Source organism: Varanus komodoensis, unplaced genomic scaffold (genome assembly GCF_004798865.1).
Source record: "Varanus komodoensis strain SLA01 unplaced genomic scaffold, ASM479886v1 scaffold1, whole genome shotgun sequence".
In the NCBI taxonomy this organism is placed as follows: Eukaryota; Metazoa; Chordata; class Lepidosauria; order Squamata; family Varanidae; genus Varanus; species Varanus komodoensis.
Window position 1 is genome coordinate 18,502,062 of NW_025335268.1, and position 60,664 is coordinate 18,562,725.

Consider the following 60,664-nt stretch of genomic DNA (forward strand, 5'->3'; position numbering starts at 1 on the left):
GCTGGCTTCTTACTGGCTCACTGGATCAGGACCACCTCCCGGTCCTGCGATCTGTGTAATTCTGAGAGAAGGTGACTAGGCAGCCACACAGCCTACTCCAGTTCAAAGCACTGCCAAAACCAAGGTACCATTTCAGGAAGGCAGGGATGGCAGCGAGGCTCAGGGCAGGTGAGGGTGTGAACAGCTGGGGAAAGAGTGGGGGAGTCAGCATGGAAGGTGGCCCCTCACCATGCCTAGTGGTGGGGTCAGACCCTGAAATTCAAACTTGACTAAGGCTCATAGAGAATATTTATTTATTAAACAGCAATATTTATTGCACTTTAGCTTTGGAACCAAATTATTGGGTAGTAACACAAGGTACTTGCTTGCAAGGTTATATGCACGTTGGTAAGAAATATTGTTGTTATAAATGCCTTTAAAAAATCGAAGCATTTCTATGTTGCCTTTTGCTTTTGTACTGAACAGTATCTAAAAGTTTAGAACATCGATTAATTCCGGAAAAGTATTTTCATTCATCATGTAAGCATCGGATATTGTACAGCACAGCTTGTTTTTATTTCCTTGACCAATAAAAATATCAGCCTTCTTCATGGATGCATATTAAGAAGACGCAGAGAAAGCAGCCAGAAAGGGGGCAACAGGAACCTAAGAATTTTCTAAACCATCCACCCGCGGCGGATTCAACTGACTCTTGCAAACTCCTCTACACTCCGGCTTTCAGTTTAGAAATCGGAAAATAACCCGGGAACTACACTTCCCGGCATGCCACGCGTCGGCGCGCCTTCCGCAGTTGTCCCTCGCGAGGCCCAGTAGCAGCCGGCGGGGGCGGCTGTCAGGCGTTGACGGCGGCGGGACGCGCCCAGTGTGTTGCTGCTTCTCCTGCTTGAGAGGCGGCCAGTTCAGCTGCCTGGCGGGGTGCGCGCGTCGGCTCCAGGGGCTGCCCAGGCGGGGCTGGGGTTCCTCCGGCCGCGACGACGGCTCCGGCCATGGACGAGCAGGCGGGGCCCGGCGTCTTCTTCAACAACAACAACAACAAGGCGCTGCTGCCGCCGCCGCCTCCGGGCGGGGCCGGGCCGGGGCTGGAGCCGGGCGAAGCGGCGGCAGCTGCTGCGGCGGCCGCGGCGGCTGCTGGCGGCGGTGGCGTCGGCGCCGCGGCGGCCCCTGCTCCGGCCTCTGCAGCGCGGGCTCAGTACAGCGTCCCCGGCATCCTGCATTTCCTGCAGCACGAGTGGGGCCGCTTCGAGGCCGAGAGAGCCGAGTGGGAGGCGGAGCGGGCAGAGCTGCAGGTAGAGTTCCGCTCCTTTTCCCTTCCCTTCCCCTCCCGCCGCCGCGCTTATTTTCTCTTTCTCTCGGGCCAGTTTGACTCGTCCGGGCTGCTGCTGCTTGTCACTCCTGTATGTAGAAACACCGAGCGTGTAACTCTCTTCCCCTTCCCCACCCATACCTGTCGCTCTTCCTTTCTCCGTCTTTGGAGTGATTTCTCAACAGCTGGGCTCAGAGTTCCTTAGGAGGGCTTCAGTCCTCAGTGTGGTAGGAGAGTTCCTCTGAGAATATGCAGAGTGCCTTCTCGAGTCAATTTAGCCTGCCCTTTTTCTCACACAAGGTGGAAATCTAGGTTGGAAAGTCTTGCTGTAGCTACCTTGTGAAAAAGGAAATCATGAAGTAATACGTGACGGAGAAACTAGTTTTAGAGTTGGGTGCTCCCTGACAACTGTCGCTTTGGATCTGCCATGTCTGCTGTCCGGTGGGCGAGTTGCTGGAGCACAGGTGCTTGATGACTATATATTGTGATACTTACATCATCTTTAAGGCACACCATAATATGGTTTCTGTTTCTGATTCCCTACCTTGGTGGGAGGAGGGGGTATGATTAATTGATATCTCAGTTGGGATCCCTGAGAAGAGAGTTTGTCAACTTAATTATCAAAGATCAGGTGTGAACATCTATCCATCTATTAGTTATGCTCATAGAATGCATATGTCATTTGGTGGGTTCATACAGAGGAGGGTAGCCAACTTGGGTTCAAGTTCAAATATTTTGGTTTACAACTCTAGTCATCCCTAGCTGATGATCATGGAAGTTCTGGACAGCAACAAGTTGCCCACACCTTGTTTTGGAATGTTGGCTGAATGGGCTCCAATTCTGGCAATTCTATTGCAGTCTTTCATTCCCAATTAGATGGGAATGCGTGGACCATCATAAAAAATACTTGCGATTTACTTTGCATTTTTGCAACATTTCACATATATTACCTTTAAAAATCCTTATAAGAGCCTTATAACATAGGTCAATAAAATTTCCACTACCTGAAGGCTTTGATGAGCAATGGTTTTCTTCTCCTTATTACTCCTTCCTGTACTATCCATCACTGAGGCTAGTAAAGCAATAATGTCCTGTGGAACTCAGTTAAAGCTTTTAAGAGTGAAACACATTCCTGTCCTAGTTTCTGTTTTTTGTTCACATTAAAACATGAAAGCCTTTTAAATGCAAGGGATGTAATTTTTATTTTTTTAGTGTATTTATTTATTTATTTCTACTTCTATGCTGCCCTATAACCTGAGAGTTCTCTGAGTGGCTTAAAATGCTGAAACCATCAAATAAAACAATAAAATTAATTGTTAAAACATCTCATATTAAACACACACACACACACACGACCAAATACTAGATAAATTAACAAGTAAAATTAAATAAACGATAACAAAATACAATTTAAATTAACCAAAGTTTGTTTAAATGAAAAAGTTTTTACATGGCATCTAAAAGCGCAAAGTCAACACCAGCTGTATGTCCCTGGGGAGTGAATAATAGAGTCTAGGTGCCAGTGCAGAAAATGCCTGACTCCTAGCCCTTTCCCCTTTGATTTCATGGGAGGTGGGTATTTGGAAGAGGACAGAGGAAGATCTACGTGGGCAGGTAGGTGTATATGGAGAGAGGCTCTTCCTCAGGTACCCTGGTCCCAGGGTACTTGAGGAAACAAAATTGAACTCTGTGGAACTCCATGACGCAGTTACCATGGTGCAGAGTGACAGTCCCCCAGTGCCATCATCTGGAACTGGTCAGCCAGGTAGGAGTGGAATCACCACAAGGCAGTGCCCCCAGCTCCCAATCTGGCTTATTGTTCCAGAAGGATGCCATGGTTGATGGTATTGAAAGCTGTTGAGAGGTCCAGGAGGATCAACAATGTCGCACTTCCACTGTCTCTCTCCTGGCAAAGGTCATCCCACAGGGTGACCAAGGCAGTCTGTCTCAAACCCAGGTTGAAATCCAGATTGAAATGGGTCTAGATAATCTGTTTCCTCCAAAAGTGCTTGGAGCTGCTGGCATACCACCTGCTCAGTCACCTTGCCCAGGAAGGGAATATTGGCTATTAGTCTAAAGTTGTTTGCATCACCCAGGTCTAGTCCTGGTTTCTTTAGGAGTAGTGTTATTACAATTGCCTTTAAAGGGATTGGCACCACTGCAGACATAAATGCTATGGAGGAAATAGGAATAGTGGTCTGCAGCCACCTAGAGTTCAGAGTTGAGGCATGGCTTGAACTTGGATTTTCTGATGTGCAATTCACTTGTAGCTCCTGCACTTGAAACGGTCCAAAACTCCATGGTAACCTACAGCAAACTCACTAGTAACAATTGTGTAGTTGTACGGGAGCATCTCATGTACCCGTGAACATTCTGTGACATCATTTATGGTATCTGGACCATGTGAATAGGCTAGCTACTGTAGGTGATTATCGCAAACTTAGTAAATCCTAGGTGTTCCAGAAGTAATTCTTTGATGTGTATGCCATGTGTGCATAGTCTCATGCTAAACTAGATATTTTAGAGCATATAGAAGGGTCTTTATTAGGGATGCTGAAGGATTTCATTTTGTCCATGTTTCAAAGCAAAATAGCCTTATTTGTGCTTCCTGGATTAATGTGTGGATTGGTAATAGCTAATCTCAAGATTTCACATTCTGAACTGTGTGATGTGGTTTTAAGCTAGAAATTCAAACCTAATACATATGAAATGCATAGTTTAGGGTAAAACTCGTTTAGCTTTGTGAAAAAAATACATCTGGAGCCCTGTATATGTTCAAAGTGAATATGTATTTCATGCAGATTTATAAATTATCAAATGTGATACTGACATGAAGTAGAGATAGTCTGCTCCATCAATTCCTAAAATCCATTCATTTCATTGAGTGTTTTTGCTCAACAAATGCTTTAAATGCTATGGCATTCTCTAAATGTTTTAGGTTCTAGTCAGTTCTTAAAAGCCTTAATGATACACTGTGATAAAGTATAAGATGATCGGGGTCCCTTTTATATTCCAGGCTGTAGAAATAGCCACCAGCCTAACTTTTAGAAATTGGTTAGATATAAATAGGGTTATAAAAATGTATGGGCTTGAACTTGGCATAAGCCATGATCCTGAAAACACTAGAAAATGCACCTGTTTGAGTTTAGTGGCATTTATTTCTGTGTAATCATGCCCAGGATTGAGCTGCACAGAATTTGAGGAGAAAAAAGAAAGAAAGGAAGTAGAATTTAGTGCATTGAACTTCCTTGCTTCCTATTTTTCAGTGTGGGGGAAGAGCTGCTGGAACATTTCATTATCTAATCTTGCAGAATCACCTCTGCTAATCTTCCACATGAGAGGTCAATGTGCCATTTGAAGCAAAAAATAGGAATTTCCTCATCATCCATAACTAATATGAGCCCTAAGATGCTCATTCGTAGTACAGCATGGAATTGTAGCCTACCAGATAGTTGACTGGGAAGAATATATATTTTTATTCAGGTATTAGTAATGTTTATGTATGAACTTAGAGTTCTATGCCTTTTCTCTTCCATTCGCCCTATGCTGTCTGTGCAGATGAGTGACTTAATGTTTGTTTTTCCATTTGATTTCCCAGCCTCTCATTTTATGCTCATGAAAATGTGGCAGAATGTGGGATTTTATTGTTTTTGTTCAAATTTCATAGGTTGGATGAGGTGGAAAATGCTATGATTATGGAATTAAGAATCCTAGTCCATCTAGTGTTAGCTCACATTTTTAGAAATGATTTGTCTTCAGTTCAAGGTATAAGAGGAAAGGAGAAATATCATGTATTAACTGGTTATATTGGAGCAGGAAAAATCAAGTTCAGCAGTGTTTCTTCGATGTGAAGAGTAGGTGACATGGAACTGTTCTGATGAGTTGCTGACGTGGATTCAAGAAGATCCAGTTCAGTGAAAGACTTTGACATTACACAGTGTTCCTGTACTGCAGGAGCAGGAAACACTTTCGGAGTTTGGAGCATTTAAGGTGCTATTATTTGGTACCCAGAGCTCTAGCTGCTGTTTTGGCCAGGAATTGTTTTTGTTGCACATGGACTTTCCCTTGTTGGGTAAAGCTCATGCACTGAGAAACTGTTCCAAGTGAGACAGCTAGAGAAGAACTCGTCCTTCTGTCTTCATTGCGGCTGCTTCTGCAAAGCTTTCAACAGCCAAAGATTCAGCAGGGGTGATCCAACTACCACTTGCGCTAGGGACACTTTACCTGTTCTGTGTCCTGCTGATCTGGAAAGGCCCAGTGCAGGTGGAGCCATTCCAGTGGCAGGTTTGGCCCTCCCATGAAGCTGCATGCATTGCCCACTTCAGGCGGTGGCATGGAAGGAGTGGTGAATTGCACTGTTCCACCCGCGCCACTTCCACCTGGTACAGAAGCCATTCTTCTTATATCACACGTTGTCCTCTTAGGTATGGTGGATGAGATGAATCATATTGGAAGGAGCTGGGCCTCCCATTCCTGGCAAACTTCACTCCTTACAAGAATCTAAGGAAGCTGGGTTGGTATTCTTCATAGTCTGAATAAAGTCTACAGGCTGGTGGCTCACCATTCCTGATATAGAAGCAAGTAATGTAATCAGAACCTGCTCCTCTCCTAATGTATTTGAAGTTTGTATATCACATAAGCATACAGAAAGAGAATGTGATAGACTTTATATCCTTGGAGATGTTAAAGTGATCCAATACCTTCGATGTAATAGACAAAGCCATTTCTGGGTGATCTAGAGCTAAGCATGATGCAATCATGAACTCTTGCAATGGACTCTATGTCAGCTACCCTTGAAAAGCTTCAGAGAAATCTTTAGTTGACGCAGAATGTGGCTGTCAGGCTGCTAACTGGAAAACTGTAGCAGGATAATATTAAACGTGAAAGACTTGCACTAGCTTCCTTTAAAGCTCTAAACAGCCTGCCTCATTATGAACTTGTCACCCATTTGTGGCACTTTCTTCTGTGTGGCTTCCAAATTGTGGGATGTAGTCCCTTAAGAACTGTGATTGGGCATGAAGGCAGGCTTTTTAATGCTGGGAACAATAGATGGCAAAAGAAGAAGGGGACAGCAGAGGATGAGGTGGCTAGATGGAGTCACTGAGGCAGTTGGTGTGAGCTTGAGTGGACTCCAGGGGATGGTGGAGGACAGGAAGGCCTTGAGGAATGTTGTCCATGGGGTCGCGATGGGTCGGACACGACTTCGCGACTAACAACAACAACAAAAAATGTAGATTTAATCATTAGATTAATTTGGTTTTGTATTGTTTTAAGGTTGTATCATTGGGTTCCCCTTTGCTGGCTTTTAATGGTAAGGTATATACATGTTGAAGATGGTAATAATGATAATATAAATTTATACTAAAGAAATTATACTGACAAGGGACTAATTGTGCATTTTAGAGTCAAAATGATGTGCACAAAGAAATTGAGATAATTTTAAAAAATCAGTTCTTCCTCCTGCTTTATTACGATTGCAATATACCCTGCCTTTTTGCTTTAATACGGAACCCAAGGTAGATCTCATGGTCTTCCTGCGGCTCTTTATTTTATCCTCGTACCCAGCCTGTGAGGTAGGTGAGACTGAGATATAGTGACTCTCCCAGGATCTCCCAGTGAGCTTCACAGCCAACTGGAAAATAGCACATGATTCTTCGGGTCTCAATCCAGAACTGTAATTGCTGTGCCACACTGGCTCTCCAGCTGTGAGAAGCAGGTATCTGCATTGCTTTTCCAGGTCCTCCACCTTATTATCTTTAGAATGATCCACGCTTAACCCACCTCTTTTCTGCCCAGAGGAGAAGAATATTGCTACCCGCATCCTTGCAGACACATAGCACTGTAGTGCTGCACATGATCAGGGCATGCAGTAAGTGATAGATTGCTGTGATAATTATGATAATTCATATCACCTGGATTTTGACAGGCTTGGCAGTCTGCTGTAACCTCTGTGTATGTTTGTGTGTCCTAGTCTCAGAGGATTTCCAGAATTACCTATACTTAAGGATTCTCTCTGAATTGCTACAGATTTCATGATCATATAGAATGATATTCTTTTTAATTAAACCAGCTCATAAATACAGTCTTCGCTGGTATGTGAATTTCCTTGGGAATAAGTTACATTAGTCGAAGTCTTTGCAGTTGTCATGTATAGAATTCCTTTGCATAGCTATCATCCGAGAAATAAATATGATAAAAAAATCAACACCGGAAAACTTTGAAAGTTTGTTTTGGAGTAATTGTTAATTGTGACAGGATTTTAAAATGTCCTTCTGAATGTACATCATATTGGAAAGGTGACAAAGTTCCTCTCTCCCTTTCAGCAATAACAGCACTCTAGACTACAAGCAGGCAGATGGTATTATAAATACAGAGGTACTGTTTGTCCCACTATTTGTGGGAATGGGACATTCTCAAAGCGTTTCTGAGAATGTTAGTTGGTTTAAATTGTCTTTGGCCACAAATGAATAGTGTTTTTTGTCTAACACGCTGCCAGTTGTCTTTACTGTTCTTTTCTCAGTGAAAAGAAAGTGAGATGCTATAGATGTTTGTATCGCTAAATCTGAACTGTTACTCATTTACCAAAGTAAAACCTGCTTGAGCTCTTGAATACAATCAATTAACTCTGAACTCACAACAGAAGATAACTTGGGCAAGGACTAATGCCCTGTTTATATGTATTGACAAATGTGTACACATCTCTTTAAATAATAATAAAAAACACAGAGTAGCTTGCAAAAAATAAGCAATACAAAATAATACAGTATCATAAGCACAAGATAAATTTTATGAAATCAATCATATTTCAGGGTTAAATCTATTTTTAAAGACTTGGAAAAACGACAAGAGAAAAAACAGCCATGTGTAGTCTCCAGGAGAGCATTCTGCCAGCAGGGGACTGAACAGGCTTTCCTCTCATCCAGTTGTATTATCTCCGACTTTCACTGGTCAAGGAGGGCAGGTTTAAACCTCCTTATTCCTGCATGCTGAGATGTGGCAGGGAGGGAAAAGTGTGTGTGCGCATGGGTGTATAGCCCTGAACCATGACTTGGTACAATTAAAAAAAACACTTTAAAAATGGAAAAAGTATAGGATTTAGGCACTGACTTGTTTCTGTTTACAGAGGAAGCCAGTGTTCAGTGGAGGCACTTGGGTGGAGGAAGTGGCTGAAGCATTTCCTTCTTCCCCCTTTTCCCCACCACTACCTCCATTCTGGAGAGCCTTTAGGAACACTTTTCAAGTCATGCAAGAGGGGCAGCTGGAAGGAAAATCAGCATCATTCTCCACCCTCCAGCTTAAGTGGAAATTGACTAAGTACAGCTCTGGTTCGCACATGCAGTGATTTTGACTGGGCTTGTAAAGATGAAACAACTGTATTCTACATATTTGCTACAGCTTGGCATGCTCAAAACTCAAATGGTCATGTTGTCTTCGTTGTTCTTAGCTTGTAGCTTATGGTCAGTCAAATAGGATTACTTTCCATTATTTAATTCTGTACTGATTTATAGATTGTGATCTGGACTGTTAATTAGTTGTTTTTCAGATAAAAGAACTGAATGTCTTTGAGGAGAAACTGCATTTTGCATGTAAAACTATGTATCATTTTTGGGTCAAATTCTGTTCATTGCCTTCTGTTTGAATCTGGCATGGGAAATACATAAATCAAGTACTTCGTACACTTGTGGTTCAGATATGCATTCCTGTTTTTCTTGCAGTAGTCACCCAGTTTTCATACTTATCTTTATTGAGACCTACCTGTAGTTACCATAATTAGAGATGAATCTGAAAGGAAAGGTTTGACTTCTTGGGAAAGGATGGGCATTGATTCTGTGCTTTCTGCCCTTGCAAATGCTGTGTGCTGTAACTTAAGCAGTTTTTTATTCTGTCCGTCCGTCCGTCCCCCCCCCCTTTCTTTCTAACTTTTCATTTATCAGCTTAACCATTTCATCCAAGCCAACTGTCAGTAAAAAGCATCTGAATAGTGCACTTGGTGTTGCTTGAAATCTTCTGTATTGACGCAGAAGATCTTCAAATGTATTTACATTCTTTGTGTTTAGCTCACAGTTTATTCTGTCTTCTATTTTGTTTTACTAATCATTGACTGTTCTAATAATACCACACTGCTTCGGGTATGCACACACACACTGCTGAGAAGCATCACGATAGCACTCCAGACTTGTGACCCCCTGCTATATCTTTATTATGGAAATGATTAGCTAGCTAGGGAGCACAATTAAACATACATTGTTGTGTGCATGCACTCATGCATACACATCCATCCTGGAATCCATGAGTCTAAATTAGGATACCAATTTAGAAAAAGATGGAGTGAAGTAAAGGCAGTTAAAGGGTGAATGGTTTCAGAAAGCGAAGTATGAGCTAAGCAAATTATGTAACAAGCTTTCATGAGATGATGTGGAAGTTTAATTTTTAAGAGAGTTAAAGGTTAAATTTGCCTAATGAATACAGTAATGGGGCAGTACTTGTAGACGGTTCTATAAATAAATAAATAAATAATAAAAACGTGTGTGTACTGCGTAAAGATGTACACCTGCTGCATTGTGGCATCCTACCTTGCTGAGAAAAGGCACTGGGAATTTCTAGTGCAGCATCTTATTAGTCAAATCTCCTGGGACTGGTCATCTAAGATACTTCTAAATGAGTTAGCCTCTTGGTTTGTAATGACCTGGTTAAATGTAGCTATTGGCTGGGAGTTACCACAGTTTTTCCAGAGAGATCCATATTCGTGTGTCATCCTTGGGGCAAGCAGTAACCTAACAAATTAAAGAAAACATGATCTTTGGTTAAATTTCATGCTACCAAGTCAGACCTTGGGGAATTTAGATGTGGGAAGCAAATTGCCTTCTTTGTGTCCCAGGTGGTTTGTGATCCAGAGGAAGCAATAGGAAATGCATGCTTTTATTTTACTCTCTAAAGTCAGAAATTAAATATGGGGCAAATTCCTTGCTGTTCCTGAGTACAGGTGTTAATGTTCAAATTATGTAAAGTATATATATTGACAAATAAATCCAAAATTACACTGCAAGTACAAAGTTGTTGAAAACCTAGATCTTTGATCTCAAGTACAGCAACCACTAATGCTTGCACATCCTACAAATATTATCAACTGGTTTTGCAAAGTTTGTGTCTGTCTTCGCTGTGCTTGGATCAAGCCAATGATTCTTAAGATAGAAACAATGGGCAGAGTGGTGAACTTGTGGTAGCATCTCAGTCCTGCCCTGTATTTAAAGAGCTGGGTGGAGATCATAGAGCACTGTGGGTAGAGATGAGATTGGAACATAGTGCCAGGTTTATTTATGAGCACTCCTATTCTAAAGCAATTAGCTTTGGAAACTGAGCAATGCAAAGTAAGTTAAGCCTTAAAACAATAAATGTAAACATATTTGTGCTTTAATAATTGACATTTGACTATGGGTTTTCTTTCTTTCTTTCTTTCTTTCTTTCTTTCTTTCTTTCTTTCTTTCTTTCTTTCTTTTTTTTTTTTTTTTTTGGAAAAGTTACATTTTAACATTTATTTTGAGTCTGAAGTTTCATTTATTAACCTGCCCTCCCATGTTAAGTTTGGAGATACTTTGAGATAGATTTCACCCTTGGGGCTGTTGAATCAGGTTGGGCTGGAAGAACTGTATACACTTCACCTTTCTCTGTATGTACACACTCAGTATCTCTGCCTCATCCACCCTTCCTGCTTTGGGCACTTAAGAAATGGTGACAGTTGGAGTTTCATGACCTTATAGCTAAGAAGGCTTTGAAAAACCTGTTGATAGAGTGTATGTGTCTGTATATATCTGAATGTTACAAGCCTCCTTAGGAGTTGCCTGCAGAAGGGTCTGTTGACCATGGGACATTCCAAAATAAACATTTCATTCCTTCTATTAAAATACTGTTAGATATTTTAAAGTAAAATCTTGGTTTACATCTCTTTGCACAGTCTTACAGATTACATACTGTTGTGTGTGTGCTTTTTTCTTATACCAATTTAGTGAACTTTGTTAGCAGTTTTATATTAGGGTAAACAATAGAGAGTTTTGGTGCACCTTAAAGGCCAGCAGAGTTGTTCTGGCATAGATGCTGTTCACTTCATGTCCATGAAAACCTATGCCAGAATACATTTATTAGTCTTTAAGGTGTTGGAAGACACTTGGTTGTTTTTGCTGCAACAGATTTAACACAACTAGTCCCCTAGAAACCAGCTGAAGGAGTATGCCTTCTGAGCATCATTTTCTTATCACCAGAGCCATACTGCTATTTATGAGTATTTGAAGCTGGACTCATCACTAATGCTGATGGTCATATTAAACCATGCTTTCCCAAAAGGTTGACACCATGGAGGGAAAATTCATACCCTGTTTTATTCTGGAAAAACAGTATTTTTATGATTTGCTATTTTTAAAAGAACATATGATAAGTCCACTGGGTACATCTTTGATACCAGCCACTTATATATACCAGACTTGTCCTTCCAATGTATAATGAAAACAAAGTCAATCTTCATTTCTTTTTCCTTAAAAATGGTAAAATATTACCATTTAATTACATCCTTGATTTTCTAATACCCTTTGAAATCTGTTTCAGAAACTCTTTTTCTATATTAGACATCCTGATACAGAGAAATTTGCAAAGTTGTCTGCTTTGTAAGTGGATGTGTTTTGAGAGTAAGAGGTCTGCAACAAGAAAAGTGTATGCATTGCCACTGTTATAACTTTGTAACTCCTCTAAGAGTACTATTATGTTATGGGTTACAGGTAGACAAGCCTCTTAAAGTATGCTGCAGTGTGGAATGTTGAATAATCACTTGAATTTCACTCCTGCTTTCTCTCAGGTACTTGGCTTACCAAAAAAAAAAAAAAAAAAAAAAAAATAGCTGTCAAGAGCTATGCCATGGAACTGTTGTAGGAAAGCAAGTTAATTTTCTTTCAATACTTCTTTGTAAAGCTGTTGTCTCTTTCAGGCCCAAATTGCCTTCCTTCAAGGGGAAAGAAAAGGTCAAGAGAACTTGAAAAAAGATCTAGTGCGAAGAATAAAGATGCTGGAATATGCTCTGAAACAAGAAAGGTATTATGCTTCATGATTGTTATCTATATCTTGAATTGTCAACTATGAGTACAGGAACTGCTTATCTTGAAGAGACAACACTAACCCTCTGATTCCTATTTTCTCTCCCCTCCATAATAAGATATTAAATGCCCTTTAACTGGCTATTTGGGTATTTCAAAAAAGGCACGGCCATATTTGATGTACGGGTAATGGGGAACCATCCATTTTGGGTTCCTGATCAGAGGTTGTAGACATCACTTCATCCCTGAAGATGGGAATGAGGGCTCCTATTCCCCCTTCATTCTTGCTCACAGTTGGCCCAGGTTATGCAGGATCCTTACCTTATCATACTTTTTTATAATTGTCCCAGATTTTAATGTCACCACTGGAAGAAGTAGTTTCCCAGAACAATGCTACATAACTTTAATGGTTACTTTCCACATTACATTTCATAGATCCTGACATCCAGTTTGCTCCTTCAGGCCTCTTCTGGATGAAATACTTTTTTTAAAGATTAGAATTTAATTATTGTGCAGGTCTTTTCTCAACTGAATGCAGTTCAGCTATGTCAGCAATGAACAACTCAGAATACATTACACAGATATTCCAACAATTTATTCCAGTATGGACTTCTGTCAAAATCATTATCAGCAATTGCAATGGTCAGCTGCTGGTGGATTTTTAAAAATGGTTAGAGTTAGTAATTAGCTATTCATTTGCTAGTTTCCCCATCTTTCCTTAGACTTTTAAAAAGTTTATTGCAGATTTTAATACATGAAGGGTGAAATCCTGTGGGGATGCCTGTAATCTTCTGAACTCAAAGGATTACAGGCATCCAATGGCAGAAGCAGCACAGAGGCAAAGATCATTTCTGCGCTGCTCTTGCTTTGCAAAGCATTTGGATGGACCACTCTGGCGAAGTGCAGCATTTTTGAGGAAATCAGTAGGAGGCAGAAGTCTCCCACATTCCTCCCCCTGAGGCCACTTTCTTGACCTTGGAGTGTAGTTGCTACAGTTATATTCTTGTTGTCAAGGTAGGGGACGCAGCTCCAATTCCTAGAATGGAGTGTTGTCTGACCTCAGGTCTGTGAATCTGAAAGATCTTGTGTCTCTCAGATGCTGTCTAGGGGGTGTAGGATTGCTCCTTTAGGCACAAAGGATGATCAATAATTCCTACAGCCTACACTTGAGATTTCAGTGAAATGTGCATTTGTCACGTGTGCAGTTTTCCTGCATGTAAACAATATCCATCTAAGAAATTTTGTATGAGACAACCCTTAGAAATATTCGAGTTGGAGAGAAAAGTAGTGGTGCAGAATGATACAAAATTATATAAGAATAGTTGAGCCAGTCAATATTTATTGTTCATAACCGTAGTAATTTTATAATTCCAAATATACAAAAATAAAATGCAGAATGCTAACAATTTAAAATACAATACAAATACAGAAAAAAATTAAATCAATACAAAGTTATGATAAAATTATGGATCCTTTTAGAAAAGCAGAAAAAATATACAATAATTAAAATGACACAGTTAAAATCACATTTCAACCTCCATGAGAACAATAAAGGACCAGTCCTCTATAAAGTGGTATAAAGCTACAAGATTCTGCCTAACAGAATTTTCTAGCAGCCAGGACAAATTTTGCAAGTTGTATCATAATTTATACATTATTGCATGTGAGCAATATACAGATAATTTATAATTTGGACAGATCTGGTCCAAGACAGATCTATTTGATAAATCAAATGTCAGTTTATATAACAGATATTCGTTTGAATAAGACATTTGTGTAATAGCATACAAGTCCTACTGCTAGCAAAAGAGAGAGCTGGTATAGCTGTTAAGAGTGCAGGAATGGGACTCAGAAGATTTGGGTTCTAGTCCCCACTCAGCCATGGAGCTAACTGGGTGACTATGGGCCAGTCACAGACTCTTAGCCCAACCTATCTCACAGGGTTGTTGTGAGGATGGGATTGAAAGTAGGAGAGTTATGTACGCCACCTTGAGTTCCTTAGAAGGGGAAAAAAAGGTGTGGGGGGTGTAAAATAATAAATGAAAATGGATCTTTTATTTAGTCTACCATTTAACTGCGTTGGAACCCATGGAAAGTAGAACTTCTGTAATCCCATAAGTATGTACTGAATAACTTATAGAAATTACCCAAAAATGTCGAGCTGAGGTTTGCTGTTCTAAGAAGCATTTTTTTTGACAAGTGCAAATCATTCATAAAAGGCAGCTTCAGCTAATGCAGGGCAAGAGCTTGTACTTCTATGGAGAGCCTCTACACATAGAAGGGATAGGTTTACCTCTCTCATAAAAGAGTCCTGCACTACCTCTAAGGTAGAAACATTTGTATATCTCCATATCTGCATGATACAGGAATTGAGGAAATACTTTCTTTAAATATACCTCAGCTGTTAGTGCAACCAAGCTTTGCCCTTGGTATTAAAAAACAAAACACAACACATTACCATGTATCAGATGGAAGGATTTCAGATTGACTGCCTTCAAATGTGGAATTCAAGAAATCTGGGCAGTAAACCTGGGTTCCAAGTATCTGAAGTTAAGCTGCCATTCAATGGGTTTGTTACCTCATTGAATGTTATCCCAGTATCCAACTTTGAGACATGGTTTTTCTTTTTTTTCTCAGAAACTACTATTTTTATTTTTGCATGGTTTATTTGGTGCTGTTTTATGCAGAACTCACTCAATTAAGTCAGTAACCTCTTCCTTATCAGTAACAATAACAACAACAACAACATCATCAGTATATAACAGAACTGATAACTTGACATCCTGAATTGAAAGTGGGCAAAATTCAAACCACTCAGCTCTTGTATTAATATAGAAATTAAAAGGAAAGAGAACCAACTCTCTCTCTCTCTCTCTCTCTCTCTCTCTCTCTCTCTCTCTCTCTCTCTCTCTCTGTGTGTGTGTGTGTGTGTGTGTGTGTGTGTGTGTGTGTGTGTGTGTTTAAAAACCCTTGACATTTTTCTTCTGTACTTTTATATGCAATGCAATAATTGGATCCCTGCACTCTGAGTACTCAGAATGGCTTAGTTTATTTTAGTTTATTATTTATAGCCCCAATTAAATTAGTGACCTCAAAACTGAAGTTGGCATCACCTTTGTGATAGATATACAACCTGGAATATGTTCCCAGGCAGGAATTTTCACTTGTGCAAGAATGCTTCCAAATTTCCCATTCATATTAATGGTATTTATGGTCGTTGCTTTTACTGAATACCTTGAAAATACATGAAAGGCACAATCAGCAGCAGAAGAGGGTATTGTGTGTTGGCCGTCCACATATAGGCTGGGTTCCAAAGAGCTATTTTGGGTGAGCCTAAGAAGTTGAGATAAGGAACAGGATTTTGGACTTGAAACAACAGATCTTGAAGCTCTTGCAAACTGCTTCTGTAATTTTGCTCAGTTTCAAGTTCCATTGAGAGGAGCTGCTTAAAGAAATGTTTGATATCTGTGGGAGCACAGTTACTAGTTCTATTGCTTTTTTGGATTCTGGCCTTATATTGTGGATATTGTTATGAATACAGTTGAGCTATGTAATAAAACTGAGTTGGGTTGGATCCAGAGTTCCTGTGAGTGGGTGATAACTGCTTGGAAGGGTTGGAGGGGGGCATATTGGCTGATCTTTCCTCTGAAACTCATGCTTCCTGAAGAAATGTTCTGGAGAATTACAAGATCCTCAGGGAAGTGTAAGAGGTACCATGGGGCCTGAAAGGAGAATCAACAAAAATAGTCCTATCCTTTTTCTTTTGGTTAGCAGAGGCATCTCTGCTGGATCTCAGTTCCTTTCATGAACAGAAGTAGCTCTTTTCATAGAAAAACATTTGCTTCCCTTTGTATTTGGAAAATTAGTACCATTTTAAAAAGGAAAAGATTCAAGCCATAAATAATTTGATTTGTTGCAATTTTGGTATAGATGATGGAATAGGGCTTCCATAATATAATAAATTCTAAATAACTTTTGCTTATTCTTTTTTGCACCCACTAGGTTAAAGTTTCATCTTGTATATTTTCAGCACCATATTTTGACAAATGTTTCTCTAGATGCAGTTCACAAGATCAGAATAAGAACCAGTGGCTTATTTAAATTGCAGTCTGTGCCAGGCATGATTTCCACAATCACTGTCTAGGTGCACATGTTATCCATGCCTGGGTGGCATGGCTTGTTGGAAGAGAAAACAATTGTCTATTAATCCTGTGACTATTCACGGGTAATTGGAGGTTTGTTGCCCCTTCCCACAGCCAAGCTCCCCAAGTCTGGATGATGCAGCATGCTACTCCTGGCCAGGGATTATGGAAATTGTGCCTGGGACATGATGTAGGTTAAATAAGCCACTGTGGCTTATTTTGATCATACAGAACTGCTCAGTGTATCATGTTATCATTTAATAAATACTTTTGTATTTCAAACATTCTTCCAATGTCTATCTTACCTACAGGTTCAACCTTTTAAAATAATTTATTTTTATGTAAGTCACTGGAGTTACATTTCTGGTCAGTGTGAGACTAGAGCCTTATCCTTAACAGAGATCCTGCCTCAGTGCTTTTCCTGGCAGTGCTGCTTGTTTATGTCTCTTGGTCTGGCAGTAACTCCTGGTTTTTCTGTGAATGTTTGGCAAACCTGCTTAGCACAGCTGGTTTAGATTTTTCAGGTCTTAAGATTGCAGGTTTGGCAGCCAAACTGGCCCTTTTGTAGGAGCAGGCCTTGTGAGATTAATTGGTCAATTGTTGGTAATTCATGTATATCAAACATACCTAATGCCAAATTCAGATAAAACAGATTATAGTATTTCTGAAGGTTTAAAAAATCAAATTTAGGGAGGGATTTACCAGGAAATATGCTTTATTTGCTTTAGCTACATTAAAGAGTGGGAACAAAATAGATTTTAGCCTGCTTCAAAAAGTGGGTGGGTAGCATTTTCACACACTAATTGATTTCCTCTTTCTTTGTTTCTTTCTTTTCTTTCTTTCAGAGCAAAATATCACAAGTTAAAATATGGCACAGAGCTAAATCAGGGAGACATGAAACCCCCGAACTATGATTCTGGTAAGAATTGAACTGTGTGGTGGGAAGCAATTAAGACTGGGCTGATAATTCTGACAGCTTGGGAAACTGGCTTCCCAGTTTGATATGTATATAACTGTACCCGGGCTTAGACAGTACAAGTGAATAATGGGATTGTTAGTATAACTGCTTTGCCACATGCAACTCTTTTTCCTGTTCAGTTTACCTAGAAGTTCAGGGCAGTTTGATTCCCAAAGGAGGAGAGCAAGGATGTCCACTTGATCTTGTGACCCATCTAAATCTTAGTAACGTTGTCCAAACTGATTGGGAGTTTTAGTTAACACACACTTAGTAAGTCATTTCTTTGTTGAATGGATAGGTAGACTGCTTCTTCAAGTTCACTATAGATACCCAGAAAAAGCATAGATTTGCTATATCTGGTATAAAATCTGAAGTTTATATGGGTCTACTGGGGAAATTATATTCTCCATATATTTATTATTACAGTTTTTATTGAGAAATTTCCAATAAAATATAAAAGAGGTAGGGAACTGGAAATCTTTTATTCATTGTAACTGTTAGAAAATGACTCTACCTTGTTTAAAGGTGGATGGATGGTTTGTTTGTTTGTTTGTTTTCGGACCAGCATGCATCACTGTTGGTTGGTCTCCCTCCTCTTCCCCTTTGGTCCTCCAGCTGGTTGGTAGTCTAGTGTCTTTCATGACAGAACCAGAATTCTTGTCTCTCTATCCCCATAATGTTCACTACCTTTCTGTTTGTTTGCTTGATTTAGAGCCTCAAAAATGGGCAATTGAGACTGTAGGGTTTTTTTTTTAATGGCTCGAGAAAGTAATAGATGTTGTTGTGCCTGGTCCATGTATGTTTCATCTGTCAAAGAGAGGGAACGGTGGTTGATAAGATAGATGAAAATTAGCAAGGAAAGAGTGCATGTAGGCTAATTTGTCCACAGCTGCTGAGTTTATTGGTTTAAAATTATCAGTAAAGGAAAAACATAGGTGGCAACAAGATTAGTGTCATATCAGTGTGATCCTCTGGATTTCAAGTGTTGAGATTAGAGGTTTCAGTGCCCTCCACATTTTTGACTCTTCCCCAAAATACTCCAAAAAGGGAGTATTAAACTTCCTCTCCACTTTTCAGAGCGGTTTAAAAAATAGTGGATGGTAAATAAATTTATACCTTTTTCATGGATGGGAGGCTTCCTCTGCATTTATCTTCCACCCTTGAAATCATCTTATATTCCACACTGTGCAAATTAACAATTAAATTTAAATTTGCACATTTTATTTTTAAAATTTTTACTATTACTGATAATAAATGCTCATTTCATGGCTGGGAGATAAATGGAGAGGCAACTTGTATTATATTTCCCCTCAATTTATAAGCCATGTGTATATTTCTCAGGGTTTTAAAAATGCAAATTTAAGCAAAAACTTAGAGGTGGAAGAACTAGTTTGGAGCAGTGGGGCACCTTGCTCCCTTTGACACCTGAAACTTACAGCAGTTGAGAATTTTCAAGTTCACTTAGAAAACAGAGTCTTGTTTTTTAATAGATATGCTTAACATGCAGAATACACATCATCCTCATTTTTATCATTACATACATTTTAGTGCTTACTAATTTGTGGCTCTTTGACCATTAATGTACCAGAGTAGCCAAACTTGTGGTTCTTTGGCAGTTCTGTTGTGCCACCAAAGGTGCCAATCCTTTTTGAATCTTGGCATCCTCCCCAGTGGACTGAGCAGTCCCTGCCCACTGCAGCTTTTTTGGTTGCAGGCACTTCTTTGGACAAAGGGAAAGCATCCCGCATGCAGAAGAGGAAGGAGACCACTGAGGAAACATGGAGGGTAGCAGATGGAAGCAGTTGCCTGGAATGTGTAAGCAACATGAGAAGGGAGAGTCACTGTGCACGTTCAGATGGCACTTTTAGCCCTCGGAATTTTACTCATGCACTGTGATTAAATTATCCTGTGCCCAGCAGACAATCAGGCCCAGCAGGGGGTTGCTTGCCTCCTCCTCCTCCTCCTCCTCCTCTCCTCTGTCCCTCCCACTCCTTCAATATTTCATTATTTCAGTGTGCGTGTATCAAGATGTCACCAGAGCTTCAGTAAACCATTGAGTGCTGGCTGTGGTTTGACTTGAAAGCTACCATTAAAGTCTGCTTTTCCAGTCCTGGAGGTGCCCTCCAAGCACACCCAGTGGTACTTCAGGGTCTGCCATGATTTTTTTTAAATTGAAGTATCCCTCCCACTACCTTTGCTTGAGAGCCAGCCTGTCAAAGTATGATAAAAGCAGCTCCTTGTAAAGACTGCACTTTGCAGAAACGGGCTGTTTCTCCATTTTTGCAGTGCAGTCCCCCAGGTTTTTTGGGGAGTTCTGATGCCCTGAGTGTTGACAGTCCCCAGTCTCAAAACCTGGTAAAAAGTATGTGCAGGGAGGCCGGCAGGATGGTAAAAGTGGGAGGAGATATTTTCCATTCCCCCCCCCAATGGACCAACAGCACAGCTGTACTATATCTGTTACCATATCTCTTCTTCCATCCCATTTGGCTTCTGTATGGAAGCAGACTATAGCTTCTAGATTCTTCAGGCAGAAGAATGCCATTCTTTGGCATTCTCACGTTATTACCTTTTTAAATCTTTACATGTTTAACAAGCACCCTGCTGCTTTTAATAAACCCATAGCCTATCCTGTTAGGACAAACCCTTGTGCTAGAAGGAAACATAGCAGCTGTGCATCTTTCTTTTCTCAGGCTGAATAGCATCCACATTCAGGCCGAATAGCATCCACATTCAGGCTGAATAGCATCCACATTCGAAAAGTAAATCATATAAAAACAAAGGTAGCAGCAGTGTGGACCATAAGAAAACTTCCAAAATCCATATTGTCCAGTAGCTTTCTTAGGCCAATTCAGATCACATAAAAGGTACGGACTTTTGAGACTGCCAGATCTTTTCATCAGACAAGATGCTACAAAAAGCAGGTTGGCAGAGGTAGGTGGACAAAGGCTGACTAGAAATTTTAGTCAGGATGTCTGCATAGTCTGCCGATGTAGTCTGTGAGAAAAGAGGGTTTACAGACATTCAAAGTGGGTTCTTTCAGGTGATCTGGTGGTTTCTGTGCCACTAGGAGCATTACTCTTAATGAAAAGGGATAATTTAACTTGGAGTCCTGCATTGAGCAGGGGGCTGGACCTAATGGCCCTCTTGTCCCTTTTAACCTTGCTATTCTGTGATTCTATAAAAAAGCAATTTTTGATCCTCTGTTTGGAGCTGTTACCTTCAAGCTTTCTCAATTTTACAACTTCCTCCACTGTAGTACAAATCAGGCTTTCTTTCTTTGGGTGCTTCCAAACAGAGGCCTCTCAACATAACCAATTAGAAGTCATTGTACATATTCCTTCTTTTTTTTCCATAATCATGTTTCTGTGGAAAGAAAAAGACAAAGGTAGAGGAAAAACATAGGAGGGTTATTAGAGGAAGATTACATCATCTTCACTTCCATAAAATTCTGTGAATGAGATGGGGTAAATGGATGCCAAAAGCCTCTTTTGCAAGCATCCTTTATGTGCTCACATACTTCTTAATGTACATTTTTGAACCTGCAGAACATACAGTGATTGAAGCATGTATTAGAATATATGTATATTGCACAAACTTATAGAAATTAAACATACATTATGTAGATATAAACAAACATATAATAACTGAGTTTTCTTTCTCAAACCTAGTACAATACACAACTTTCTGAGAAAAAGAACTCAAACTGTGTTCATTTCCAATTATCTTTATTTTATTTACATTTTCAGTACAATGTTTTACTGAGAGCCAATGTGGCGGAGTCTTGAACTGGGGATCTGGGTTCTAGTCATTGCTAAGCCATGGAGTTCACTGGGTGACTTTGGGCCACTCACAGACTCTCAGCCCAGGCTGCCTCACAGGGCTGTTGGTGTGAGGATAAAATGGAGAGAAGGAGAATCTTGTAAGCTGCCTTATGTTGCATGCAGGAAGAAGAAAGGAGGGGTATAAACAGTGTTGTAGTAGTACTAATATTACAATTTTTTAAACCTGTGTTTCACTGTGATTTGACCTATTTTGTTTACTTAGTCACTGCTAAAAGATAAAACTGAAAAACTCCTCAGTCTGGTTCATTTATTATACCGGATTTTGTCTTGTTTTCATTTTTTAGATGAAGGGAATGAAACTGAAGTTCAGCCACAGTCAAATAGTCAACTAATATGGAAACAAGGACGACAGTTGCTCAGACAGTAAGTTGCCTTTTTACATTTTCTTTTATTGCCCAAAATATGAAAGGTAAGAGAGAGTTTTTTAAAGAAATGGCTGTCAAAATATTCAACCCTTCCTGATGCTGAAAGATTAAACTACTTCTGAACAACTTTTGTAAAAACTGTATTGTAGATGCTGCATGAGTAAAACTACTTCTGAACAACTTTTGTGAAAACTGTATTGTAGATGTGGCAATTTTTGTCATAATATGTTTTTAAATTCTTAAATAATGGTGTATGACCTATGGGCTTTTAAACCAAAAATAAACGAACAAATAAACAAGTTACCTAATAGTTGTATTCTTATCCTAGTATGCTTGTTTTCATTGTCCTGCTAAACTCTTTTGTGGCTGATTATTCACTAGTACTATAACACTTAATACTGCAAGAGCAGTGTTCCTATATTTTTGCTAGATATGAGCAGTTTCAGTGCTTGTGGTACTAGGCAAAGGAGAATCAGAATGTGCTCCACCCAGACTAATGAGCTTGCTGGAGCCAACAGGCAGGAAGAATTCATTTGGGTGAAAATATTTATTCTTGGTGATTATCACATTAATATTTAAATATTTTGCTGAAAAATTAAAAGTAGGAAGGAAGGTTCAACTATATTTAGTGGACAGGAGATTTTAAATCAAGCTTGGTTTGTCAAATCGTCCAGTGGAAATGAAAATTTAAAGCAGTCGTAACTGAGGGGTGAAATCCAATGTTGGACAAGCAGATGCTTGCTTTATCAACAGGACTAACTGTAAGGGATCATCCCCCAATCCTCTGGAGCAGATGTTGAGGGTGTGTAAATGCTGCAAGGGTGAGACCGAATCGCCTCTTCCCCATTATGCTGGTGGTAGCATTACTGTTGGTGGGAAGTACACCTGTTAGTGGGAAGTGCCTTGCCATAGCTACACTTTCACATATTTCCCCCTGTTTTAATCTGTTTGAGCCAACTTTATTATTAAACAGTATACAGGTGAAAGTCAGTCCAGAGTATTTTTTGAGGCATCCAATGAAGAAGGGGACACATTTTTGCTGATCTCATCCCTTGCAAGTTGCCGCTTTCCATATTGTTCCATAAAACTCCTCTGTCCTCGTCAGAGGAATGATTCACGGGAGCACTTCTTTGGGGGGATGGAGGAAGTGTCAAAACTAACAATTAGTTGCCATTCTGCAAGCAGGTGTGCCCTATGAGGAAAGTTCTGCTCACATGAACACTGCAATTAATTCACTAAATTTATGAAAGAACGTTTTGGCTCATTTTTGCAGGGGGTAATATAGTGAATAATGTGTTTGTGAATACAGGGATCTCTTTGGTTTTCTTGGGGACTATAGAGGCTGGTACTGCAAGAGGCAGCCCCTCCCGCAGCTGATGCAAGATGATTTGTGAGCCTGTTGTGTCTGCACAGAGCCACATTCTTCTTCTTCCCATTTTATGGTTGATCAGTTCTAGGTGGGTAGTAGCAATTGATTGCAATCTCTGTGACAGCTCCTGAGCAACTGACATGTATTCTGTTTGTACAGATACTTGCAAGAGGTGGGATACACTGACACGATACTGGATGTGAAGTCAAAACGGGTACGAACTTTGTTAGGTCTCTCGGGTGATGGTCTTGACAGAGAAAATGATAGAAACCAAGAATTGATGGTGAATGGCACAGACGCTGAGCTTAAAGAAAAAGTGATGATTGGGTAAGTTTTATTTGGTTTATGCTAGTAATACAAGTTATTCATAAAAATAATTAAACTTCCAGTGGTGTGGTACATTCCACCAATATGACATTTAAACAGTGTGGATATTTTCTGAATCTTTTATAAAAATAAGGTCTTCTCTCCCCACTTCTATTACTTCCAAGCTGTGCAACAACTAAATTGACAATTAAATTTCTAGGTTTATGTAGTTTAGTATATTAGAAGGGTTCTTTACTAAAGCACTCTAGTAGGATACAGGTGTGATCAAGCTCAGGTAGGACCTTTATGGCCTTGACTTATCTGTTTCTTGTGCAATTTTTTTAAAAAATGTCATATCTTGATATGCAAGATGGATACTTCTCAGCTTTCGAAATGTCATCACACTAGTGCATTGCCATAGCTGGAAATTGAAGGGGGAAAGTAATATAGTTATTTGTAAAAACAATTCTTAATTCAGGGACTTCACTTTTTAAAATTCTTTGTTTTTCTTCTGGGACAACTTTGCTGATAAACACGTGCTCTTATTTACTGTTATTGGAGTAGTTTCAAATCAGCAAATACAAAAAACTGCTGTACAAGAAAATTTTATTTTAAGACCAAAAGGTGGCCCAAGGCTTCCTTAAAAAAGAATTATTTGTTCTGTCCATAGAGCTATTTACGCAAGTCAATGTATTTGCTAATGTACAGATCCCAGTGAAAACTTTTACAGTCAAGAGCATCATGTGACTCGGGATGCATCCTGGAAGATTTCGAGTACATCAATGGAAACATTATTTTGATAGTTTGACAGATATAATCCTACTCACACATGTTTCATAATATTTAATGAAAGAAATTTTGCACTTCTTCAGATCAGCACACTGCTTTTACAAAAGATAAGTACCACAGCTCAGCATGAATGAACTCAGCAGAGGTTACTAAAAAATTAACCTTTGTATTAACATTGAGCATTTTCAGTGTTTGCTGTGAATGTAAAGGATGCATTTGCCATTAACATCTTTGGCAAAAGCAAAAGAGAAAAATGAGATTGGCTTGTCAGTTTGGGTATAGCATTGTGTGGTATACCAGTGAGTTTTCATCTTAATCCCTGCTTATTTATTTTAATAATGTTACCTTTCCCTTGGCAAGTTGAGTAATATTTTTGGGATTGCATTGTTTGATGTATAAATGTGCAATAATAAAGCTGAACACATTTCAAATTTCTGATTTTCAGATATTGATTTTAATGGAGAAGTATAATTGTAAACAAGTTTGCTTGTCAGGCAATATATTTAAAGTTTTGGTTTTTTAAAGAAAACTTACTTTTCCTTTAAACAATTCTTGAGAGTACAAGTTCTTATTACTGTATAAGCATCCACATTCAGTTTTGTAGTGCCTGAGTTTTGAAGCAGCTTTTTAATTTTTTTAACTGCTGTTAAATAGGTTTTAACCGTCCCATACATTGAATATTGTAAAAAAATCATAACTGATGAAGTCTCCTAGCTAATTGAACAACAAATTGGCATTCATACTAAAAGCTTCAAGTTTCAAATGTATACTAGTAGTTAAATATTAGACTCGTGAAAGAACTTTGCAATAATAATTACAACAATAACATGTTACTTTAAACTCTACTTTTGTTTTTAACCTTCATTTTGCTGTGCCTTACATTCTTTGGGTCAGACTTTAGATATGTCAAGCTTCTATGTCGCTCCCAATTGACCTTTTTCACATCAGTTACTGCTGTTTATGGGCTGCGACAACAAAACACTTGCATGAGCAGAAGATACTCTCACTATGCTAGGGAAGACCTTGGATTTCTGCTGATGACCCTACCCCAGCCCACCCTGTACCTGCAGCGTCATGTGTCATGTGAATGTTACTCTTGCAGGGGCCTCTAATACTCAGGAGCAGATATTGGGGGGCGGGGGCAGGTTGCACAGGCAAAGGAATGTAAAAGAGGAATGTAATCTCTGTTAGCTTTTTTAGAAGACTGTTCTGGTAAATAGTTGTGTTTTGAGAGCTGTAGCCTTGGCTTGTTGTAGAAGATTTAATTATGAGTAGGTAAACATGGAACCCAGGAAGTCGATGGTACATTTAAATGAATCTAAACTGGCATTATGAAAGTATCTAGCGAACTCAACATCTAACTATATCAGTGAAGACGATACTTTCCAGTTTTCAGGATGAAAAGAAAAGGATTTCAGGTACAGAACTGAGAATTTTGATGTGGCTATTTAATAGTACAAGCACTGGTTAATCTGTTGAAAGTCATAAATCTTTGTATTTCATTCAAAAAAATTAAGTGCCGTTAGTGTCTGTCGCATGTGTGTTTTAAAATAATCTTGAAATACTTGAATCAGACTCAAAGAGTGCTTATCAGTGAAATCTTCTCAAACTGGGCAGAGGTATCAAGTTGGGAACTGCAGGGTTCAGTGTTGGGCCCAGTGTTTTTCAATATTTTATTAATGATTTGGATGAAGATATGCAGGGAATGCTTATCATATTCCAGATGACACAAAACTGGGTAGTGTAGCTAATAGCCTGGAAGACAGAAATAAGATCAAGGTGATCTTGGTAGGTTGAAATGCAGTAGGGACAAATGCCAAGTTCTGCACCTGATGCAACCAAGTGCATCATTGCAAGATGGAGAATTCTTGGCTCAGCAGTACTGCAAGTGATAAGGATCTTGGAATTGTAGATCACAAGCTGAATATGAATTAACAGTGTGACATGGCTGCAAAAAAAAAAGTAAATATTATTTTAGGCTACAGTAATAGGAGTATCACTTCCAAATCATATGAAGTACTAGTTCCTCTTTACTTAGCACTGGTTAGGCCTTATCTGGAATACTGCATCCAATTCTGGGCACTACAGTTTAAGAAAGATATAGAAAAGCTGGAAAGGGATCAGAGGAGGGCAACAAGGATGACTCATGGATTGTAAACAAAACCCTGTGAGGAGAGATTGAAAGAAATGGGCATGTTTAACCTTGAGAAGAGAAGATTGAGGGGAGATATGATAGTACTCTACCAGTACTTGAAAATCTGTCAAAGAGTGGAAGAACAGGATCTCTTCTTGATCACCCCACAGTGCAGGACATGGAATAATGGGCTCAAGTTACAGGAAGCCAGTTTCTGGCTAGATACCAAGAAAAAAAATCCTGACTATTGGAGCAATACAACAATGCAACCAATTACCTCAGGAGTTTGTGGGCTCTCCCACACTACAGGCATTCAAGATGCAACTGGACAGCCATCTGAAAGGAATGGTTTAACCTGGAGTCCTGCACTGAGCAGAGGGTTGGATGTGATGGCCTTCTGGCCCCTTCCAACTGTACTATTCTATAATTCTGTAGTTGCCAAAAGGTGATCAATCGAGCTGTCAGTTAAAAGATTGTGAATTGATACAAGGGCTTGGATCCAGAACAGCACTTTGATGAAGGGGGGAAGATCCAGCAGAGGTAGCTGCTAATGAAAGAGAGAGAAGAGGTAATTTTATTCCATCTCGACCATCATCCCAGTAGTCACCTTCCATACCTATGAAGTAGTTTTTTAGGATATACAAGAAAGATCAGAAGAAAGATATTTAACCCTCCTTCTCTGAGATTAAGATTTGGTTTACAGATATTAGGATCCAACTCAAGCTGTAATATCATATCTAGTTGATACCATATATTACTCTATGAATTTTAAAATGCAGAATGTTAACACATATACCTGTTAAGCTGAGCACTATGAAGAGAAGCAAACAGAGACAAAATAATTTGTGTTGCTGTTTTAATTTTTATCTAGGAAACCAGATCTGACAGACTCTGCGTCTCTTCTAGAGTCATTTAAATTCTTGGAAAATGCTGCTGCAGAATTTAGTGATGAAGATGAAGATGATGATATTGATGGAAGAGAGAGAACAATCATGGACACTTCAACGGTGGGCTGAGAATTCTAATGCTAAATAGAAGTGTGCAGTAAAGGAATTGTAGATATCTTGATATGACAAAAACATGTATATCTAAAGATATCTTTATCTTTGAGGAAAGTGGAAGCACTGAATTAATTTGCAGATGAATGTGCTACAAACTGAAAAAGCCTTGATGTATTTAATGCTTATATTTATATCTTACCTTTTTTCCAGCAAAGAACCCAAGACAGCTTACATAGTTCTTCTCTTCATTTTATTCTCACGACAACCCAGTGAGGTAGGCTAGGCTGAAAGTCAGTGACTGGCCCAAAGTCATCCAATGAACTTCATGGGCAAGTGAGAACTCCCAACTCCCAGTCCAGCACTCTAACTCCTATGCCACACTGGCTGTCTAAGCATGTGAATAATTATATTTGACATCCATGTAATTAAATGTAGAAGCTGAAGTATCAAACCCAGAGTCTGAAAGTCAAAATTAGGTGTTCTGAATAAAACATTTCTGGCATTGAAGGGATTAACCACATTTGAGATTAAAAGAGCTAACCCAGTTAGCTTCAAGGCTTGAAATGCTTCTTAGTCCCATTTTCCAGAAATAAGATGAAGCTTCAAGTTCATAAAATAAAATGAAGTCCCAGCTTCAGAAAGGAAAGGGTTAAAATATCAACCCTAACTGTCCTTCCTTCCTGACAGTTAGGACCCCGAAGGTAAGGAATGGGCTTCCACGGGAGGTGGTTGAGGCCCCATCGGTGAGGGTGTTCAAAGATAGTCTGGACATGCACATGGTGGGCATGTCATGAGTGGAGCTAGCTGGAGCTAGGGGTCGGACTAGATGGCCTGGAAGACCCCTTCTGACTCGCTCTATTTCTATGTTTCTAAGGGCTAAAGTGTGAGATTCTAAAGTGGTCCTTATGTTGCTTAAATTCATGTATGTGGTAGCCCAGATAAGATTAGAGTGAAAGCAGCAAGAAAACTAGTGAAGCAGATGGAGAAATATATTTCCTGTACCTTTGGACACTTACTCTGACCAGAGGTGGGGTTTTCTATGTGTGATGAGATACCCATCTTCCAATCAAATTGGGGTGCACAGTGCTTAGATTACCCATTCATCTGTCTACCTTTCAATTATTTCAGCTCTTTTATATCCACAGATTTTGGGAACACGTCCAGCCCTATCATTAAGAGAGTAATTGGAACTTCCTAAAATGACCCTAGGCATGTTATCTTGGTTAATGTGTTTCTCCCTGGTACATCATCTTTGGTCATTTACACTTTTGTTCCTGCTTAGTGTTAGGTTTCCCCAAGCCAATAGGCATTAAAGACATGCTTCAGCATCTTTTATTGGCCTGGTGAATCACACAGTCTGCTTTAGCAGGGTTATTTCCTCTTAGATGACAGCTCAGCATGCATCAGGTCCCCTTTTCCACCACCCAGATCACTACATCTCTGCCAGTGCAGCTCACTGTAACTTTGCTATTGCTCTATGAAAGTCACTTTTAAAGGGCAGCTGTTTTCCCCCTTCAAAAGCAGTCCTGTAAGGTTGTAGCTAAATGTATTGGAATACTATAGCATTGATTAGGACTGTATCTCAATTTCAGGGTCCTCTTACCCATGGATCAGACCATGCAGCCATTCCAGAGCAAATTACCCACATGCAGTTTGGAGTATTAATTTCAGCCATTTGATAGCAAGATTTTTGAACCCTTTCAGTGCCAGATTAACAGGGTGTAGGTGAGAAAAATAGCATTTACATTATTGTTAATGTTCCATTTTTGTTTTTCATAGATTGTGAGGAAGAGGGTAGTGTCTGATAACACTGAGGACAGGGATACTGAAGAAGCTCTGAAAGAATTTGATTTCTTGGCCACATCTGATGAAGGAGATGGTGAATCCAGAAGTTCAGGAGATGGTACAGACTGGGGTAAGAAAGTGAAAAACAAACAGCACAATACTTGTAAAATACTTGTAAAAATGTAGGAACTTGGTTACATGCAACAATTTATGCTGAATATCCATAATAAAATACTGCCATAGTTCTTGAGGAAGATGAGCCTTGCAATGTCCTATTTTCTTATTATTCTATGTAGAGGAAAGATTCTTTTTGTCAGGATTATTTGCTTTTTATAGTTTGCAATAATTGCATGCTGTGATTTTCTAAACTATATTTTGTGGAGGAATTTCCCCCCGTGGGATATAATTAAAGTTCCACACAAAAATTCTCCTAGTACAAAACAGATAACCACATAATATATAGAGACTAGTTGTGAACCAAGAAAAGAGCTCACACAGTACTACAGCACTATAGGTCATTCTACATACCAGTGGTTGGCAAAGAAAGAGATAATTCAGTCAAAATGTTCCTGTTCATTGTACAAGTTAAGTATTGCCCCTGCTCAGTGTTCCATAACATTAAAGCCCTTGGGTAAGATTAGGCCACACAGTCTATTTCAACATCCACTTCTTGACTTTGAGAAGGAATGAGGAAGACAGGTGCATCCTGATCACTGGGGCCTTCTTCATTTGGACTGCACAGGTCTGTCTATCCTGTAGACGAGAAAGAGCAAGGAGGACAGGAGCAGGGCAAGGGAACAACAGCATGCTATCAGATGTCAAGTGTGAAAGAAGATGCAAGTGAAACAGGAGCAGGCTGAGGGAGCATCAAGGCCTGCTTCAGTTGGCCAGAGAAAAGAGGCAGCACAGAGCCATTCCACCAGCACCACATAAAATCTACTAATTTTGTCCTCCCCACTTTGCATCCACTTTTTTTGTGTATAATGGGTTTTTAGTTTTATAAGTAATTTCCAGAGCCTTTTTTGGGCAGAGGAGTGGCATAAAATGGTACAAATATGAATTAGTAGGTGGGGGTGGGGTGGCAGCAGATATGAGTCTGTAACTTGGTGAAGTGGTCAGGCAAGAGTCTGACATGAGGCTGACTCCATGCCTGAGACATTTAGAATATTAACAACCTTCCTGTTGCTAGTGAAGCTTTTCAAAGCAACACAAATTGGATATTTCAATGGCTTTGCATACCCATTTGTTACAACATAGAAAACATTTTGGTAAAACAGCACTGTGATTCTTCAGCTTGCACTTGTTAATGACACCACTTCCTAGCAATCTCACTGTTAAGGGGTTCCCTGGATTTCCTGTCTGATGGCTGCTGTTGGTTATGTGGGCTCTCCCATGATAAGCCCCAAAACAGAAGTACTAATGCAATCCATTGGAAATTATGTCTTTGATTATATTATATTCTCTGATTTATTTAGCTCTGCACAAAGCAGTCAGATTGGATATTTTAAAATATAGGAAGGAAGGGTTGCTTACCTAGTAATCGTAGTTCTTCACATGTTTTTGTGTGAAGTCACACATGCAGTTTTATAACTGTTCAGAGCTCTTTTAGAACTTGCTAAAGCTAAGCAGAGCTTTTGCTGGTGGGTGTCCCATGCCTCCTCTAAACAGTGCCATGGGTTTAGTTTTCTGACTGGGTCAAGGACTAGGCTAGGCTCTAGGCTTGCAGTGGCTGCATACATAGGCAGGCAGCCGGTGTTACAGCTATAGTTGCAGCCAACAGGCCAAGGAAGCTTTTGATGGCTTCTGCTTGGCATGTGGAATAAGAGCTGATATTTCATGTCAGCTGTCTCAGTGTATCAGCTCTGTTGGAAGATAAGTAGACTGAGCCTGTGGAGTCCAGAGGAAACCCTGTCAATGGACAGATTTGAGATGGATGAGATCCTGGTTGATGTGGGGATGTACAGAGCTGAAAAGATCTAAAGCATTGGTCTGGGAAAGCCGGAATGTGAGGTTGATGGCACACAAGTCTTCCGTGTATGAGATAACAACTATTCCTTGCATTTAGAGGTGCACTACCACCATGGGCATGCATTTTGTGAAGACTGCTGGCACAATGGCAAGACTAAATAAGAAGACTTTGTACTGATGTGGCTGAGGCTAAAGCCAAGGAAACAATGTGATACAAGGTGTTTAATGCTATATAAACAGGCATCATGGAGATCCACTGTGGCAAAGCAGTCCTTACGGTGAAGTTAAGGAAGTGTGAGGAGTAAGAATTTCTTGGGTCTAATATAGTGGTTTATTTTTGTTTATTTAAAATAATACATATTTCTTGTCCACCTTTCAGGGCTGAAGCCTTCCATAGTTGACTTCTTGTATGGGGTGCAGACCGGTCTTTTTGAGTCTGCAAATACAGTGAAACATTGGGAAAATAAACTAGTAAACTTTTGTCAAAGGGCACAAGTTTACCGTGACTCCCTTATGCAAGAGTGCAGTCCTACACTGGTGCAGAAGATTCCCATGGGTGGTGTTTCTTTGACCTCAGTGATTTAACCATCCCAGTTCATCTAAAGCAACCATGCATCTGTGGTGTTAATTTGGCATGTCAACAAGAATAGTCTGATGGTTGGGAAAAAAGGTGGTTGGTTAGCAGGACTTATCTGAGCAAGTCAAACATTTTCATTGGTTGGAGTGCTTTCCCCTTGAAAATTGGTGCTGTCTATTTGTGGAAGGCTCTGGAATAGGTTGTAATGTAGGATTGGTGGTCTGATTCCCCTTTATAACAATTATATATAACAATTATATAACATAAATATGTTTCGATAAGTTTCAAGAAAGGCAGACAAGTTTCCGTACATTTGTGCATTCAGGTGCACTGTCTGTACGCCATCTGCTCATCGATAAGTTTTTAATCCATTGTATTATAGGTGGTGAGTTTTTATCATTACAATCTTGTACTATCAATGTTTTAGCAGTCAAAAAGAGCTAAAACTGAGAGCCAGGTGACCTGGGTTCTAGACCCTGCTCATCCATGAAGCCAACTGGATGACTCTCTGCCCAACCTACCTTACAGGGTCATTGTTGTGGGGATAAGATTGAGAGCAAGAGGAGGAAAATGCTGTAAGCCACTTTGCTTTCAGAGGGGGAAAGTGGGATATAAATATAATAAATAAATGAATGAATAATAATAAAAAAGCTGCAGAAACTCCATTTGCATTGACCAAGCTTAACTTCTAAGAAACAGGTAAATAATTTAAAGGAACATGTTCATTAGAAAATACTAGTGTGTTCCAATATCAAGTTTATCTGTAATAACTTCTCTCCAGAAGAAGACAGCTATTGGACATTGCCAAAGCATATGATTAACAGAAACATTAACTGTATTGCATCTCCAGTAGTTAATCAGCTCAGACAAACTGCTATTAATGAGAGGTTTTGATATCCAATAAATGTAAATCCCTTGTTTTGTTGAATAAGATGCCACAGAAACTTGAGATACAGATGCTGAAGTGGTAGTCCAGTACTTAGACTCAATAGGACGTTTCAATTTTGCCATTAAACCTGATATATCATATTTACAGATCATTGATATTTCTAAACATGGATTGTGAGTTGTTGTACATGTTTTATTTATGTATTTGCAGTATTTCTATACTGTTCCACATCCAAAGAAATTCTGGAGTGGTGAACAATATAAGGTTAAAACAAATACTAGAAAAAAGCTATACATTAAAAAGGAACAAAATAGCATTGAAACAGTAGCTGGTTAGCAAGACAAGTCTTTTTAGAACAAGATTGTCCTTAGCAGGTACTGAAAGTAGCACCACATTGGTGCCTGCCTCAGCTCCTGAGGCACGGATTCTATAGAAATTGAGCTATCACACTGAAGACTCTTCTCCTGGTGAAGTCTAGGTGGGTCATGAATTCATTGGAATCACATTGAAGAATGTCCTTCAAAAACGTCAATGACTGAGCTGGTTGAAGATGTGTTCCCTGAGGTATCCTAGTCCCAAGTTGTCTAGGGCTTTTAACATTAGTACATAAACCTGGTAGTAAACTGGTAGCCAATACAGTTCTTTCAGCAAAGGAGTTGCATGCCAACAGCAACCAAGCTACCGCATTCTGTACTAATTCCAGCTTCTGGAGCAGCCTTAAACGCAACCCCACACAGAACACATTGCAGGGCTCATTCTTGGGGTTACCAGCATTTGTATCACTGGGGTGAAGCAGTCTCTGGCAAATGAGTCAGAAATGGTAAAAGGCACTGTGAGGCATGGCACTCACTTGGGATTCTAGCAACAGTGAAGGATTTTCAATAGTGGAGGATACCGTGAAACTGTAAAAGCTGATGGGCTAAGCCTAGATTCTAGCTAATGTTGCAAATATAAATATTGCCACTCAGTTGCTTCTGTGCACAAACCAGAAAATGACAAGAACTCATCCAGATTGATCCAATTGACCCAAAGTACAAATCAGGTTATCCCTGCTAGTATGCCATAAGTAAATTTTCTTATCAAGCAGCTTGAAAAGCCATTGACAATTTCTTACCATCATCAGGGAAATAGTCAGACTAGCTGACTGCCCTTTTTTCACAGGGACTGCTGGTAGGGTGCTTTTGGTGCACCTGTGGAGCATATTCCATGGCCCATGGAATCCAATTTCTATCCTTTGGAACTGAGCAAAGAGGAATGGGGACTCTATTGCCCCTTAGACTAAAAGGCTTTGAAAAGTTACTGAGTTTGGAAGTAATTGTTTGAAGAAAAAGGAGCACTCATCCTGGACTCCACAGGTTTTCAAGGAGAAAGAGGGTTCTGGTTGTCCAGAAAGAGGTGTCCAAAGAATGAATAGAGGCCACCATGGATGAGGGGTAAGATGAGTCAGTTATCTGTTCCCGAGGCATTGTATAGCTGCAGTCTTCTATGCAAGCTTCTAAAATTTGCAGGAGGCTGATGTATGGTTGGATGGTCTCAATCCCACGTTGTTCAGAGGTTGGCAGATTAGGGAGATTTCCGACTTGTTGCTGTGAGGAGAACAAGAACAGTGAGTCGGGAGTGGAGCACATCCCTCCCCTTGTAGCCTGGATGCTACTGTAAGGATAGGTTCTTCCATCTTTGGTGACTGATCCCCATTATATTAAGAGGGAACAGAATTAAGCATAGTGTGGGCAATATCAACCATCATATGGAAAGTTGTGGAGGGGGTGAAGGAAACTGATGAGAGGATGCTGAGTTTCCCAGGCTTTGAGATTTGACAGTCCCAAGGAGATGGGGCTGGATAGAAGCACTGACTTCTCAGTAAGGATGAGGGTGATTAGTGTCTGGCAGCAGACTGCAAAACAGCTCTTGCTGGGGCCCTTCCCCTGCTTTCACCCTCTGATACTGATAACATGCATAGAACCTTGGGCAGATGACAGGAGCTTGATGTGATGAAATTGTATGTTTGTTGGTTGATTCAATCCTACAGGCTGTCATCCTATTTTTTGGTCCCATCCCTGGCTTAGTCAAAGGGTGCTTGGTATAGGAGCTTGAGGGCTTAACCTATCTAGCCTTTACCACTAATCCTGAAGCTTTAGGATAAATTTGGGGTGCTGGAGCTGAGGTTGAGCCCTGAGGCAGGATCAACTTAGTATCCCCAGCCTAAACAAATAAAGCACTGGGATTGGCTGTTGGCTAGTAATTTCCTACCACAATGGGTAGATTTTTCTCAAAGGTTTTGAAGGTCATATACCCTGAGGGGATAAGACAGAATAAAACAGAGAGTATTATGATGAAGGAAAAAATGAGGAAAATCAGCCCCAAAATGGGAACAGGTAAAATGCAAAGAAGCTATGAAGGTAAAGAAAATGCCAAACATTGCTAATGCTTCAGTAAATTAGAAGGAACCATGTGGGAGGAGGGAACCATATTTAGTGTGTGCACAGGGGAGGGTGGATAGGACTGCTGTCCAAAGCTCTGTTCAGCTCTAGATGGTTCTAAAAGACTTCCCCACACAACTGCTGAACCTATATGTGCAAGGTCACCTTCTCCTTGTTCCACCTTCATTGCAGCATTCTTTATTGTTGGCATAAAAATTGAATAGTTCAGAATAGATTCAATACAAAACCATGACATAAATGACATAAAGAGAATGTTTCATTTGTTTTACTTTGTCTAGAGAAGGAAGACCAGTGTCTCATGCCTGAAGCCTGGAATGTGGACCAGGGAGTAATAACCAAACTGAAGGAACAATACAAAAAGGAGCGCAAGGGGAAAAAGGGGGTGAAGAGTAAGTGGAAAACATTGCACCTTAAAATTCACAAATCCTGCCTCTTTCACTTCATCAATACTATCTTTCTTTCAATGTTTTCCTCAAACTACTTACTCCTTTGCTTTGCTGCTCCCAACTGCTTTCCTGTTCACATTTACTGGGGTGGAAATTAATGCTACTTAAAATCCAAAGATGTTGGGAGTATTGCTTTTATCCAGCTGGATAAAGTAAGGGGGTACTGGGGAATACTTTTAAGATGTCAATTAGTAATTACTTTTTGGCTATTATTAAAAAAAACACTTCTTGCTAAGGATTGTCCAAACCAGCCAATTTAACATGATTTAAGTACCTAGCAGTGTTGCAGAGGGATTATATAGCCTGTGCTTCATTGTGTGATCTGTCCTAATTGGTATTTCTAAGACTCTTTGCATGCACATAATTCAGTAAATTCAGCTTCTCTCCTAACTTTTAAAGTTGATTGAGTCCTCAGTGCTGTCTAGACAGTCATAGGAAAGATCAGAGTTTTGTCTCTGGGCCTTGGAAAGGCACACCAATGTCAGAACTGGATCTCCAGCTCCAACCTGCGTTCCACTCTCACAACCCAGGGCAGTTCTTTCCATGCCAGCTGTGGAGCCAAGACTTACCTCTAAGTTGGCAGTGGGGAGGTTTGGGAGGGAAAAATATACAATGTATCTCAGCAAGGCCTCAGTCTGATCTCAGTAGCAGGAATAAAATACTTAGATGGCTGTCTAAGTGTTTTGCACAGCAGGAGAAGCACAGAAACAGCCGCCATTTCTGTGCACCTCTCATCATTGATAGGATGCCCATAATCCTTCCAAGTTTGGAGGGCTATGGTTACTTGCACTGTATTGTACCCTAAGTGGGTATGTGCTCATTTACAGTAGACACCTGGTTCCAAACAACCATTCATCTATTCCCATATGTCAAAAATTGCTTTGGACTCAGTCATTTCTTGAACAGCACCCCCAGCTTTAGAATTTGGAGGCAGGTTGAAAAGGTATTTACAATAGCTCAAAATATTCACTTGTGGTGCACCAGAAGTAACATAGAGTAGCTTTCTGGATTCCACTATTTGTTTCTTTTATGTTAATTTTCTCATAGGAGGCATGAGGGCAGCTTCCTCTAAAAAAAGTCTTGTTGGGCTATTGAGGAGCATATAAATTTGAAAATAAATAAATAAACAATTAAAAAGTGGCTGTGTGAGGTTATAAATTTTGCAGTCCTTCAGAGACATTCTGTGATTTCCCTCTTTTCCTGTGCATCAAAGGTGTGTGTAGGACATGTACAGTGTATGTGTAGTAGTGTGTTTAACAACAAAGTCATGCCCCTTGTTCTGGATGGAAATAGAGTAGAGTGGGAAACCTCTAAAGAGTAGCACAAGAGATGAGTCAAATCAGAATGCAAAGAATTACAACAGGATCTTTGGTCTGGACATACCTTAACCAGCAGTGGAAGATAACAAATTAATTTCTACCCTTGCTTATATTAAGTGTTTGCTACATGCAAGTCATGCTATCTTCATATCTTCAATGCGGGGCTTGAAATGGAAAATAACATCGTTTTAGCCTTTTAGTAAAATCTGTCATTCCTAATTAAATAGAGCCTTATGCGGCAGAGTGCTATTTTTATGCCAGACAAATAATTGGAACAATATTTGAAGTTTAATTTCTAGCCCTGTGTATCATACTTTTTCCCATGTTACATCTCTAAAAATATAAATTCATTATGTGAAAGCTATGCTCTAAGAATATGTAGTATAAACACTTTCATATATTTAATATGGAAGTTGTAGGATTATATTTCAAATATAACAGATGTATTCTGCATGAAACAATAATCTAAGTGGATATTTGCAAGAAGATGCTTAATTTTAAATAGCTTCTTGTATTTTAGCAACATTGATTAAAAATATTAGCTTTTCTCCATTATTACATAAAGTTGTTCTGTGAATTGCTAGCATTTAGCATGTCTCAGAGGCTTTTTCTGTGATTTGTAATGTTAGTTCTGTTAAGTTTATCAAATAAAGAATTTCTAGGTAATACATATTAAATCGGGTCATTGTACTAGCATAGAACAATGCAAAACCACATAGTTCTTGGTAATGTTAAATGCTCATGGGTATATTGGCAAAAGACACACTAAACACAGAAAGTTTAGATGAAGAGGACTATTTAGTTTGGGTTTTTTTTCCTGCTCAGATCTCAGTGTACTCATTCACCACATTTCTAGAATGCTATGAAGAAGCTCACAACATACTGATTGTGAGGTTCTGCTGCAGCCCTGGTAGACCCTCAGATGCTATACCAACTTGTCTGTATTTTCCTCTGAAGAGGAAAAACAGAAACTTTTTGAGAGTGTTTGTTTTTCTGAAGCCCCATGACTTAGTCAGTTCCCTTAGTCAGTACCACCAGAGTGCTGAAAAAAAGGAAGGTGAATAAACCTTTTGATTAGTTTGGGTTCTGGAAGTATATTTCATGTTCATTCATACAAGTATTTTGCATCTAGAACACATCTGTCACCTTGCAAACCATCCCTTCAAAATACCATACATAGCATCCTCCTCCAAAGCATCATTTCAGGGTTATCCTGTCTTCTGGAACTGTTCCCAAGGTCTCTTGGTAGCCTTCCACACTTTTGTTTTTAGGCTTCTTCTGTCCCTTCCAGACCAGTTAAAAAGGGGTCAGACATCAGGCAAAGACTTTATTCTGGACCATGAAGACCGAATCACTGACTGAACACATACTTTAGAAGATATTTTCACATTCTTACTCTATGGCTGTGGATTCATCTCTTATCCCTGTTTCCCAGCTGCTGTTAACATTATTCAGTAGAGCTAATAATGGACCTCTAGCACAGGGCAGTATGAATATTGCAATGCCTCTTAGTTTCTTACGCTTGGGCAAGAAATTGGCCGCCGTGTCAACAGCTCTTTGCTGCTGGTGAAACGAAGGTTCAGATTTCAGTGAAGTGTTCATAGTTTTAACTAGAAATTCTTTGATGGATCATGTGGAGCCAAAATGTGGATTAAACTTATTGTATGCACTTTCTGAACATAAGAGCTATCTATTTCAACACATACATCCAGCTTTTCCTACTGTGAAAAATAACAGCATGATTTTATTCAAATAGCCTTTTGCCATTACAGAAATTAAGCATCTATTTAGGGCAAAACTCTCCTAAAGATATTGAGTCTGTTTAAATTAGTGTAGTTTAAAGGTGTGATGAACTAGTTTGATTGGATGCAAGAAACTTTCAAAGTAGAAATTGAGGGGGGAGGTGGGTCCTGAATGTTCAGCTATAAAGGCTCTGTCATTTTAATCTAATCAGTTCTGAATGTACATGCCTATAGAATTTTATGTAGTTTTGCTGACATGCTCTTCATTGTTACAGTCTTGCAAAATCCCACACACTTTGTTCCAAGCAAGAATTTGTAGTGGTAAGTTCCATCACTACAAATTTCGTAAGTTCCATTTTTCATTATTTAAGCAGGACTTGGGGCTCACAATATTTAACATCATTTCTGTGATTTTGCAAGGCTGTAGAAAAAGTCCTTGTGAAGAGAACTGAGTTCAGGTTTGTTACAATACGCTTTAAGCTGTATTTACTAGCTTAGGAAAATCAGTTATGGACTGTGGGTAAGATATTTTCCCATTCTTAATTAAACTTACAACAGGAAAAACTACCGAAGATATGTTTCAGCCTCAGTCCTATATAAAACAGTCAAAACAGGGATGTGGGAAAATGATGGAACAAAATGCAGGTAAGTGTGGAGAAGGGCATGGGGCTTCACCACATGTAGTTTCAGGAAGAACGAAAACAGTGACTCGCTTTATTTTTGTTTTTGTTTGTTTTTAAAGTAACTGTCATACTTTTTAGCTTGTGGCGGGGCAAAGCCACAGTCAAAACAATTTTTGTAAGTTTCAAAACTTGTGCATCATTTTAATTCATAACCATTGCCTTTTTTAAAATTAAGCAGCTTTGCTTTATCATTTGCTGTCACGTGGATGTATTTTACATTGTCATGCAAGTCCCTAAAGTGAAGAAAAGTGTGAGTGCCTGTGTGTGCAAACCTCATTTTTCATTATTTTCTTTTCAGAGCACTTCGTTTCATGCCTTAAACTTCATTGTTGCTGAAAGTAGAGCACATTGATTAACCTTCACTTTTTTTTTTTTTTTGCTAAAGATAGCACCCACGATTGTTAGTATTGGCATAATATGTTTGTGAATGGCAACTGGATTTGTATTAATGTTTACAAAACTTCTGCATTTTTTGCTTGTTTTTGGCCAGGGCCCAACAGGTCAAAACTACAAGATATGCTTGCAAATTTGAGAGATGTCGATGATCTTCCTGCACTGCAGCCGTCTGTTGTGCCACCCACCAGACCCAGTACCTCACGGCTTATTGAGCAAGAGATAAACAGGACAGATGAGGGTAAGATGTATAAATGTGTGTCTGTAGGCACCTATGGAATGTATATGTAGGCTTACTTATATGTATACATTTGTATTAGTGCTACTTAAAAAAACAAACCTTCAGTTGATTGATTAGCACGCAGATGAACTGTCAAACTGATACTTGGATAAAAACACTGAAAAATAATTGATTAAACATTGTGCCCCTAGTTTCATACACAAAATTCAATTACTTGCATTTTACCTTTTTTGACAGGACTGTTTTTGAGGTGATAAAATTACCTCCCTGTTCTTATGTAATATAGTGTTATTGTGAGAGCCCCCCCAATCTAGAATGCTGCACAATTGCCATAATCTGAGAATATTCGCTTTTCTAGCAATTATGCAGAACTTCTCAAATTGAGGTTATTGAATCAGCCCTTAATGTACAGATAAAATAGAATGATTCCACTGAAATACTGTGTGTTGACTTTATGCAGCATTTCTTCCACTAAAGGATTACTTTTATTTTTTTAAGGACCTGCTTGCATTTGGTGGCTTTTTCTTTTTTGGCAGCTTCCTTTTTACAAGCTGCTCAAAAACATGTAAGACCAGGTTGACTAGCATTCAGATGGAAGCACAGTTTGTGATCCAGCACAGTCACATATGAAGGCTTTTTGCATAGCTAGCAAGGATCTATTTTTTGTGATGGTACTTTTGAGCTGCAATTCCATCAGTGGAACTACTTCATTTGATTTCATCTATAAAATACAAAACCATAGAGCACAAAATCTGGCATCTAGAACAAGGCAAACTGAATCACAAGAAAATGAAGAACCTGTGTTAGCTCTAGAAATATATAGCTTTAATATGAGAATTTAATTAATGTATAGCTTTAATATGAAGATTTAATTTGGCTTCTTTATATCTCGTTTATCTTCAAATGCATTATTTTCTTCTGTTTGGTGTGTAATAAAAAGTAAGGAAATTTGGCCCTACATGTACTTCTCCTGAGAGGGTACTCCGTAACAGTGGTGCCCCCACAGAAAAGACTCTACTAAAATAATTATTTGCTTAACCATTTCTTTTAGCTGAAGAACAGTAGTAAACTATCCAGGGAGGGTACTGCTGTAGGGTTTTGTTTTTTTGTTTTTTTGTAATACAGTGATTGTTTCAATAAAACATTATATTTTAAACGAGATCATCTTCCTACTTTCACCTTGTGGTGACAGGAATGGAATGAATAGGTAGGAGTCAAATCCATACTCCTCAGGATTCTTCTACAGAACATAATGAACAAATGGACCCTGAAAGTCTCTTGCACTAATACTGTATTTGGGCAAGCATTCACAGGTTATTTCTACTTTTTGCAGCAAGTGGCTGTGAACCAGTCTGAGGGATATTGACTCTGAGAGAACCATTTTGTAGGTTCCTGGCAATAGCCAAATTGTTTGATAATTCTTATAATTATTTACTTTGATTATTTACTTGTTTTTGTAATGTGGTTACTACTTTATATTCTCCCTTAAATTTTCTACAGTGATTTTCTTATGAATAGCTTTTAGGTTCATGGCATATGTACTTGTACTTATTCTCTTTCAGTGGAAGCATTAACTTTCCCACCTTCATCTGGAAAATCTTTCATTATGGGAGCAGATGAGGCCCTTGAAAGTGAGCTTGGTCTTGGAGAATTGGCAGGTCTTACAGTAGCTAATGAGGCAGATTCACTGACATACGATGTAAGTGCTATTTTGTGATAGTCCTCCACCAAACAGCAGAACATAATACTGATCTACCTTATATGATTGATAGACAGGCAGGTATAAATAGAGCAAATAGCTTAATGTATAAATAAAAATGTAGCTTTTCCCTTCTTTGCAAAGGTGCTGGGATACAACCTGGCTTGCTATTGCCTTGCAATGTATGTAGTGCCACTTATAGGGAAATAGGTCCTATGTTCCTTCACTTAAACTTGGAGCAAGGGCTTTGTTTTTCCTTTCTCCTCGGTGCCAGATCTAATCACGTGGCTGTTCATGGTGATCAGAATCCTTGAATTCTGCATTCTCTCACATGCAGACTGGTTCAGGAGAAACATTTTTATGAAATTCAGGATGAATAACCCATATCACCATATAGCAATGTGTGAGGAATCTGATTTGGGGGTGCTGAGCATTTGCATGAGTGACTTGCAAGAATTGAGTCCAACTGTGTCCACAAAGCTGCCTTGCACACATTGCTTGCTGTCTGTACACGTGCTGTGCAAACAGAGTTCTGCTTCCATGCATATGACTTGCAGACTTTGTGTACTTCCAAAATTTCACAAATTTGATATAAGTTTGGCTTACTTCCTGGCCAGGGCCAAGTGCAGAAAGGAAGACTGGAGAGCAAAAGAGAACCAGATTCTGGCTAGATCGTCATGTCTGTATAATCATGTACATATCCTGACTAGAATACAGATATGTGCATTTGCATTCATAAGAGTACAAACCAGCTCTTGCCAAGTCGTGTGGGAGATTTGCAGACTGCTTTTTTAAACTTTCTGTGTTTTACACAAATTTAGTCATGGAAAATGAGGAAAATTGTTTAAAAACATGACTAAAAAGAATATTTTATTTAAGTGTGAAAATGCACATTTTTCAGGGATTTGCATATGTTGATGAAATCTGGGGATTCCCATATAAATACATTTGTGCAAAATCTGTTTCAGTGAATGATCAAAGGAATGAAAGGTGCCTGCTACCTTTTCCTGATAATCTGCAGAGAGCAGTTGAAACAGATTTTGCAACTTCCATACATACCTATTTTGCAGCTGTGTGTTTTCACTTTTTATTTTGTATTTTAATGATTTTGGATTCCACTGTATTTTTAATCTCCTTCAAAGGCTTTTAGGCAGGGAAGTGGCTTATACCTGTAAATAAACTAGTTGGAGCAGATTGTGTTAGGAAAAGGATGTAGATGAAACAGCCTTGTAGATATTTAAAGAAACAACTTCTTGTGCAAGTAAAATAGTTGGGAACTGGGAAAGTGAGGGCCGAGAGAGCATGAGCATCCCTGAAATTATGTGGGTGACAGCATCACTGAGGGAGTGTTAAGGAAAAGGCGAGGCAGGCATAAGCTTCCAGATCAAAAATAAATAGATTTGAAGAAGGAACCAGTGAATTATATTCAGTTCAGCAGTTTATAAAAGCCTTTGAACTATTGGGAAGGCACATTCAGTGTTGTTAAAAAGAGCACATTCCTTTGAAGTTGTCACTTAGGCGGCTTTGCAGACTGCACCATCAGGATGCAAAAGTACAAGTTGTTCAGCTCTTGTTGACATTTTTGAAATCTTAAACTGCTGTTCCTAAATTACTTTAGTTAGAAACAGTAGACTAGCATATGCAAAAATGCATCTTCATCTTATTTTGTAATTTTCTCTGACACATAGTCCTAGAAATTGAAAGATATAATCTCCATTTTTTCTTCCCCCTGCCAAATTATGGTTTTTGTTCTGATTTTAAAACAGATAGCAAACAACAAAGATGCACTGAGGAAGACCTGGAACCCCAAATTTACTCTAAGAAGCCATTTTGATGGAATAAGAGGTCTGGCTTTCCATCCAGTTGAGCCAGTGCTAATTACAGCATCAGAAGATCATACATTAAAAATGTGGAATTTACAAAAAACATCTCCAGCTAAAAAGTAAATGCATGAGTGGTGAAGAACCATTGATATGAAATTTTAATAATACGCATTAGATAAATATCATAGGAATAGAATGGCTATTTTGACCCTGTTAATTTTTCACCAATGTATTGGAATGAGGTACCAATACAGGGTTGGATGCAGGCTTGTCCTTCTCTGTAGAGCTCCCACTGGAGAAAGGGCTTGGGCTCCCTGTGCTGCCCCATCCCATGCAGAATAGCATTGGGAGATGGAAGACTGGGGGCGGGGGTGTCTTTTTTTCCTCCTGTGCTAGTGGCATTCTCTTGAGCACAAATCTGGATTTATTTCCGTGTGTTGTAATAGGACCATTTTGTGGTTAAGGAATGAATGCTGCATGCCTTCCAAAATGCATGCTACTTGTGCTATAGAAGTGTAAGTGCAAGGATTTGCTATAGACTTGGAGAAGAGTAGTCTTAGCCATAGCCTTTAGTGTTTTTCTACACCTTCAGAGTAGTAATTACAGTAACTAAATTATCCTGGTAGAATTATCATAGCTAACCATAACTTGTTGTAACTCAAATTGGTTTTTTGAGTACTCATTAGCCTTTTAGGAGCCCCTTTTCTTCTATACAGTAAATAATTTAGCTTTTGGTAGTTAATGGCCATTGAAATTGCTTTTGTGAGCAACCTCTCTTAATTATTTTCTGCATGAGTCTATTCAACAGGGTAATGAAAAGCTATTGTCTCCTTTTGCAAGTTTTAGTAATTATGATTTGTTCAGATACAATTGGCAGAGCACTAAGTTCCTGTCCCCAGGATCTAAAAGAGGGTTTAAATCAGTTTACATTTCAGGATATTCAGTTTACATACAGACATTTTCCCATGGTTTGTGTTCTGTAAATCTTTCAACCTCCAATTCTGCTTTTATTTTTCTTTAGGAGTACATCTCTTGATGTTGAACCCATATATACTTTCAGGGCACATACGTAAGTAAATATGGAGGAAGAGGCATTTCTATTCTGTTGTCAAATATACAGTTGCAGTGCTTGATGCAAACTGTGTTATAAGAGAAACTGGGCTGATGCAATCCATACAAGTGTCATGGGATTACTTCATCTTGTGGCCAGAGCTCTGCTCACCACACATCAAGTATGTTATTGAACTGTGTGCAGAATGGGAGAGGTAGTGTGATAAAAGCGATGCCCTGAGAGACTGGTCCAATCTGTACTACAGCTGAGATTACATTAAGCTCTGTTGGGTTGCTCCTGCTTCCTTTAGTTTGTCTAGTGCTAGTATTTTATATTTGGTCTGAAGTACACAAGAAATGGCACAGAATGCATTGTCTTTTATATTAATTTATTTTTATATTCAGAATCTCACATAATTCTCCTCCTCTTCTCAATCTCGTTTTCACAACAACCCAGTGAGGTTGGCTGGGCTGAGAGTCCTTGACTGGCCCAAAGTGACCTCCATGGCTTAGCGGAGGCTAGAACCCAGATCTCCTGAGTCCCAGCCCAATGCTGTTAGCCACTATATCACACTGGTTCTCAAATAGATGGATAGGAGAGGAGTGGACAGAGATGGATGGTCTCTCCCAGCAGTTAAGAAAAATAGGTTTGGGTAGAGCATTTGGGAGTTGTTTGTTCAGTAGGGGATGGATGTTATGTGCCAGTCCTTCATCTTTGAGGGACAGAAAAATCTGTCCATACATGATTGCAGCTGCAGGCTTGCATAGTTTATATAGAGTTGATAAGGTTGAACAATAACCCACTAAATTACTATTGTTTTTATGTTCGTTCTTTTGCAGTAGCCCAGTGCTTTGTGTAGTAATGAGTAGTAATGGTGAGCAGTGTTACAGTGGGGGAACTGATGGTGTCATCCAAGGTTGGAATACTACAAACCCAAATATTGACCCTTATGATTCCTATGGTGAGTGTCCTGTAGTTTGGCATATGTCATTGTTGCACATTAAAAATGCATGGCATCTTATTGAATGCACAGGAGCTCCACATGAACTCTAGAAAAATCAGTAGATTGCAGAACAAAGTGGGACAAGAGCCTGGTGAAGCAGGCATTCCAGATAAATCAGTCCCAAGAAAAAGAGATCATGTTTGGCATTAACCTTAGATGGGCTAGGAAAAGATCAAGAATAAAGTCGTGGTGAAGTGATAGTTTTGAAGAGATGATGAATCTGGGTCAGATGAGTCTCATCTAGCAGATTGCACTCAAGGCAGAGTAGATTTTTTTTAAAAAAAATCTGGCATTGCAACATTTTAAGTTAAAGAGGCACACAGCTTATCTCATTTCTAAAGCCTTGATTTTATCCTGAAATGTGTAATTTGTTCACAGATCCTTCTGTTTTAAGAGGTGCATTTGTAGGCCACACAGATGCCGTGTGGGACTTGGTTTACAGTGGAACACACCAGCGTTTGCTCTCCTGTTCAGCAGATGGCACTATCCGTTTATGGAAAGCTTTGGAAATCTCTCCAGCTCTGAATATATTTAATGATAATCATGGTATGAAATAATCTACTGGACTTTAGAACTCTTAGTAGCTTGTAGTTTTTGCCTATCATTGCTTCTGTTTAACCTCATTCTAATAGATAATTTCATTTCAATTGTTAAAACATATGATCTGGCCAGGGCAACTTCTTCTTCCTTCTCTTTCTCCTCCTATATTTTTATTTTATACCGATAATTTTAATTTTATATTTGTAAATCAATGTATTTTTTGTATTTTTGTATTTAATGGTAATTTATTATGTACTATTGTATTTCAATGTATTTTATCATGTTGTAAGCCACCCCAAGGTTTCGGCAAGGGGCGGCATAGAAATGTTATAATAATAATAATAATGATGATGATGATGATGATGATGATGATGATGATGATGATGTAATTTAATTCATATGGATTGGAGGGGTAGAACTTTCAGTAAATAACTCAAAAAATTAAAGCTCCCTGGGAAAGCATTTGATTCCGAATCCACTAACTGTCCAGTGATATTTTTAAAAAAGTGTTTACTTGGGACAGTATCATGAGATTAATTTTCTAGAACAGAAATGCAATCATACAGGGTTTCCCAATATAGCACCCATAGTGCCAGCAGCCCCACTGATGTCCACAAAACAAATGTACTTGTACTAAAAACAATGAAACCGTGAGCACCTGGTTCTTTGTTTTTAACCTACTGCTGATTAGCTGCTAAGGGGGCAGAAAGAGAAGGATAAAGTTGTTTCCTGGTCTTGTCCAATCTTCTGTGCAGACAGACCATTTTCTTTTTGCGCTCTCTCTCTTTCTACTCCCAGTCTCTAGCTCCACTGATTTTCTCCACCTAATTCCTTTACATTTGGTTTTTCTCTCTTTGTAGTTCCTAGGCCATTTCTCTCCGTTCCCACCCTCCACCCTAGCTGTTTCTCTCCCTGACTTCTTCACCTTACCGTTTCTTCCCTGCAGTCACACTCTCCTGTGCCCCTTTGCCTTGCTATTCCCCCCTCCCTTCCAGCCTCTGTCTTTACTATTTCTCCTTGCACACCTCTCTTGACAAACCAGGCCCCCGCATCAGCTATTATGCTGCTAGCCTCAAGTTACAGCACCCTCAAGGATTAACATTTCTGATATTCTGTTTTGTAGAGATGGGAATTCCTTCTTCTGTGGATCTTGTGAGCAGTGATCCAAGCCACATGGTAGCATCATTTAGCAGTGGGCACACAAGTATTTTTAATATGGAAACCAGACAACGCATTCTTACCTTGGAATCCAACATAGATACAAGTATGTATCCACAGCAGGGGTTGGGGGGATATTTAAGGGGCTATTTTCAGTTTTTTTAGGATATTACGCTTCCCTAATCTCAATATTCAATATGGTGTTCAACATTCTATGTAGGTGGAGTGGAAATAGTGAGAGAGAAGTGAAAGCCAAACATGATAAGACAGAGAAAAAACTATATCGGGGCTTACACCTGGGAAAGGAGAAGATAAACTATTTAGGGGAGTGTCAAATTGGAACTGCTCTTCCAGAAAAAGTTTAAAGTAAAGCAGGGGAACTGGGATGGCATCAGGATGTTGGGGAATGCACAGTGATACAGGCATGATGTGATAGCCCATCATGGGTATCATGAGTTGTCAGATTGTGAGAACTCAGAAAACTGGATGGCTTATTTTTTGCATACAAGCCACCTTGACAACCCATGGCTTGTTCTAAGGGTTGTTTGTACTCTGGTGGGTTCTTGTGCCAGCCAAACCCAGGAGAGCAATTTCATTTGCCAGGATTGGCTACAGAACTGCTCAGCAAGAGTGCTGGAACCACCACTGCTCTTAGCAATCTCAGCTGTGGTGTCACCAGTGACTACCCTCCCCTGTGACCAGGTAGGACTTTGGAGCAACTGATGCTTGCTTGCCATTCCTTCTCCTGTCCCTGAAAACTGCAGTTTTGTACATATTTTTAAAAATTACTATTATTTGTGTCAGTCCTTTGGAAGTGCATGGAAGAATTCTAACTGTTTAATATGTGTGGTCTTTCCTGGTCAGTGTCCTTATAAGTTGGAGTTGTCAAATGTTGTAAGGAACATACAGGGCAACTGACAAGGGAGGACTCCATACTGGCTAATTTGCACACAGTTGGGAAAGGCAGGGGGAATAAAGGAAAGGAGGGACCCATTAGCACAGTTCTGAAACAGTAAAAATTGTGAGGTGGGGAAGGACTAAGTGCACCGAAAATGTGTGGGACAATATCTCCTCTTTGGCAACATGATAACCTGGCTTTTCAAGTTTCAAACTGACCATTCTTAACATATGTTTTCATCACTTTCTGATTCTATAGCTAGAGCACAAAGAGGTGATATTGATTCTCCTTTCCCCATTCTGCTTTTCCTTTTTGGAGCACATACTCCCTCAATCCCTCACGTTTTAAAAAAGTAAACCAACAAACCCTGAATCGGAGGCTGAATGGTACCCAGTGACTGGTATCCCACTGCGGGGTGGGTGTAAGTTTTTTTGTATTGGATAATATATGCAAATTTAATTACTTGGAAATTAAAGGAAAATTTGTGTGCCTGCAGTAACTACTACAGGTATGCAAATTTCCCCTCTTTTACTTCCCTGTTGATGTATATTTCCCTTCCATTTACTTTCCAGTTCCCAAAATGCACAAATATTCCAGTATCCCTGTTCTATGGGATCATGTTGCCTGGGAGTGAATTTCAACGAGATATCCTTGAGTACTTGGAGTGGAGATGTTTCTGTCTGTCTTTCATGGGCTGCTGGCTGCAGTCCTTTAGTAATTGACAATCTAGTCATAAGTGCAGCCTAATATAGACTGGGACAATTATTCTGGAGAGACAATGTTGTGAATTAACACACTCCCTTCTCCTGTTTTCTCTCTCCACGCTTCCATTGTCTTAGCTATTCCTGTACTATCCCTAGTCATTTTGGGCTTGCATCTCCCACTTCCTCCCTTCAGGGTATCAAAGAAGGAACAGCATAATCAGTTAAGAAAGTTAAGCACCAGGACTTCCTGTATTCTAGAGCTACGAAATAGATGAGGCATTTGCCATCGTTTCTATGGAGTTGTCTAATTTGTGTGGGATTCCTTTACACTGAATGAGCATAATAAGGTTCATCAAGATTGAATTTGGGTTTTGGGGGTTTTTTTTTTTTTTTTTGAGCCTTGAAAATGGTTCTGCACAAGCTTGTCTGCTAATTTGGGCCAAGAGCCTTTTAGTAGTTTATGTGAAATAAGTCTTTGAGGGAAACTGATTGTGTGTGTTTATTCTCTTAGTGCTTAGCTCTTCTTGCCAAATAAACAAGGTAATCAGCCATCCAACTCTTCCAATCAGTATCACAGCCCATGAGGACAGGCACATCAAATTCTATGACAATAACACAGGTAAGCAGACTGCCCGAGAGCATAAGAAAGCAAAAATATCATGAAATAACTTTCACAGTTAGAGAGATATATCTGAAACTAACCTTTGGAAGTCCTCTGACATGTAACATATTTGACAGTAATAAAAGGCCTCTTGACTGAACAGTGCTGCTTAAAGGAATTGACCTCACCCAAAAAATCCTTGACTTTGCATTAGAAAGGCAGATGGTCCAGGAACATGGTTACTGGGGAGACTGGAAAAACTGATGTGCGCATCCCATACTGCATAAGATGGGATTGCTGTGAAAGCTTTGAATGAGTTTTTGGAGTATATCTTTCTGAAAATCCACAGGAGTTCTGCTTGTGCTCTTTATTTGAAGATTACTTGAAGCCCCACACTATTTTATTATTTTATAATAAAATAAATATGTAAACCATACCTGCAATCATGATTTGTATCCTAATTATGTGCTTAAAGCACAAATATCTGTAGTGCTTCATTTTCTCAAGCCTCTAGCAATGTTACTGATCTATTTCATTCAGTTCTATATATCATAGTCTTAGAGTCTCCTGGTTAACTTATCAGAGTCATATAGTAAAGTTGGTGCAAGCAAACCTTGAACCACTGGATCACTTGAATACCTTGTGATTTACAAGTTGTGCTAGCAAGTCCTCATATCCAAGCTGTCTAGGATTTATGACTCAGTAAAGCTACCTTGGTAAGCAAATTGGCTGGCACCTTTCTATGAGAATTTAATTACATTTGCTTTGATTTAACAAACTGCAGTCAGAGTGGTTTTTGTTATGCCTCTGGGAACAGAAACAGGGTCCTTGCTTTCATTTATTTTAAAAGTGAATCTTACAAAATAAATGTGTGTGTGTTCCTCACAGCTGATATGTGCTATGTAGGTATTTTGTACCTAACTACTTGACAGTCTTCCCTTGGCTCTTTCTACAGTTTATTTTGTCAATATTTTTTGGCCTGGAGTCCCCAAACTGTATATCAGGATAAGCCAGTCTTTCATAAGAGATGCATTAAGAGTGCAGCTCTGAATAATGAATGCACCATGATGGATGCATCTGCCACTGTATATCTAGCAGTTGCATGGCCCCAGGCAACATTCGTTGTCCCTTTTAGTGGCCATGGAGGTGCTTGATGCAGCTTGTGCTATAGGTGACAAGGTCAAGGGCCTGCCAGAAACTGAATCACTGCTCAGGAGCAAACTGCTCGGTCTTTGATTGACTGGGCAACAAAAAAGATGGGATGTTGGTAGGGATTGAGGAGAAGATATTCCTCTTTGTATCAGTTGGAAGGCAAATGCCTGGTCATTTCACTAGAAGCAAATCGAGAAAAATGCCTGTGTCTAAGTGTAACAGTGAAGTGAACTTTCACTTTTAATCAAGGAAATATCTGTGATCCAGGTGTCCAGTTTGGGAGGCACAAGTTTTGGAACACACAGTGAAGGTGAAGCTCAGAGACAGTCAGGTGATCACTTTTCAAAAGGAGAGGGAAGGGAGAGAATACTCCACATCAGATACCTCTCTCAGTCCAAATAATGCGCTGGTATGCTTGGTCTCAACTTTTCAGTATAAATAGCACATTGCCGCTAAAGGTCTGTAATGCATCACCATAGGACAAATGGTAAAACAGTGTTTCCTTTTGTTAAAGGAAAATTGATCCACTCCATGGTAGCCCACTTGGATGCAGTCACAAGCTTAGCTGTTGATCCAAATGGCTTATACTTGATGTCTGGCAGTAAGTATATCTAATATTCATTCTTTAAGTATCTTACTAACCTAAATGTGGATTGTAAATCTAAGGAAGCACATTTTCCCTCTTTCTAATGTAGGCCATGACTGTTCAATACGATTATGGAACCTTGAAAGTAAGACCTGCATTCAAGAATTTACAGCTCATCGCAAAAAGCACGATGAATCCATTCATGATGTGGCATTCCACCCCTCCAAGTGTTATATCGCCAGTGCGGGAGCAGACGCACTTGCTAAAGTCTTTGTATGATGCAATACTTCCCTTCCAGCTGCGATGTATATACAATAAGCTGTACAAAGGACAAGGGCAAGAATCTTCATTTCATGCCCTTTAATTCAGTGAATGTTAGTAATGGTTTAGGGGTTTTTTTTCTGCAGGGTGCTGTTTTCTAAATTAAAGGGTGATTTGGGTTATATGAGCTCAGCTACTGCTGAGAGCTGGGAAACCCTTTGTTTCAAATGGTCCATAGAAGAACCATTTTTATTTTTGAAGGTATCAGTATTTGTCCAGGCTGGCCTTGGGCAAAATGAAATCTTCTGTAAACAATATGGGCAATACAGGATGGTTAACAAAGAAGCCAGTGGTTCAGTCTGTAGGGCATGGGTAAATAAATTATTTCCTGCCCATTTCTTCAAGAATATAATCCACATATTTTGGTGAAATAACCCCCTAGTTTGGTGATTTGTTTAATTTGGAACCATGAAATGAATTACATTCCACCTTTTCCTTATTTGGTTTTGAAGAGCAGAATTATGTATAAAAAGTGTTACTTGATTTCGTTTTAGCCTGCTGGCTATTACCTTAGGTAGACTGGATTTTAAAAAATATGAATTCCCTAAATAAATCTTATTAAAAGCAGATATATAAAGTGCATCAAACTGTATCTTTTATTTAAACCTTTGAAAGTATATGTTAGGAAGTGGCAGGAACCACAGTTTCACCTTTAAAATGCATTCCTATGGTGATCCCTGCAAGCCCCTGCCCTGGGAGGATTAGGGTCATGTAGTGAGGGGCAGAGGCAGAGGCAATCTCTCCTCCACATCCTCCTGCTCTGCATATTTCACTAGATTGGCTTTTTGTCTTCTAGCATTTTGGAAAGGGAGGAAAAGAGGCTGGACAGGTTTATATCCTGGCCTCTTACTTTCACTGCCTGATCACCAAGATTCCTCCACTCTGAGGTTGTTTTCCCAGTCTCAGGGAGAAGCCAGCATAGGGGAAGGGGTGGGGAAAGGGATCAGAGCACTGCCTCTGACCTTGGATCAGGAAATCTAAAATATCGATCCTTCGCTGTTGTCTGGAGGCTATAAGATTGCTCCCTAATTCAGTTTCATATAATGTGGTATTGGTTTGCAACAGGGATGACCCCATTTCAGATATTGATGATTCTTCACTCATGAGAGCTCAGAAAAATAAATTATGAATCTCTTCTCTTTTCGGTTAGATTATCTATATACGGTTTAACAGTTCTCATTGTTGAAATGACTCTAAATGCTATCCTAACAATATTTTTATTGTGTCTTGAATAAACTCTATCCTGCTCTCGTGTAAACTCAGTCTCCTTAAACCCATATGGCATTGAAACTTCCAGTGCGTCAGTCTCAAGCTGCTGGTATGTACGTATGTGAGAAATAATCAGCCATGTAGATGGAGCTGGTTAGGAGGGCCTTCTCCAATCTGATCTTTGCTTTCCCAGCAGAATGCTGATTGGGTGGGGAAAGTGTGTGCAGATTTTGCCAAATTCACAAATTCTGCAGCAACTTGGGTCTTTCTAGGGAAACTTGGTGGCCTGAAAGCTGCTGTAGCATATCAGAAAAAAATCAAATTTAGTTTCTTGTGCCCCCAAACCCATTTATCTTTAACTGCATGGTTTTGTCTTATAGGAAGGGCAATCCACCAATAAATCCAAGAGGTTTTCCTGATTGGGAATAAATGGTCAAAATTAGATATTAGGGGAATAAACCCATAAACATTTGCCATCATTTGTGTGAAAATGCTAAGGGTAGCATGCTCATTTGTAGCAGAAACAAATTTTAACACAAGCACGAACAATATTAGTCACTGTGTTGTGCCACTATAAATAGTTATCTTCTGTCAGTATGAAGATTGCAGAATTTTGCAAATGGTACAAAAAGGTGTGAAGTACCTGTTTGTAGATATTTCTTCTCTTGTAGTTTCTGATTTGCAACATATATCCCTTAAATACAAATAGATGTTTCATCCCCAAAATTATAATGATATTTCAAAAGTTCAGCGCAGAAAGTCCAACATAAAACACACTTATCTTCTGTGTATGCACTCCTTCTTTTGGTGTCCTTATTTTTTTAAAGGATATTACAATGGTTTATTTGGGAAAAGTACATGAAGTTGTGTATATTATGTGTGTACATATATATAGATATATATATATAGATATATATAGAGAGAGGTTGTAAACAGTATGTATTAAATGCGTCTAAGGGAAGATTCTATGGGTAATTTTGATGTTTTAGTATTAAGTTCTCCAGACTTTGTTTAATACAAAGGATAAAAGGTATCAGTATTGTGCTCTTTGCTTAAGCAATATAATACATAGTTGCTGATGTTTAAATTGCTGTACATACAACTAATAGGCCAGCATGCTTGTTTTTAAGACTCCCATTTGATTAAATTATGAATGTAAGAAACAAAAAGAGTTGCTATTCATATGTGGATTGAAAGATGCACCATCCTGTGTAGTAAAGTCTTGATCCCAGTGAAGTGACTTTTAAAATAGGTGAATAGCTAGAGGCTGAGGTGCCTTTTGACAAACAAAATGTAGCCTTACTATAAGGTTGTGGGCTCTGTATTTGTGCTCTTCTCCAGACTGTGTTTGTGTCTGTCAGTCTCCTGCTAGCGTACTATAGGTTGCATTGTACTGTACACAAGTATTAAAGTTATTTGAGATATCATCTTAAAATTAAAAAGGGTCTTTTCATCTCTGAAAACCTATTTTACTTACCAGCTAGTGCTCGGTTGCATTCTTTCATGCATATATAAGCATTTGAACTAGGTTGGTTAACCTTCTACAGCCCACATCAATTTTTACTGCTTTTCTTTATGCCACTAAGTGACCTGCCTTCATTGGAACATGTAATGGTTATATATGAGATATAAAAGCCCTGTGGTTTGATATTTGGGGGACTATTGAACATATGCCTGTCACTGAGTAATAAACATGTGAGCTTTTAAAAGAAACTTGGGAAGCAACACATTTCTTCTGAATGTAAGCTCCTATATAAATGTTCATTGCTCAGTGACAGACATAACGCCCACCAGTATTTGTTAGAAGAACAAACACATCATGGAATACTTTCCCCTGCTTTCATCTCCACTTTGCAAAAAAGGGGAAAATTGAAGCTTCCTTCTCTGGCTTCTAACAGACCCACCTTTTCCTTTTTGTTTATATACGAGAAAATATCAAGCCAGAAGGAGATTCACCTTCAGATGAAACATGACATTATGACATTGTTAAACGGTTAGATTAGTGGTTAGATTTCTATAAGATGCCAATGTATTTACCTAATTATGTTTCCTAGCTAGTGCAAAATTAGTGTCCTGAAGCCTAACTTCTTGAATGTAGATTCAGGTAGATTGAATGAATTCTAACTTTTGAATGTAGATACTTGGCTTGGTTTGAGGGATCCTAACATAACTTGTGATGGATCTTGCAGAAGAATCACACTTCTTTAGGAATTTTTCGAAAATGGAACATTTCTTGCAATGTCAAACACATAATTGTATACCAGAATACTACAACCTAGACAAATTATATAAGGAATATTGTAGGGTTCAGCCTTTCAGTAATGGTTTATCCTTCTTCTGGAATTGGTCTTCTCATTTAATTTGACTTTTGGGTGAACATATTCCAGAATATTTTTTATCATAGTTAGTTGTCTCTTGGAAGCACAGGATTCTTAGCCGTTGCATCTGTGCTATAGTCCAGTCCAGATGAACTGAAAAGGCCTCCTATACTACAGTGAATGCCTTTCTGAAACCCTCCATAGTAGCATAGTGAATATAGCTATATTTCATGATAAAGTCTGCTCGTTGAACCAATACATTTTTTTTAAAGAAAGGAAGCTAGCCAGAATCCTTCTCTTCTTGCCTAGTCTTATTGACTAAACTCAAGCAGAGGAAAGTGTCCCAAAAGTTCAAATCCAACTCCATTGCATTTGGACTGAGAACATATATTCCGGGTGTTTTTTTGTTTGGTTGGTTGTTTTTTTGTATTTTTTCCCTCTTTCTACATCATCACCCTTTCTTTGGCAGAAGTTTATAATAGGCTAGATTCAGTTTTCCATAAGCTGGTTAGTCAGTTGGCACATTCCTTCATATTAGATATTGACAAAATGACTAGATCATCTCTTGCTTATGTTCTTGTGCAATATTTTATTCAAACACTGGCTCCATTGTTGAATTTAAGATTTTTAAAAATTTACTGCTTATCCTTTACACACTTGTATTTTAAGACTTATTCTCACCATTAGACAGTTAGTGGTAGCCCAGAAGTAGTAGATAGGATTTTCACTCCTGACCAAGTAACTGTTGTTTGTTTCTCCTGCTTTTCAACACAGTGAGCTGAAGCTGAATCCACTTTCCAAAATACCTAAATCAAAAATTTTAGTAGTGTATTGTTTGCAAGGAAATGTTTTATTTGTTTCTCAGAGTCATGTGGTGATTGAAATAATCACATAATGTCCAGGTGTAATTTGAGGCTTTTGTGTGTGGGGAAAGCAATCAACAGGAATAATACTTGTACAGAAGACTGTCAGATTATGACTAGACTGTGAAGTAGGCTTGTTTAATTTAAAATGAATTCATGATGTGTGCTCTGGCTATTTTCTGATTGCTCTAGTTGATTTTGCCAGGAAAGAACATGTACATTGTTCCAAATAGTTGATTTATTCTGGATACCAAATTTAATATTGTTCCAGATAATCTGCAAACATTTCCAGTGGTGAGGAATGGTGATCTGTGAGCATGTGATAAAACTCTTTGACTATATTAAGACTTTTCACTACTTACTGTCATGGTGTAGCTAAGTTAGTCTCAGCATTAGGATAAACCAAATAGTAAATCAATAAACAGGCAAAGGTCAAGTGCAGAGGTACCAGAACATCCATTTTAGGTTTGGATAGGGTCTTCTGTCTTCCTGGCTCTGAAGGTTCAGTCTGTTCCTCTCATGATCCCCAGGATAGCCATTATGTTTATAGAAAAATGGCCTTGGTGAAAAACACTCGGTTACTGGATGTTACTGTCATTTCCCCCTCTCCTAACACTGTTATCTTAAGCATGTTTCTTTATAAGTTAGCCCCACTGTGTTCAATGAGGCTTAGTCTCAGCTGCTTTGTATATACTCAATCACAGATCATTTCCTGTTAATACATATGTTAGTGAGGCAATACTGAGCTTTTAATGAAGGCAGTGGCACTGGTTGGTAGCTAAGCAAAGTGGATTTTTTGTGTACAGTACCTGCATTCTATGTTAAGTAAAACAAGTGGACCTTCCTGAAGTAACACTATACAGAGCAGCTTTACTAAATATTAGAACAGCAAATAAATGTCCTTTGTACTATGTATTTATGTAAACTGGGTGCTAATAAATACTATTTTTCAACATCTATGTGTGTTTTCTAAATGAAAAGAGGTTAGAGCTTTGGAAAACCAAATTGGATACAACGTATAGGATACAGAAGACTTCCTTTATCCATAATTGCTTCCTCCAGACTTTTCAGTATGTTTTTGCCTGTAAAAAATGCAGTTAGCCATGTTAGTCTGCCAGGGGGGAAAAGGTTCAAAAGCCACAGTAAAAGAATACATTTTATTAGAAACAACTAAAATACAAGTAGTAAGCATTTGTAACAGTCTTGAGATAGTGTGCAAGAGGGTATTGGGCATGCTCAAATCAGACCGTTAAGTGCAAAACAGGTATCAGGTTGCACCAAGGGCTGCTGGATCAAAGAATCATGTCTTTTTATAGAATCACAGGGTTGGAAGGGGCCTATAAGGCCATCTCACCCCCAGTTGTAGTGCTATTTTTTAATTATGTGAGTTTCGGATGTGTTTGCCTATACAGTGGTACCTTGGCTCATGAACTTAATCCGTTCCAGGACTCTGGTCATGACCCAAATTGGTTGTGAGCCAAGTAAAATTTCCTCATAAGGTTCAGTGTAAGTAAGGTTATTCCGTGCTATAACTATTTTTTTAATCAGAAAAATGTGAAGCAAAGTGAGAAAGAACAACAAAGATCACAGCCATCTCCCCCGCACACCCCAAGCAGGAGTGTGGCCATCCCCACCCTCCAGCACGACCGCAATTGCACCCGTCATCCCTGCATGCACCTGTCATCCTGGTGCACTATGGGGGGAAAGGGGCATGATCGTGGGTGCACTGGGGGGGAAGAGACGGGTGCGAACGTGGGCTTGCTGGAGGGAGGGATGGCTGAGATCACAGTTGTGCTCATGCAGGAAGCCAGGTGCAATCACGGGTGCACTCGTGCAGGAAAGACAGGCGTGATCTTGTCCATCTCTTCCCCACCCCGCCCCGAGCACGATCGCAGCCATCTCCCCACTTGGGGAGGGGGAGAGATGGTTGCAGTCACCACACAATGCAGAGTTTGCGACTTCAGTCAAAATTTTTATAAAATTTTTGTTCGTGACCCAATTTGGTTGTGAACTGAGGCATTCGTGAGTCGAGGTACCACTGTATTATTCAAATCTTTAGATACTACAGGCAATAATATTTAGAAGGAACTATGTCCATTATTTTGGAATTAGTTGAAATAGGGCAGGTGGTGTTTGTAACTTGTTCAAGAAATCGGCAAATCCTGACATCATCTTAGAATATCTGCTCTTGTACTGCAAATTTATAAGGTCAGTGTAGCAATTTGGATTCCAGGGTACAAGGTAACATGCATGAATTCTCTTTATTTAAAAACAAAGCTGAGTTTAGAACCTCATGATTATTCCTGTCCTGCTTAAGTATATGAAGTCCTGAATGGTCCCTCATCACGTGCACCCTATTTCTTTGTAAAAACTGAATTGGGTGAGAGTGTCCCCCATAGCCATAATTTTCCTTTTAGTATGTGTGAAACCTGCAACCTACTACAGTCCTCTTATTCTGTTTAGGGGCGGGGGAACTAAATTCCTCAAAAATTATATACTGTGGTGCCAAAGGTATCACATTTGGGGAAACTGTTTAGTTAGGCCTGTCCTTGCTCTCACGGGCTTGGCTCACCTGATTACTGGCAGTAGGAAGGCATCTCTTAAAATATGTTGGTGCTGATATGAAGAATTTTTTTTTTCTGTAATAGATCATTCACATATGCAAGTCAGCACTTGACACTGCCTTTTTCATGTATTTAATCTCTAGGAAAAGAGAAGGGTTCAGCTCTGTGGAAATGACACTTTCTGAGCTGAAGCACTTTCTGACATTTCATGCATTTCATATAAATGCTATAACTGAATAAAATACTCATTAGTGAGGGAAAGCCACTCTGTACATGTTCAGGGCATTTTCATTTCCATAGGCTCCAGTTAAAGACTCATCACTGCAAGAATGCTGGGAAATATGCTACTGGAAAGCTGCTTCTAACACTTCATAAGCTTGTGCAGCCACTAGTCTAATTCTAAACTGTAAAATATTTCTTGAAGGTAGGGCAAGGTACAACAACCTCTGTAGTAACTATTTATGAACAAACCAGTACGTAAATTTTGTGAGGCCCCATAAGTTCAGTTCAAAAAATGGGGCCAGACATTGGTCTCTGTGCTGAAGGGACCTTCTTCCAGTCCTAGCACATCACTTTAAGAATATTGCTGGGAATGATCCTTGCCTAGAAGCTTGTCAGCTCGAATCAAACAAACTATGCTCAGATGCAGTATAAGGCAACTCATTCTTCGGAAGAATGTATGCTGCCTTGAACTTCCAAGGAAAGCACTGTATACAACTTTGGTTTCAGAACTGCAAATATATGAAAGTTGCTTCCAGATGGACAGTTCCTACTGCTAGTAACCAACATTTTCTCAGCTGCAACCTTATGGAGGTGGGATCTGAGCTAATGGTGACTGACTGGGACAGAGATATTGGGGCTGCACAGCTTAGCAAAAATGTCAACCCCAAAAGGCAAACTCCAGTTAGATTTAATTAGGGAAAGAACTGAAAATAAAACCTCAGCATGTTATTCTGATAAAATACATGGTGCTTCTGGTCACTACACCTGAAAGAATATTGCAGCATTGATAGAAGTGCCGAAATGGGCAACTAAAATCTTCTTGAAGAAGTGAAATTACAACATTTGGAACTATTTAGCTTAGAAAAAAGGCAAGGAAAGAGAGGATACAAAAGTATAGAATTACGGAGTGTGGAGAAAGTGGATACTTTCCCCCACTCATAATCCTAGGACCCAGGGTCAGCCCATTAAGCTGATTTGGTGGCAATTCAAGACAAAGAAAATGATGTCATCTTCACACAGCACACAATGTCACTATGGAATTCACTTTCAGAAGATGTACTGATGGCCTCAACTTCACATGGCTTCACATGGAAAATAGACAAATTCATGGTGAGTAAGGTTATTAATGGGCACTACTGCTGGTTGCTATGTATTACTTTCAGCGTCAGAGGCAGTATGTTTAAATACACCTATTGCTGGATAACATGGGTGGGAGGTGGGTGTTGCGCTTTGGAGTTTTCCCTTGGGCAGCTGGTTGGTCACTGTGGGAAGAGAATGCTGGACTAGATGGACCCATGGCCTGATCCAGCATAGCTCTTCTTATGTAAAAGACATTCTGTCTGTCCCTCCTTAATGGATTTTCAGTGGAAAGAAAAAAAATGGTGGAAGAAGCAGTGTTAAAACAAGAGAAAAATAGTAGGAGACATTGTATGGACCCTCCTCTCCCTGGCAAATATTCTATGAATGAAGCAAGACAATCTCACAATAAAATGTTCATCTGGAATCACTCCAGTTATTAAACTTTGTGAACAGAAAAATCACAAACAGTTTAAACCAAAGTCGAATACCTTGGTGGGCGTGGAGACTTGAAAAATGTATTGTGAAATATACAGCAACTTAGAAAAAACTTTAATAGTGCATCAAGGAGGAAGCTTAAAATGGAGATTTTCAAGATCCTGTTCCACCCATGAAATCTTTGCAGAGATGTTTCAGTGTTCTGCTAATGAATATTTTGCATCTGTCTTCACTATAGAAGATGCAGAACAGATACCCAAGAACTGGAATCTCAAGAACTGAAATGATGATGATGGATGAAATTCTAGATCTTGCTGGAAAAATAAATCTCTGTGTCTGGATATCTGGGTCCACCTAAGAGTTTAGTATGAAATTGCCACCCATCTACCAAAATAAGAAATTTGCCCTCAAGATCAGCCTTTGTACCTGAGAACTGGAAAGTGGCCAATGTAATATCCACATCTTTAAAAAGGCCCTGGAATCCAGGCCATTACAAGCTCCTTAGATTATCATCTGCCCTATCTAAATTCCTGGAAAACATGGTTTAAATTGGAATAATTGAGCATATGGATGCATCTAAAAACAAACTTAGTAGTGTCAATAAAAACTACAGGTGCTCTTCAAGTTAAGGCTTAAAAATTATAAGAGATAGGAAATATGGCTTCT

General features: G+C 39.2%; 1 protein-coding gene across 3 annotated transcripts; it reads left to right on the forward strand.

The window, feature by feature from the left end:
- Positions 1-832: 832 nt before the first annotated feature.
- On the forward strand, positions 833-56,652 carry STRN (striatin). 3 transcript variants are annotated; one of them, XM_044455428.1, is made up of 19 exons: positions 833-1,286; positions 12,276-12,379; positions 17,369-17,442; positions 21,608-21,686; positions 23,217-23,384; positions 27,158-27,293; positions 29,067-29,202; positions 35,226-35,336; positions 39,013-39,099; positions 39,628-39,771; positions 41,334-41,470; positions 43,237-43,412; positions 44,315-44,362; positions 45,184-45,305; positions 45,726-45,893; positions 47,011-47,151; positions 49,159-49,266; positions 50,915-51,001; positions 51,096-56,652. In XM_044455428.1, the coding sequence occupies exons 1-19, from the start codon at positions 987-989 to the stop codon at positions 51,263-51,265; spliced, it is 2,496 nt and encodes an 831-aa protein (XP_044311363.1). In that variant the 5' UTR covers positions 833-986; the 3' UTR covers positions 51,266-56,652. The 3 variants fall into 3 exon arrangements, with proteins under 3 accessions (XP_044311363.1, XP_044311447.1, XP_044311525.1); XM_044455512.1 differs by lacking the exon at positions 39,013-39,099; XM_044455590.1 differs by lacking the exons at positions 35,226-35,336; positions 39,013-39,099 and having other exon boundaries at positions 1,140-1,286.
- The last annotated feature ends 4,012 nt before the right edge of the window (positions 56,653-60,664 follow it).

Bases quoted from the DNA above. Each gene is read 5' to 3' on its own strand.
- STRN (XM_044455428.1), top strand. From the start codon at position 987: ATGGACGAGCAGGCGGGGCCCGGCGTCTTCTTCAACAACAACAACAAC. The intron at 27,294-29,066 runs GTGGGCTGAGAA...TGTTTTTCATAG, and splicing joins CAATCATGGACACTTCAACG to ATTGTGAGGAAGAGGGTAGT. The intron at 39,772-41,333 runs GTAAGATGTATA...ATTCTCTTTCAG, and splicing joins GATAAACAGGACAGATGAGG to TGGAAGCATTAACTTTCCCA.